At 48.4% G+C, this 69,897-nt stretch overlaps 3 protein-coding genes across 7 annotated transcripts; all 3 read left to right on the forward strand.

Moving 5' to 3' along the window:
* The first annotated feature begins 10,674 nt into the window (after positions 1 to 10,674).
* C5ar1 (complement C5a receptor 1) lies at positions 10,675 to 20,531 on the forward strand. Of its 2 annotated transcripts, XM_048431702.3 has the most exons (3): positions 10,675 to 10,909; positions 18,676 to 19,110; positions 19,201 to 20,531. In XM_048431702.3, exons 1-3 carry the CDS (start codon positions 10,907 to 10,909, stop codon positions 19,726 to 19,728), a joined length of 966 nt encoding a protein of 321 aa, XP_048287659.2. In that variant the 5' UTR covers positions 10,675 to 10,906; the 3' UTR covers positions 19,729 to 20,531. The 2 variants fall into 2 exon arrangements, with proteins under 2 accessions (XP_048287659.2, XP_048287658.2); XM_048431701.3 differs by having other exon boundaries at positions 10,677 to 10,909; positions 18,676 to 20,531.
* A 3,309-nt stretch (positions 20,532 to 23,840) lies between these two features.
* C5ar2 (complement C5a receptor 2) lies at positions 23,841 to 39,557 on the forward strand. Of its 3 annotated transcripts, none has more exons than XM_048431699.3 (2): positions 23,841 to 24,050; positions 35,632 to 39,557. In XM_048431699.3, exon 2 carries the CDS (start codon positions 35,647 to 35,649, stop codon positions 36,673 to 36,675), a length of 1,029 nt encoding a protein of 342 aa, XP_048287656.2. In that variant the 5' UTR covers positions 23,841 to 24,050; positions 35,632 to 35,646; the 3' UTR covers positions 36,676 to 39,557. The 3 variants fall into 3 exon arrangements, with proteins under 3 accessions (XP_048287656.2, XP_048287654.2, XP_048287653.2); XM_048431697.3 differs by lacking the exon at positions 23,841 to 24,050 and adding an exon at positions 26,791 to 26,979; XM_048431696.3 differs by lacking the exon at positions 23,841 to 24,050 and adding an exon at positions 30,958 to 31,238.
* Positions 39,558 to 46,372: 6,815 nt separating this feature from the next.
* On the forward strand, positions 46,373 to 68,708 carry Dhx34 (DExH-box helicase 34). 2 transcript variants are annotated; one of them, XM_048431703.3, is made up of 17 exons: positions 46,373 to 46,501; positions 49,499 to 50,483; positions 51,131 to 51,442; positions 52,051 to 52,305; positions 53,135 to 53,237; positions 54,429 to 54,646; positions 56,985 to 57,159; positions 58,745 to 58,938; positions 59,361 to 59,462; positions 61,360 to 61,596; positions 61,873 to 62,046; positions 62,379 to 62,496; positions 64,941 to 65,047; positions 66,787 to 67,071; positions 67,684 to 67,860; positions 68,040 to 68,175; positions 68,500 to 68,708. In XM_048431703.3, the coding sequence occupies exons 2-17, from the start codon at positions 49,767 to 49,769 to the stop codon at positions 68,631 to 68,633; spliced, it is 3,444 nt and encodes a 1,147-aa protein (XP_048287660.3). In that variant the 5' UTR covers positions 46,373 to 46,501; positions 49,499 to 49,766; the 3' UTR covers positions 68,634 to 68,708. The 2 variants fall into 2 exon arrangements, with proteins under 2 accessions (XP_048287660.3, XP_048287661.3); XM_048431704.3 differs by lacking the exon at positions 46,373 to 46,501 and adding an exon at positions 46,519 to 46,652.
* Positions 68,709 to 69,897: the final 1,189 nt, after the last annotated feature.

A 69,897-nucleotide genomic window follows, 5' to 3' on the forward strand; every position in this document is an offset into this window, starting at 1 on the left:
TTACCTTATCAAAACTTTGTGGTAACGTCTGAACGTCAAATTCAACAGCCTGTACCCTTTCAGGTAACTTCCTAGTACCCTTGGACATGGAGTCAATTTTGTCTATCATAGTATCCACTTGTTCAGATAACCCCTGATTTTCAATAATTTTAATCCTTTCAACTAGTTGTTCAATATTAGTCCGTAAAAATCGTATCTTTCTTAATGATAAAATATTGAAAAGAAAACTGAAACCTAGTAACAAGTAAATTAATATATTCCCATAGTCATATAAACCTTGCATGACATAATCCATTGTATTAATAAAGAAAACAGTAAAATTGGCGTTGGAAACAAAAACTGCCATATTACCTCTTGTCTAGTTGGCGGCGCTGTTGCCAAGTTGCGACTAGAACCACTGCAAAGGTGACTTAAACAGGTCCTGTTTCAGTGTCTGCCTTAGTATTTGTTAAAAACTAGGAAATATAAGTTGCTCAAGAAAGAAAGTTTAATTAAATCAATTCCATACACGGAACCAGAAACCCAGGATCCAGGGGTAGAAAAGAGCAACCCGGAAGCCGCGTATGCCTCCACGTGACCGAGTCGTTCTGATTCACGCCACTAAAGCACCGCACTTACAAGGGAAATTTAAAAACAACTCAGAAAAGAGCAAACCAGGCTTGCAGAGATTGTCCCGAGCCTGTGGAGCTTGGGAGGCGTGGGGTTTAATTGAACTGCTGGCTCCACATACAGGGCACAGGCTGCAGCTGAGGGAGGTCTCGTGACTAGCTGAGCTGGTAGCAAGCAGTTGAGTAGGGGGGAAGGGGGGGTTCTACAACCAAACGTGGGGCGCCAGATGAAGGCGTAAGTCACAGACAATCCCACACCAGTTTGGAATTATGATTAATAGAATGGTTATTTATTCAAAGGGGAAAAAACTTACAGATTACCGTCCCAGACAACAGCCCCTCCACGCGAACAGGAAAGGAGTCCAGGAGCCGGAAACGGAGCCGGAAGACAAAGACAGAGTGGAGGACAGCCGCTGCTTTTTTTAAAGGGAGAGAGACCACGCCCCAATGGGCTGGTAACTCAGCGGCAATTGGCTGAAGGAGCTGAAGGAACTCCCACAGCAGCTAAATAAATGTGGAAAATATTTTAATGACTACAAAGGCTGGGCATGATGGGTCCTGCATGTAATGGAGGCACCTAGGAGGCTGATATAGAATGATCATGAGTTTGAACCACACACTGGGTTCCAGGACAGCTTGGACAACATAGCAACTACATAACAATTATTAAATTTTTTTTTTGTTTAAGACAGGGTCTTATTATGTAACCCTGGAATTCAATATGTTGACCAGGCTGGCCTCAAACTCAGAAATCTGCCTGCCTTTGCCTTCTGAGTGATGGGTTTAAAGGTTTGTGCCACCAAACCTGACAAAAAAATGTAAATATGACATAAAAAATGTAAAGTTTATGTTGTATATATTTTATCATGACTTTAAGAATAAATCCCAGCACTCAGGGGGTGGAGGCAGGTGGATCTCTGTAAGGTCAATCTGGGCTACAGAGTGAGTCCAGAACAACCAGGGCTACACAGAGAAACCCTGTCTTGAAAACCAACTCCATCAGAGGCCTTACCCTTTCTGAGTGGAGATGGAGGAGGAGTGGATGGGGGACAGGATGGAAGGAAGGTGGGGGAGGGAGCAGGAGGAGAGGAAGGAGGGAAAACTGGGTGGTATGTAAAATAAATAAAAAAATCTAATAAAAAGGACTTTGTGTAGAGAGACCCTGTCTCAAAACAAACAAACAAACAAAAACAAAACACAAAAATCCATAAAGTATTCTGTGAGCTGAGGGAAAAAGCTCAGTTTGTAGCATTTAGGCCTAGCAAGTGCAAGAGCCTGAGTTTGAGTCACAGAATAAAGCCACATAAAAAAGCAAGGTGTGGTGGCACATGCTTGTAGTCCTAGGACTAGGGAGGCGGAGGCAGAGGGATGCCTGTGGTCTATGCCAGCCAGCCTAGGTGAATCAGTGAGCCCCTGCCTCAGTGAGAAGCCTACAAAACAACAACAACAACAACAACAACCAACAGGCAAACAATTTCTGAGGAATGCGGTTTAGGTTGTGTCTGGCCTTTATAAACACCAGCCTGATCTATAAGAGCGAGTTCCAGGACAGCCAGGGCTACACAGAGAAATCCTGTCTTGAAAAAAAAAAATCACATTAAAATCATGCATATATGTGAAGTACGCTCCTGCACACTTGCGCGCACACACACACAGAGAATTTCTTGGCGAGATAAAGGTAGTGCCCCCACTCTATATAGTGGGATGACAGAGATTCTACCTTAGACCCTGGTTCAAATGATCAGAGTGCCTCCACGCCTGAGGATGCACATGGTGGAAGAGAACCTAACCCCCTCAGATCATGCTCTGATGCCTGCTTGTGCCCTCACACACACATCCCCCTCCACAGCAGGTGTAGATCAGACATAACTGAGTTCGTGAGAATACCAGCTCTCCCATGTGTGCTATGGGAGCCTGCATGAATATTAATAACCCAACCAGCTTGTTCTGGAAGGAATGGATCTTGGAATTATCCCCAGAGCGAAAGGTCTTAGAAGCCTCGAGGGGATTGCGAAACCAGTGCCATGCCCCGTGACCGTGTCCTTCCAAGAGGAGTCCGTTACTCCATCTGTCCATCTCCCAGGGCCATGCGTTGCTTTGGTGTTCTCACTGAAGGCCCCACTGTGTATTCGCCATTCTCTGTTGCCTTAGCAATAAGATGCCCTCCCGAGGATGAGAAAACGGATGAATGCAGCGAATTAAACCCTGGTGGGCTAGCCAGCCAAAGTAGTCCACACTATTAATTCCAAAAGGCTCTGTGAATTCAAGGCCAGCATAGTACACGGGCCAGCAGAGGCTACATAGTGAGACCCTGCCTCAAAAAAAAAAATCAGCTGGGTGTGGTAACCCCCTGGTTTACAGAGTGAGTTCCAGGACAGCCAAGGATCCTGTTACACAGAGAAACCCTGTCTCAAAACAAACAAACAAACAAACAAAACAAAACAAACAAACAAACAAACAAAAACAAAAAAACAAAAAAAACCCAAATAAAATAAAAATAATTTGTATTTACTTTCCAGTTCTAAGGAAAAGAAAAAAAAGAAAAAAGGAGGGCATTCACAGAAAATAAATCTTTTTAAACATTTTAAATTATCAAACATCAAGTTTGGTGTTTAAAAAAGACAAAAGTGAACTTGAACTTCCCACAGGGCGGGAAACCCTGACTGCTCTTAGGGCTTGAGAGGGAGGAGGAGAGGGAGTGGGGGGAGTGGGAGGGTATTGGGAGGAGGGGCAGAAGTGGAAACTTTTACAAATTAATAAATAATAATAATAATAATAAAAAAAAGACAAAAGTGAGCTGGAGAGATGATTTATTGGTTAGGAGCTTCAGCTACCTTTCCAGAGCACTTGAGTTCAATTCCCATCACATCCACAGTGGTGCTCAACTGTCTGTAGTTCCAATTCCAGGGAATCTGGTGCCCTCTTCAGGCCTTCACTGGCACTGCATGAATGTGGTATACACACCTACATTCAGGCATAATGCTGATACACATAATAAATACAATTTTAAAAACAACAGTGACTCAATACATGCTATTTAAAATTTCTTCATCTTTTTTTGGTGGAGGGTTTGAGACAGGGTCTCATGTAGCTCTGACTGTCCTTGAACTCACTATGTAGTGCTGGCTGTTCTTTAAATTTTTTTAAAAAATTTATTATGTAGGTGCGATGGTGGTGGCGCACACCTTTAATCCCAGCACTCGGGAGGCAGAGGCAGGCAGATCTTTGTGAGTTCGAGGCCAACCTGGTCTACAAGAGCTAGTTCCAGGACAGGCTCCAAAGCTACAGAGAAACCTGTCTTGAAAAACCAACCAACCAACCAACCAAAACAAAACAAAACAAAAAACAAAAAACGACAACAAAAAACCATTATGTATACACATGCCTCAAGAGGGCACTCATTACAGCGGTTGTGAGCCACCATGTGGTTGCTGGGAATTAAACTCAGAACCTCTGAAAGAGCAGTCAGTGCTCTTAACCTCTGAGCCATCTCGCAGCACCCCCCCTCCATTTTTTTTTTTTTTGAGAAGGGGTTTCTCTGCATAGCAGCCCTAGCTGTCCTGAAACTCTCTCTGTAGACCAGGCTGGCCTCCAACTCACAGAGATCCGCCTGCCTCTGCCTCTCGAGTGCTGGAATTAAAGACGTGCGCTACCACCACCTGGCCATATATATTGGTTTTTATCATTTGGTTCCTCCCAACCCCAGACCTCCTTATCTTCTTGGGGGCATGTTTAATAGCTAGCTAGGGCGAGAGACTAGGGGCTTGTGGTGTGGAGCAGTTTTGCTTAGCGTACAGGAAGACCGGGGCTCCATGTCTGTCTGGCACCACAGAAACCTGATACTGTAGCAGTCTTCTGTAACCCAGGGAGGGGCAGAAGGATGGAAGTTCAAGGCTCTCCTCAGCTATATAGGGATTTTGAGGCCGGAAGTACAAATTTGAGAATATAAATTCCCTCTTTCCGAGGACAACCTCTCGGCTTCTGTTGCAGATTTTCAGCAGACTACAAACCCAGCCTCACTGAGGTGCGGCTGTAGGCAAACGGTAGAGTGCTTGTCTAGCGTGCCTAAGGTAGGAGCTGAAGAGCTGAAGTTTGCTTCTCAGCGCCTCTACACACACACACACACACACACACACACACACAAAGCACAAAGGGTGCTGGAGACATGGCTAGACAGGTTAAGAGCCCTGAAGATTGGGTTTAAATCCCAATTGGTTTTTATCATTTGGTTCCTCCCAACCCCAGACCTCCTTATCTTCTTGGGGGCATGTTGGGGGCGAACCATATGGAGGTTCGCAACTGTCTGTAACTCTAGTTCTATGAGGTTCGACAATGTCTTCTCATCTCCTTTGGTACTAGGCACACACGTGGTACATAGAGATAAGTGCAGGCAAAGGACTCTCACACATACACACATTAAAATACATATAAATATAAAATATATATATATATTGGTTTTTTGAGACAGGGTTTCTCTATAGCTTTGGAACCTGTCCTGGAACTAGCTCTTGTAGCCCAGGATGGCCTCGAACTTACAGAGATCCGCCTGCCTGTGCCTCCCGAGGGCGAGGATTGGAAGTGTGCGCCACCTCTTCCAATCCTAGCCCTCGGGAGGAAGAAGCAGGGGCAGAGGCAGGTGGATCTCTGTGAGTGCGAGGCCAGCCTGGTCTAAAGAGTGAGTTCCAGGACAACCAGAGTGGTTACACAAAGAAACTCTTTATCGGAAAAACAAAAACAAAAACCAAAAATTAAATATTTAAATGTATATATATTTAAAGCAAAACCCCAGATCATTAACTTGGGTGAGCGCTGAAGGCGTGTGAGTAGTATGCAGCCACAAGAGGGCGCGAGCTGCACATTGAGAATCAGACGAACGTTTTAACCAGGTCTCCAAGCTGGAGTCTTATGTTCCCCAGGCTGAAATCAGTGCGCTGCCCTGCAGGCGCTTTGAGTTTTTGCCTTTCTGTTTCTTCTTACTGTCTCTGAGATACACTATCAAGCGAAAGCTGGATAACCTAAGATGACCTAGGATCCATTTACCCCGCTCATGTTAGGTGCTTCAGAGTCCAGAATTTTCTGGTGACAATAGCAAGAACATGCCTTGAAACGGCCCCTCCACTTTGGAGAACAGTTTGGTCCATGGAATGGTTTGAATTGGTAACTCCCTGCCCACCAAAAAAATAACTCATCCCCAAACTACCTAGAAGGTGTGGATGTATCGTTATTTGAAAAAGGGAGCTTTGTGGGTAAAAGGACAAGTGTCCATACTCACTTGGAAGGAGAGGGCTTTGTGAGGTTGGAGGTAGAAGTTGGAGTGATGTAGCCAGTGGCCATCAGAAACTGGAAGAGAGCTAAAAAGACCCTTCTAGGGAGAGTAGAAGGGGAGGAGAAGAGGAAAAGGGGAGGGGTGAGGAGAACTTGAGGAAATGGAATAGTCGAGAAGGAGGAAGGGCAGAGATGAGAGCAAGGAAAGAGTTATCTTTATTGAGGGAGCCATTATAGAGTTAGCAGAAACCTGGCACTAGAGAAATCCCCAGGAATCTACAAGGATGACCCCAGCTACGACCCTAAGCAATAAAGGAGAGGGTGCCTGAACTGGCCTTGCCCTGGAGTCAGACTGATGAATATCTCAAATTTCACCATGGAACCTTCATCCAGCAACTGATGGAAACAGAGGCAGAGACCCACATCAGAGCACTGGACTGAGCTCCCAAAGTCCAGTTGAGGAGTGGGAGGAGTGAGAATATGAGCAAAGATGAAGGGGCGAGGTCGATCGGTAATTAATGATCCGCCAGACTAGCTTAATACAAAAGATACAGCTTTAATAAGCAGAAGGAAGACTTACATCAGAATCCCAACGGTCCGTCCGGAACATAGGAGCCGAGAAAGAGAGAGAGAGAGAGAGAGAGAGAGAGAGAGAGAGAGAGAGAGAGAGAGAGAGAGAGAGCTCACCCGCCAGGTTTATAGGTAAATTTTTGCCTTAGGGCAACACACCCCACGGACAGAATGTGATTGGCTGAACTCCCCTATCACAAAGAAGTCAAGACCATAAAGGGTTCACCCACTGACAGTTTACCTGAGCTAATGGGAGCTCACCAACTCCTGCTGGACTGGGAAGGAACAAGCATAGGACCAAACTAGTCCCTCTGAATGTGGGTGAGAGTTGTATGGCTGGGGCAGACAGAGGGGTCACTGGCAGTGGCACCAGGATTTATCTCTACTGCATGTACTGGCTTTTTTTGGAACCTATTCTCTTTGAATGGATACCTTGCTCAGCCTAGATATAGTAGGGAGGAGGACCTTGGACCTTCCCCAAACAATGTGCCTTACCCTCTCTGAGGAGTGGATGGGGGGTGGGAGGGATAGGTGGAGGGAATGGGAGGAGGGGAGGGAGTGGGAACTTGGATTAGTATGTATAATGAAAAAAGACAGTTTGTTTTCTTTTTAAAAAATAGAAAAGAAAGAAAGAAAGACCCTTCTAGAACTAGAATATTCTACAGAGCTGTTCTAGGTCACCATGACTTTCAAACATACGGATTCTGGAAGAATGACACTGTAACTTTTTTTCTTTTTTTTTAAAGATTTATTTATGAATATGAATGCTCTGGTTGCAAGTGTGCCTGCGTGATGGATAAGAGAATCAGACACAAGTGTCACCAGACCCATTATAGAGAGAATCAGACACAAGTGTCACCAGATCCTTTATAGAGAGAATCAGACACAAGTGTCACCAGATCCTTTATAGAGAGAATCAGACACAAGTGTCACCAGATCCTTTATAGAGAGAATCAGACACAAGTGTCACCAGACCCATTATAGAGAGAATCAGACACAAGTGTCGCTGGATCCCATGTGGTTGCTGGGAATTGAGTTGGCTGGAAGAGCTACCAGTGCTCTTTTATTTTTGTTTTTTGAGACAGGGCATCTCTGAAGCTTTGGAGCCTGTCCTGGAACTAGCTCTTGTAGACCAGGCTGGCCTTGAACTCACAGAGACCCACTTGCCTCTGCCTCCCGAGTTCTGGGATTAAAGGTGTGTGTCACCACCGCCCAGCCCAGTGCTATTAACTGCTGAGCCATCTCTCCAGCCCCGAGACTGTAACTTTTCAAGTCTCATAAACCATAAGCCTCTGATTGGTGGCTATAGCCAATACAGGAAGATAACACAGTCTACTTTTATTTAATTGGCTACTTTTTATTGGTTAAAATTTTAAAGTTACATTTTGTTTTTGAGACAGCACTTCTCTGTGTAGAACTGGCTCTTCTGGAACTTGCTCTCTATATAGACCAGGCTGGCCTCAAACTCACTCCACCTGCCTCTGCTGGGCGTAAAGGCATGTGCCACCATCACCCAGCGAGCCTCCTGTTTCTTTAGATATCACATATACAGTGTTTCTGCCTCTGTTGGAATTAAAGGCATGTGACACCATCAACCATTCTCTCTCTCTCTCTCTCTCTCTCTCTCTCTCTCTCTCTCTCTCTCTCTCTCATCACATATACAGTACATGTCAGAAGAGGGCACCAGATCTCATTATAGATGGTTGTGAGTCACCATGTAGTTGCTAGGAATTGAAGTCAGGACCTCCGGAAGGGCAGGCAGCACTCCTAACCCCTGAGCCATCTCTCCAGCCTCCTCATTTGTGTCTCAGCACTGCCCCAGCAGCCACCATGGCCTCAGCCTGGAACCTCACTCAGCGCGACAGCATACTGGGTGAAGAATGATTACTGCCACCCTACGATGGGCTTTCAGCTTCCAGCAGCTGCTGACAGGCTGGTGGTTGGGTTCAGCTGCTTCTCTTGGAGAAATGGGGGCCACAGCTATCTGCTCGGCTCACGCACTTCTGCAGGGGACAGGCTTTCCAGGGAGGGCACTTGGAGCTATAGATGAGAGACAGCTCACCCTTCTCACGCCATTGGGTCACAAGTCTCTTCAGCTTCTCTGGTTTCCATCGTGTAAACTGAAAGTCCTCAGTCTTACCCAAGAAAAAGGGGTCAATGAGATGATTCTGTGGGTGAAGTGTTGCCCTTCAACCTGCTCCCCTGAGCTCAGTTCCTGTGACCAACATGGTAGAAGGAAAGGATTGCACTTTATCCTCTGACCTACACACACACACACACACACACACACACACACACACACTTACAAAACAAATCAATAAATTTACCACATGTGTGCTTCTTTTTTTGTTTGTTTGTTTGTTTATTTATTTATTTATTGAGACAGGGTTTTTCTGAGTATCCTGGGCTATTCTGGAACTTGCTCTGCAGACCAGGCTGGCCTCGAAATCACGGAGATCCACCTGCCTCTGCCTCCCAAGTGCTGAGATCATAAACGTAGATCATAGACATAGCCCCATTTCGAACCCCTTCCCCTGCCGTCTCTGAAATCCAGTGGTCTCATATGGCTGATGTCTCAGGTCCACAGGGTGGGGTGTGGGAGGAGAAGGGAGAAGATTTCAGATTTCAAGCAAATAGAAAACAAGACAACACAGGATTAGTTAAGGCAGTAAAATGTGCTGGGCAGTGGTGCTCAAGCCTTTAATCCCAGCACTCGAGAGGCAGGGGCAGGCGGATCTCTGTGAGTTCGAGGGCCAGCCTGGTCTACAAGAGCTAGTTTCAGGACAGCTAGGACTGTTACACAGAGAAAGCTTATCTCAAACAAACAATAACATCAACAAAACAAAAAAGAAGAAAAAAGGAAAAAGGACAGTAAGATATTTCTTCTCTTTTGCTTTATTTTTAATTTTATTTATTTATTTTTTTATTTCCAGCCATGCTCTCATTATGTGGCCCTTACTGACCTTGAACTCATAGGATTGATAGGATTAACGATGTGTACCACACCCGTGATATTAGTTTGTGAGTGTGTGTTTTAGTTTGTGTGTGTGTGTCCTTGCTATGCAGTTCAGGTGCCCTGGAATCTTTGATCCTCCTGCTTCAGGCTAAATTTAGTCTAAATGGCAGGATTACAGGAGTGTAAAACAGCGGTTCTCAACCTGTGGGTCACAGCCCCTTTAGGGGTCACATAACAGATATTTACATTATGATTCATAACAGTAGAAAAATTGCAGTTATGAAGTAGCAATGAAAATATTTTATGGTTGGGGGTCACCACAACATGGGGACTGAATTACAGGTCTCAGCATTGAGAAGGTTGAGAACCCCTGCTCTAATGGGGCTCATGAAGTCCAGTCGGACTGGAACTTACTACCCAGTGAAGATGACCTTGACCTTCTCACTCTCTTGTCTCAGCCGCTGAGCGCTGGGGTAGAATGCCCCACTGCATCAGATCTGACGTGCTGGGACTGGAACCCAGGGTCTCGTGTATGCTAGGCAAGCGTTTCACCAACCGAGCTATGATCCTGGAGTGTTGTGCTTTGGGTTTTTATTATTTGAGACAAGGTGTCATTCTGCAGCCCAGGGTGATCTTCCTGTTGCAGCCTCCTCCTGAGTGCTAGGGTTACGTTGTGTGTTATACCCACCCACCTCCCGTGGGAGATAATCCCAAGACCTGGGTCATCTCTACAGCCCGGTGTGTGCTTTAGTTATGAAGGCCAACCTAGTTAGGAGCTGAGGACCTGAGTTTATTTGTTCATTTTAAAAAATAATTTTGTTAATTTTTATTTTATGTGCATAGGTGTTTTGCCTGCACGTGTGTCCGATCTTGGAATTACAGACAGTTGTGAAGAGCAGTCAGTGCCCTTAATCACTAAGAGATCTCTCCAGCCCCAAGGACGTGAGTTCAATTCCCAGCATACACGGTGTCTCACAACCATCTATAGTGGGATCTGATGTCCTCTTCTGGCATAAGGGTGTATATGCAGATAGAGCATTCATAAATAAATTTTAAAAAATCTTTAAAAGAGGCTAGGGCTCTGGTTCCCATCCCTATTTTCTGGAAACTCCAGGAATCCCAAGACTTCCTTCAGTTGAAGTAGAGTTCTCCTCAGACGGGGAGCCAAGACCAGTAAAGGCAACAGCGTCCACAAAGGAGAAGAGGCCCTGGAAATTGCCTTATTCCCTTCCGGGGCCAGAGACTTCCTCCTTTTTCCAAGCCTGACTTTTCTCCTCTGCTTAGGTGGCCCTGGGTGGTGCTGAGAGTCTTCTGGGTGAGCACCGGTGGAGGGAGCCCCAACTAGAATGGCCAGTGTGTGACCAATGAGCACCTCAGAGGGACAAGACGGTCATTTCCTCCCAGCTGCCTGCATCTCTTCTTGAGGCTTTAAAAAGCACAGCCCAGGCGACAGGAGGGCCCTTCAGGCAGCCGACGTTGGTCACCACAGAACGGGAGGAGCCAGGACATGGTGAGTGGGTTCCTCCCCCCTCGCTCTCCTTGTCTAACTCTGTCTGCCCTTTGCTTCTTCAAGCTCTCTTCATCTGCCCTCTCTCAACTGCATCCCAAGCTCTTATGCTGAGGATGGGATATGGCCAGGGACTAGGGAGTTAAGAGCATCACAGCAGCCTTACAGGGCTGTAGACCCGAGAAGGTTCTCCAGGACAGAAAACCCTGGCGTTGGCTCACCTAAATGAAGGGTTCTAGGAGTTGGGCGTGGTTGCTTACACCTGTAATCTGAGCCCTCAAGAGGCTGAGGCAGGGTGCTGCAGTTCAAGCCCAGCCTGGGCTACATAGCGAGTTTCAGGCTACACTAACTACACTGTGAGAAATTGTGTTAAAAGACAAACAGGTTGGAGATACAGTTCAGGGGTACGAGTGCTTGGTGGGGTGCTGCCAGGCCTGGGTCTAATTACCGGCACCCTGTAAAGCTGGGTGTGGTGGCACCTCCTGCTCTCGGGAGGTGGATGTACAGGAATTGGAAGTTCAATCTTACATAGTCATTTTGAGGTTAGTCTGGGCTGCGTGAGACTCCCGTCTCAGAAAAGCAACAACAAACATACAGTTTTACATCGTGGTGGCGCACACCTGCTATCCCAGCTCTCAGGAGACAGGGGCAGGTGAAGCTCTCTGAGTTCGAGGCCAGCCTGGTCTACAGAGTGAGTTCCAGGAGTCCCGGGGCTACAGAATGAGAAAAACAAAAAGCCAAGTCTTAACAGAAGTTTGGAAGACCGGTCACGAATGGAGAAGCCCGTCACGAATGGAGTAGCTAGAAGGAACTGACGTCTAGAGTCCCTCCAAGCGGGTCCCTTTAGTATGCCTGGGTCCTGAGGTTGGGGCATGGAGCTAGAGGAGTTGCGATTTGGCACCTCTGTAACAGAGGATATGCCCTTGCTTCATCCACACAAAAGAGGAAGTGGAAAACTCGATGACCAGGGAAGTTGCGAGCTTTCTTCATCTCTGAGTCCCCAGGTCATCCTCTGGTTCTGCCCTGAGCAACTGGGGTTTCCAGAACAGGGAGGGCTGTGACTTACTTACTGGTTTTTTCCTTTCTACATGATGTTCCGGAGCACAAAATCCCTCAATTGATTCTTGACCAGTAGAATCCCTGATTTGGGCTGGAGTGTTGCTCTGGATTCTTAGGCCAGTGCTCTATGGCTAAGTCACACTCCCAGGTCCTCACTGGGGTTTTCTAGGCAGGGGTTCTACCACTGAGCTACACCCCAGCCTCTCACTGGGGGATTCTAGGCAGGGGCTCTACCACTGAGCCACACCCCAGTCTCTCACTGGGGGATTTTAGGCAGGGGTTCTACCCTGGAGTTGCATTCATTCCTTGATCTTTTAAGACAAGGTGTCACTAGCCCAATCACATCATTTTCCTTCCTCAGCCTTCCCAGTGCTGGGATTATAGGCACGTACCACCATGCTAGCTCCTTCCTATGCATAATTTTTCTTGCTTCTTTTGAATGAATAATTTTTTAATTAGGCATTTATTGAGTGTTTTCTGCATGCCAGTCATTTTGCTAAGCACCGTTTATTTATTACATAAGTAAACAATCAATATGGGGGGGAGATAGATAATATCCGTGTATTTTGAGAGTACCACAGTCTTTTTTAACAGGCATGCACTATCCCAATGGGAAGTTTCATTTCCTCTCAACAGAGATTTAGGCTCTTTTTTGTTTTTTTGTTTGTTTGTTTGTTTTTCTTTCTCTCTGCTTTTTTTTTTTCAGAAAGAATCTCACTACATAACCTTGACTGTCCTGGAACTCTCTGTGTAGATGAGGCTAGACTCAAATTCCCAGATGCTTGGGTTAAAAGTGTGCACCACCAAACTGGCACCCCATTCTTTAGGTAGTACAGCCTTTCAAAGGAAGGCTTTTGGGATTCCTCCTCTATCTCTGCTCTTGCTAATAGAGATGATTTGGGAGGCTTCTTAGCTTATCTAGAGCCTCATGTTTCTTTGTCTGTGGAGTAAGAATGGCCACAGTAGCAGCGCTATGGGGGCTGTCCTCTGTGCTAAATGAGATACTTGATAAGAGTAGTGGAAGCCGGTCACAGTGGCGCGTAGACTGTAATCCTGGCACTTGGGAGATGGAGGCAGGTGAATGAGGAAGTCAAGGACAGCCTGGGCTATACGAGGCCTTGTCTCAAAAGTAAATAGCTAAATAACTAAATAAATTTTAAAAAAAAGAAAAGGAAAAAGGAAAAAAAAAGCACTTAAACTTAGGACCGAGAAGAATAAATACTGTGCCCCCACGTTGCTTCCAGTAACTAATCTCATATACCCAAACAGCTCCCAGTGCTGACAGTCAGGCCCCCTAGATGCTCAGTGCTGATCCACGCAGCAACCATCAGCCACATGCTTTCTCTCTAAGTTCAATTAAAATCACATTTAAGAGATCAGTTCCTCAGATAGTCCCGCTCCATCTCCTACGCTCAGTGCCCACACATAGCCGGTGGCTGCCATCTTGAATCTCACAGACAAGAGCATCTCCATCTCGTGGAAACACTTATCAGAGAGCAAGCCCATCGTCTTTCTCCTGGATGTTTTCTGGACCACTCCTCTTAAATGTCCCCTTTCCATCCCGCCACCAGTTCTCATCACAGTTAGTTGTTTTCTTTCTGCGTGGAGAGGGAGTGTTTTCTGAGGCAAGAGCCAGGTATAACTGGCTGATTAATATCTGCTCTTGAAAAAGAACTAGTCATGGTAGCTTCGCAAGAATTGCAGATTGGTTAGCACACATCTCTTGTTAGGCTGCCAGTAAACCCCAAAATACTCCACTTCAGGGAAACTTGAGTCTCTTAAGCAAAATAGATAGAGTATTTGCGTAGGACTTACACAGTCCTCTACCCCCATCTTCTCCAGACCCTTATTAATATCTTTGTGACTTAGATTTGTGAAAATCGTCCCTGAAGAAATAGAGCAAGAAAAAAGTCTGCACATGCATATTACACACGCCTCTCTTTCCTCACAGGATGTTTTTTGTTTGTATATATATATATACACACACACACACACATATATGTATGAATATGTATATATAATGTATGTATGTGTGTATATATCTATTTACACACACACACACACACACGCACACATATATTTTGGTGGGTGACACTAGAGTTTGAACCTAGGGTCTTGTACATGTTAGACAAGTATACTACCACTAAGCTACATCCCTAACCCTATACTATTATTAGTAATTATTGTTATTTTGAAGCAGACTCTCCTATAGCCCAGGCTGAACCTAGAACTCACTATGTAACCAGGGATGGCTTTGCCTTCCTGTCCTCTGCTCGACCTCCCACATCTGTAATATCTATGTGTATACTTTGTCTTGTCATATTCCTTAAGCAACTATTTTTATATCATTTATTTTTTCATTTTTTATAAGATATGTTTTTATTTATGTGTACACTGATATGTGTTTGCTGCACATGTGAGGGTGCTCTCAGAGGGCAAAAGATGGCCTTTTGTCCCCTGGAGCGGGAGTTGTAGGCAGTTGTGAGATTTTCAGTGAGATTCCCAGTGGGTGCTGGGAAATGAAGTCAGGATCTCTGCAAAAACGTTTCTCATTGTTGAGTCATCTTTCCATACCCTTCTTTTTCTTTTTTCCCCCAATTATTTTTCTCCATTTTTAAAAATATTTTTTAAAACATTATTTAACTTTATTTCATGCACATTGGTATAAGGATGTCAGATTCTCTTGAACTGAATTTACAGACAGCTGTGAGCTGCCATGTGGGTGCTGGGAATTGAACCCAGGTCCTCTGGAAGAGCAGTCAGTGCTCTTAACCACTGAGTCATCTCACCAGCCCTTTTAAAAATATTTTTGACTTTATGATTAGCTGTGTCCACAGACATGGGACACTGTGTGTATGGAGAGGAAATGGTAGCTTGTATAGCACTGTTCTGGAGGAGGCTGTGTGTGCCGCGTCCAAGAACCACGTAAGTCATAGGAACAGTTCTCGTAATCCTGAGTGCCAGTCCCTTCCTCAGAGGTAACCATTAAAGTGTGTGAAGCTAGTCTGTGTGTCCAGACGCGAGGGAACACACACACACACACACACACACACACACACACACACACACACGGAGTTCATTGTTCCTTTTATAGGTAATATACTTTGTGCATGACCCACTCTTATTTCCTATTTTTAAAAATTTCCTTAGATATCAGAGATCTTTCTGTATCAGCGTATTAACAACTTCCTCATTCTTTTTAACAGTGACATAGGACTTTGTTGCCTAGATGCCATCACTAACTGGCACAACCCTTTGTTTGGTTAAGTACTTTGGATAGTTCCAAACTCTCTCTCTCTCTCTCTTTCTCTCTCTCTCTCTCTCTCTCTCATTCTCTCTCTCTCCCCCCCCCTCCCTCCCTCCCTCCTTTTCTTTCTTTTCTCTTTTTGATTGTTTTATGTTTTGAGACAGAATTTGGGTAGCCCAGGCTGGCCTCAAACTCAAGACCCTCTTGCCTGAGCTTCTCAGGTGCTGGGAACGTAGGTGTCTGCCACACTCAGCCAGTCTCTCCCTTTGCAGGGACCCTGTCAAGGCCAAAGCTGTCCAGAGATGTTTGTATCTGGAAGCTCCAGGAAACCACAGATCTTAGAATCAGCATCTTTTCCTCTGAGGACAGGGTGAGATTATGCCGGGAAGGGAGGAAGCTAGCCAACATGTGAGAGATGGGGTTTAGAGAGATCTGCATCAGAGGTCTGAGTCATTGCGGCAAGTATAGTGAGAGCTGGAGAAACTAGGAGAAGCCTTCAATCCCTGTCTGGGGGACTTGAGAGGACCCTGAGGGGCGAAGCGTGAGGTTATTTCTCAAGCATGTTTACTCTCTCCTTTGATTTTTTTTTTCTGAGATAGGGTTTCTCTGTGTAGCCCTGGCTGCCCTGGAACTTGCTCTGTAGACCAGGTTGGCTTCGAACTCACAGAGATCCTCCTGCCTCTTCCTTCTGAGTTTTGGGATTAAAGGTGTGTGCCACCATTGCCTGGTCTTATTTCTGTTTTTGGAAAGAGTATCACTTTCATGTATGTGTGCATATGTGTGCATCATGTGGCCGTAGGAGCCTGCGAAGGTCAGAAGAGGTCAGATTCTGGCACGAGAGTTGGGCACAGTTGTGAGTTTCCACCTCAGTGCTGAGAACAGAGCAACTCTGGTTCTTTGACAAGGAGCAAGTGCTCTCATTAACAACTGAACCATCTCTCCAGCCCCTAGTTCTTATTCTGCCTTCTGTTGCCCCCAAATACTCTGCCTCTGCTTCAAACTCTTCTCTAAAGTCTTAGGGTTTGGGAATTGGGTGGATTGTTGGGCTGTAGGGAGATAATGAGGGAAGAAAGGGGGCTCAGAGCAGGAAATTTGCAGAGGGACTTGTGTGCTTCCTGTGGGGCAGGTGGGGTTGGGATGCCAGGGGATGGCTCCAAAGCCAGTATCCAGAGGATGGCTCATCCTCATCCTCAGCTGGTAAAAGCACTAGTGCCTGCTCCTCTCTTATACTAACTAAAACGTTGGGCCATCTCTCCCTCTCTCCCTCCCTCCCTCCCTCCCTCCCTCCCTCTCTCCCTCCCTTCCTTTCTTTCTAAGATAGAATCTCATTGTCTGGCTCTGGCAGTACCGAAACTCACTATGTCAAACATGCTGGCCTCAAACTTACAGAAATCCACCTGGCTCTGTCTCCTGAGTGCTGAAATTAAAAACAAGTATCATTCCAGGTAGTGGCAGTGGCACACTTCTTTAATCCCAGCACTCGGGAGGTAGAAGCAGGTGGATCACTGCGAGTTTGAGGTCAACCTGGTCTACAGAGTGAGCTCCAGGACAGCCAGTCTCAAAGAACAGATCAAGAGCACGTGTCGTCGTATCTGGCATCTGTCATTTTAACTAAAGAGAAAATTTAATAAACCTTTTTCTTGAGGCAGTCTCATGTAGCCCAGACTGGCATGGGGCTCACTCTGAGCTGAGGATGACTTTGAACTTCTGAACCTCTTGCCTCCATCTCTCAAACTCTGGGGTGTGAGCCACCACTTCTAGTTTTTTATTGTTCTAGGTTTGGAGCCCAGGACTTCATGAATACTAGACAAGTGCTTTACCCACATTCCCAGGCTCACTCCTCCCCGGCGAGATTGGGTTTCATGTAATACAGGCTAGCATTGAATGCTTCCCCGTCTTGTGTCCAGGTCCTGAATGCCATGAGCCACCAAGCTTGGTTTGAGAGAAGATCTTTTAAAGCAGTGGTTCTCAGCCTTCCTAACGCTGTAATGCTTCTCATTTAGTTCCTCATGTTGTGGTGACTCCAACCATTGTTACTCCATAACTGTAATTTTGCTACTGTTATAAATCATAATGTAAATATCTGTGTTTTCCAATGACCTTAGGAGACCCCTGTGAAAGGGTCGTTCAACCCCAGAAGCGATCCGTATGTTGAGAACTCACTGTTTTAAAGGAAAACCACAAACCCACAAGACATCCATCACTGTTCTCAAAGGCCACGTTGCCCAATATACTTACACATCATGATCACACTGTCACTCTATGTTAACATTGACACCCTGTAGGAACCCACCCACTGGGCATGCCAACCACAGAGTGAAGCTTCACTTCCAATAATGACGTGTTTTGAAATAGATGACATTGTCCTATCTTTATTTCAACTTTGGATATTGGTCCAAATTCAGGGCACACACCTGTAATCCCAGCACATGGGAGGTGGAGGCAGGAGGATCCGTAGTTTAAGGTTATCTTCAGCTACATAGTGAGTTTAAGTTTGGAAACCAGCCTGGGGTATAGCAGACTCTGTCAAAAAAAAAAAAAAAAAAACAAACCAAACAACAAAGGAACAACAACAACAACAAAATCATTTGTGTGTGTGTGTGTTCGTATGAGAGAGAGATAATGTCTGGCCACATAGCTCATACTGAGCTTGAATGCATGACAATCCTCATACACATTTTGATTCTTCAAAATACTTCACTGGGAGCTGGATAGACGGCTCGACAGTCAAGAGTAGTCGCCAGAGGACTGGAGTTCAGTCCCCAGCATCTATGTAGAGCAGCTCACAACTACCTGTAGTTCCAGGGGGTCCAATACCCTCCTCTGACCTCCCAGAGCACCTGCAGCAACACACACACACACACACACACACACACACACACACACACACACACTAACGCAGGTAAGCCCGGAGAGCTGACTTCTATCCTGGAACCCACATAAAGGTTGAGGGAGAGAGCAGGCCCCACAGAGCTGTTGTCTGGCTTCCATGTGTATGCTACCACGTGCACATAGACACATATATACACAATAATAAGTTAAAAGCATCTCATTGGTCATGCACAGTGACATATGCCTTTAATCCCATCTCTTGGGAGGCAGAGGCAGGTGGATCTCTGCGAGTGTGAGGCCGGCCTGGTCCACAGAGTGAGACCCTGTCTCAACTCTATCACCACTCCCTCAGTATCATATTGAAGTTTAGGTTTGGCGGGCCTTTCCTGTACACTCATCACGTGGGCAGCTGGCATGATTTCAGTTTGGCCTAAGCTACAGAGTGCATTGAAGACCAGCTTGGGTAACTTACAGAGACCCTGTCTCAAAATAAAAGCTACAAATGGCTGGTTATAAAGACCTTCAGTGTCCCCACGGTAGGGCTGAGACTCAGAAAGATGGGGCAGTGCCCCAGTTTCCCGGGGGTGTGTCTGCTAACTCACGCACTGTCTACCTCTTTGATTCTGCTTAGGACCCCATGAACGAGAACACCACTGACCACATCTATGAATACTCTTGGACCCCAGACCCCGATGATCCTGTGGACGGCCCTGTAAAACAGCACTTGCATTCTGCGGATATTATAGGCCTGATCATCTACTCGGCTGTGTTCCTCGTGGGAGTTCCCGGGAATACCCTGGTGGTGTGGGTGACAGCATTCGAAGCCAGACGTACCATCAATGCCATCTGGTTTCTGAATCTGGCGGTGGCCGACCTCCTGTCATGCTTGGCCCTGCCTGTCCTGTTCATTGCCATTGTAAAGCATGGGGACTGGCCCTTCAGCCCCCAGGCCTGCTCAATCCTGCCCTCACTCATTCTGCTCAACATGTACGCCAGTATCCTGCTGTTGGCCACCATTAGTGCCGATCGTTTCCTGTTGGTGTTCAACCCCATCTGGTGTCAGAAGGTCCGAGGGCCCGGCCTGGCGTGGATGGCCTGTGGAGTGGCCTGGGTCTTAGCTCTGCTCCTCACCATCCCATCCTTCATATTCCGTCAGGTGCACAAAGACCCCTACTCAACCAAGACGGTGTGTGGTGTTAACTACGGTAAGGGCGGCTTCCGCACGGAGAGGGCTGTTGCCCTGCTGCGGCTGCTCATGGGTTTCGTGTTGCCTCTGCTCACACTCAGTGTCTGCTACACGTTCCTTCTTCTACGGACCTGGAGTCGCAGGGCCACACGCTCCACCAAGACGCTCAAGGTTGTGGTGGCTGTGGTTACCTGTTTCTTTGTCTTCTGGCTGCCCTACCAAGTAACAGGGGTCATGTTGGCTTGGCTGTACCCATACTCATCCACTTTCGAGAAGGTGCAGAGGGTGAACGCCCTGTGCGTGTCCCTGGCCTACATCAACTGCTGCGTCAACCCTATCATCTATGTTGTGGCTGGCCAAGGCTTCCAGGGGCGGCTTCGCAGGTCTCTTCCCAGCATCATCCGCAACGCGCTCTCGGAGGACTCCATCGCCAGGGACAGCAAGTCTTTCACTCGGTCCACGGTGGATACCTCAACCCAGAAGAGTCAGGCAGTGTAGAGTAGATGCTGCCACTACCTCTTCTGCTCCTTCTCCAGTCCTCCTCTCTCTCGTTTCCTCCTTTTTATCTTCTGCTTCCTTCTCCTTTTCCTTTTCCTCCTCCCCCTTGCTCTCCCCCTTCTCCCCTTCTCTTTGCATGTTTAATTTTATGAGATGCTCTCTAAGTTGCCCTGGCTAGCCTTGTACTCAGGAGGCTGGATGCTGGGATTATAGGCACAAATTCTTTTAAAGAAAAGTATCACACTCACTAAGATATTACTTGGCTTTCATTTTTTTTTTCCCCTCCAACATAGGGTTTCTCTGTAGTTTAGGAGCCTGTCCTGGAATTCACTCTGTCAATCAGGCTGGCCTCTAACTCACAGAGATCCACCTGTCTCTTCCTCCCAAGTGCTTCAGAGTGTGCACCTCCACCGCCTGGTCGTGTTATTTATTATTATTCTTTTTTTTAAAATGATACTGGGGATTAAAGTCAGGGCCCACAAATGCCACTCAAATAAATTACCACTGAGCTATATAGCCCGAGACTCCAGGGAACCAGTAACCACCTACCTTCTCTCTCTCTCTCTCTCTCTCTCTCTCTCTCTCTCTCTCTCTCTCTCTCTCTCTGACACAAGGTCTCATGGAGCCAAGTGTTGTGATTCTAGGCCTGTGTTACTGTGTCCAAGCCATCCTTTATCTCTACAGTGTTGTCTCTTCATGAATGGTGTTGGGTGGAATCCAAGCTTTGTAAAGACAGCTGTACGTGGCTTGTATGATAAAGACTTTTAAAAAAGGTATAAAAATGTGTTATTTAATCTTTTAAAGCATTTATTTATTTATTTTATACGGGGTGGTTCTGGGCACATGCCACGTGTTATAACTTATTTCAAAATTGGTGTGAAGAAGGAACGCCATTCAACAGGGTTCACATGGGAGGTTTATTGGAAGAGGAGAGAGAAGGGGCAGAGAAGGGAGCAAAGACCTGTCCCTGGGGACAAGAATGGTAGAGAGAAAGAGAGGAGGGGGGAAGAAGAGAGAGAGAGAGAGGGAGAGGGAGAGGGAGAGAGAGAGAGAGAGAGATGGGAGGTGGGCAAGGTCCACCTTTAAAAAGGGAACTTAGCGTATGTGCACAGGGGGCGCTCTCAGTGGCTGCTGAGGAACCCTGTCAGGACCCCAAGGGCAGGCCAGTACGATGCCTGAATACGAACACTGTGACGTATGTGTGGAGGTCAGAGGACAAGGTGTTGGAATTTGTTCTCTCATTTCAACTATGTGGGTCCCGGGAATTGAATCCAGGTCATTAGGCTTGTGAGCAAGCGCCTTTTGCTGCAGAGTTATATGGTCGGCCGAAAATGTACTCTTTTATAACGTGTAATTTCAGCTTAGAGAACAAGTGCGCGTGAGTGTGTGTTGGTTAGAACGAGGCAATCGGGTGAATGGTTTTGAATTTTCTGGCCAGCACACTAAAAAAGGGAAAAAGAAAAATTCCATAAGAAAAAACCTGGGTGTCGGGGTGCAAGTCTCAGGAACCAGAACTGGGCATGAGAAACCAGCCTGAATTACCCAGGGAGACTTGTCTCACAAGTCCACACAAGCAATAAATAAAGAAAAATTCTGGAGTTTGGCTCTGCTAGGTCATCCTTCTTCTAGGTGGATATGACGGTTGGTTTCTACCCATGTGCTAGTATATATCCTGTTTCTATATGGTGGCGGTGACAGAGATCAGAGATGTCACCAGGACTTTTTGGTTTTTCGAAGCAGGGTTTTCTGTGTAGCTGGCCTGGAACTCAAGAATCTGCCTGTCTCTGTCTCCCGAGTGCTGGGATTAAAGGCATGAGCCACCACATCCGACTTTATTCTATTTTTTGGATGGCCACTATGGGTTGAAACTTGCTTTTGAGACAGGCTCTCATTCAGGCTGGTCTCAGGCTGGATATATAGCTGAGTCTGGTCTTGAACTTGTGATCCTCCTGCCTCCACTGCCACAGGGTGGAATTAAAGGTGTGTCCCTGACCCACTAGACTTGTCTCAGTCTTTTGTGATTTTCTCGCTCCTGACCTCTCCACCTGCTCACCCCTGTTCTACAAACCTCTTCCTCTCCAGCTTCTCCATTCCAGGAAAAACCACACTGACCACCTGCTCACCCACGCCCTTTTGACCTACCCAGTGGAGACTCAAACCTTCCTCCTACCACACACCCGGCTGCTCCAGGTCCTCTGTCTTCTCCCCCTTGGGTCCATGTCTCACCTCTCCCCTGGTCTCCTGGTTGCCCATTCCTGCTCCCATTCTGTTGCCTTGCCAAGTGTCTCCTCCTTTCAGAGAGTCCCCTGTGACCACTCCCACCCTGCTTCCCGCCCCCAGTCTTCATTCCTGGACACTTTTGAGCTTCCTGGTTTAGAGCATAAGTAGTAGTGGCTCAGCTCCTTCCCAGCGCTGTCCAGAAGATGCTGTTTTAAGGGCTGTGCCTGCGCAGGGGTGCGGGCCTGGGAAGATGGATCAGCGATTAAGAGCACACATTCCTTTAGAGCAGTGGTTCTCAACCTATGGGTCATGACCCGTCTTACAAATCTCTATCTCCAAAAATATATTTTTAGTTTATTTATTTTTATTTTATGTGCATTGGTGTTTTGCCATAGGTGTCAGGTCCCTTGGAATTGGAGTTGCAGACAGTTGTGAGCTGCCATGTGGGTGCTGGGAATTGAACCCAGGTCTTCCGGAGGACCAGTCAGTGTTCTTTTTTTTTAAATATTTATTTATTTATTATGTATACAATAGTCTGTCTGTGTGTATGCCTGCAGGCCAGAAGAGGGCACCAGATCTCATTACAGATGACTGTGAGCCACCATGTGGTTGCTGGGAATTGAACTCAAGACCTTTGGAAGAGCAGGCAATGCTCTTAACCTCTGAGCCATCTCTCCAGCCCCCAGTCAGTGTTCTTAACCATTGAGCCATTTTCCTAGTCCTCTCCAAAAATATTTACATCATAGTTCATAACACTAGAAAAATTAGTTATGAGCAGGGTGGTGGTGGCATATGCATTTAATCCTAGCACTTGGGAGGCAGAGGCAGAGGCAGGTGGATCTCTGTGAGTTTGAGGCCAGCCTGATCTACCAGAGCTAGTTCCAGGACAGACTCCAAAGCTATAGAGAAACCCTGTCTTGAAAAACCAAAAAAAAATTTACAGTTATGAAGTAACAATGAAAATAATGTTATGGTTGGGAGTCACCACAACAAGGGACTGTATTAAAAGGTCACAGTGTTCATTAGGAAGGTTGTGGACCATCATTTTAGAGGACTTGGTTCAGTTCCTAGTATCACATAGTGTCTCCTAATGGTCTGTAATGGCCTCCATACACACCAAGCACATGCATGGTGTACAATCATACATGGAGGCAAAACGTCCATACATATAAAATAAAAATAAATACTTAAAAAGAGAGTTGGATCCAGGGCAGGATTACTTCACCAGGTAGAAGGCTTGCCTAGCAAGCATGAAGCCTGGGATTCAGTTGCTAACACTGAATACCCACCCCCCATGGTGGCAGGGCGTGGTGGTACACGCCTTTAATTCCAGCACTCCACACAGAGGCAGGCAGATTTCTGGGAGTCTGTGGTCAACCTGGTCTACATAGTGAGTTGCAGGTCAACTAGGGATACATAGTGAAATTTGGTCTCAAAACAAAACAAAACAACAACACACATACACGCACCTGCACGATAGCGCACACCAGTAATCTGAATACTTAGGAGGTATTTGTATTTGATGCCCTTTTCTGGCCTCCACAGGCATGCATGTAGTATACAGATATATACATAGACAAAACACTCATGCACCATAGGGTAAAAATAAATTAATTTAAAAAATCTCTCCCAAAAGATCTGGACATACAACAGATCATGGTCATAGAGGGGATCCAGGTGGTAACCCCAGGCAACTGGGGGTTAACCATCCCTGACCCAAACAGAAGTTGGCAGAGTGTCCAGGGGATTGCCAAACATGTGGCCTGTGGAATCTGCTCTGTCAACAGGGCTTGGAAGGGGAAGTGACCAGGAAAGGAAGTGGGCTAAGAGCTTGGTGGCCTCTGTTGTGTATTCTCTCCTCCCCCAGTCCCATCCTTCTGCACACTTCGGTTCTGCACACCCATCTGCTCTTCAGATGCAGTGCTGCAAAGTCTGGGGCCTTCCCTTGTTCTGGTGATCTCTGGGAGCCTCAGAGGAAGCTATTGCACGGTGTTAGAGTCTTCTGGCATGAAACATGAGGCGCTGGGAGAGGGTACAGTGAGGAAAGTGCTTGCTATTCAAGCAAAAGGACATGAGTTCCAGTCCCAGAGTCTGAGTACAAGGTAGGCACAGTGGCGTGCACTTGTAGCCTTGGCACAGGGGAGGTGGATCGCTAGGGCTTGCAGCTGGTCTAGGCTGATCCCATGGAGAGTCCCTGTCTCAAAAACCAAGGTGGGAGGAAAGGAGGGCCTAGAAAGGTGGTTCAAAGGTGTGTGCCACCGTGCCCAGTAGCAAGTGTTCTTAATAGCTGTAGCTCCACCTTCTGTGTATATATTTTATTAATCTATCTAAGATAATATTTTGATATGTGATCAGCACAAAAATATCCTTGAGTCTGAGCGTGTGACTCTGTGTAGAGCCCCTTCCTAGAATCCCCCAGTGAGGGGGTGGAGTGTGGCTCAGTGGTAGAGCCCCTGCCTAGAATCCCCCAGTGTATTGATTACTTTCCTAGCCCCAATCCTAGTGAGGGATTGGGGGTATGGCTCAGTGGTAGAGCCCCTGCCTAGAATCCCCCAGTGTATTGATTACTTTCCTAGGCTGTAATAATATCATGACCAAGAGCAATTTATGGGAGAAAGGGTTAATTTGCCTGGTGGTTCTAGAGGGTTAATCAATAAAACGAGAAGCCATGGTAGCCGGCAGCTGGAGCAGTAAGCTGGTTGATCACATTTTCACCCACAGACTATAGAGAAAGGATTCAGGAAGTGAGGTAAGAATATAAAAACCCCCAGAGCCCACCCTCAGTGACCCACTTCCTCTGCGAGGCTCCACTTTCTAAAGTTCCATAATCTCCTCAAGCAGCACCAACAACTGGTCAAATAGAAGGGCTTACGTGTAACATTCCTTCTTCAGTTACTAACAGGCAGTGAGGAGCTTGGTGGCCAGGGGTAGAGACAAAAAATTTGAGGACCTAGTGGAGGAAATATATATATATATATATATATATATGAAACCACCAAGTGTTTTCAGTTATACCCTTAAAATCCAGGACCTCAGTGTAGTATGGAGGAGCTCTACCACTGAGCCACACCCCAGCCCTCACTGGGGGATTCTAGGCAGGGGCTCTACCACTGAGCCACACCCCCAGCCCCTCACTGGGGGATTCTAGGCAGGGGCTCTACCACTGAGCCACACCCCCAGCCCCTCACTGAGGGATTCTAAGCAAATACCCTAAAGTTGAGCCAGACTTCAAGACTTCTATCATCTTGGCACATTTATTGACCAGATAAGTTCCCCTGAAATTCTCCTGGAGGTGTAGGGAACACACAGGGGCCTCTCAGGATGAGAGAGGCCTCAATCAGATCACAGAGTTTGCAGCTCTTGACTCAGAAGCAGCTTCCTCTAACAACATGACTTAACATTCCAAATACCGACAGAAGAATTCATGACCACATCCCCTTAAGGTCTTAAGCATGGCTAGGAGAGAGAAATATGACCATCAAAAACTGCTGAGTGAAGAGATTCCAACGTTAGGGTTGAGGCCATTTCTTCATCATCATCATCTTCTTCTTCTTCTTCTTCTTCTTCTTCTTCTTCTTCTTCTTCTTCTTCTTCTTCTTTTTTCAAGATAGAATTTCGCTGTGAAGCATTGGAACTTGCTCTGTAGACCAGGTTGACCTTGAACTCACAGATCCAACTATCTCTGCCTCCCGAATGGTGGAACTAAAGACCTGAGCCACCACCACCTGGTGAGGCTTAGCATCTTAAGCCTCAACCATGTGTGTGGGTGTGTATTTAAAGATAGGGGAAGTTGAGGCAGGCAAATCTGTAAGTTTGAGGTCATCACGGGCTACAATATAAGATCCTGTCTCAAAAGAAGACAAAACCAAAAACAGCCACCACGGTCAACTTCTTTTTTTGTTGTTACTACCTTTTTCTTTTAAGTCTGCATGCACACAGGCCTGAGAGTTACAGCTAGCGTATGAAGGTCAGAGAACAACCTTAATCCTAGACCTTCAACTTCTACTTTGTTTGGGACAGTCTCTTGTTGCTTGCAGTGGCAGAGGTCAGGCTAGCTGGGCCCACATGTTTCCAGGGATTCTCCTGTCTCCCCTGACTATCTCCCTCTATGAATGCTGGAATTACATGCATGTAATCCTGCACTTGACTTTTATGTGGGTTAGAAATTCAACTTAGGTCCCCATGCGTGTGTGACAAGCATGTTCCCACCTACCCATCTCTGGCTCTGTCTGTATTCTGCAACAGTGCCTTGCTGTATAGACCAGACAGGTCTCCAGCTTGAGATTTTCCTTGCCTCTACCTCCAGAGTGCTGGGATGACAAGTGTGTTCTCTCACGCCTGCTATGTCTGCATACCTGCAGGTGAAAAACCCGAGGCCCAGAAAGGGGACAGGACTTGCAATTTTAGGTTCCATGGAAGCCTCGGGCCTGGGCTTGACTTCTTGATCTTTCTGAGTTGGGTTAACACTGGACTATCTTCCTCAGAACGTTTGAGGAAAGAAAAATCTTTTAAGAGTCTGTAGCTCAGGCAGCAGAGGCAAAGATGAGAGCAGGAGGGTCAGCTGGCAGCTAGTGTTTACTGTGGGATCTTAGGGGCCCTTCAGGGCAGAGGGTGGGTGGGAGGTAGTTTCAAAGATAGCCCTCTAGACCTTGTGGTTTACAGTCCACACAGATCTGGCTTCCAGGAAGCTGATGACGGTGAGACTAAGGGTGGAGACACTGTCCAGCTCTCCTTTTCCAACCTTTCTGTCTGTGGTTTAATCTGTGACTCACAGGGGAGGGGGGGGGGACAAATATTCCCCTGAGGCTGGGAGGAGGCCACGCCCCTTTTTCCTGGTTTAGGTTTAATAGGGCCCTCCGAGAATCCCATAGGATCCAGGGAAACAGAGTGCTGAGACTCACCACAGCTACGGCTGAGACCGGCCAGCTCCTGCCCCTGGTGGAGAGACCCTGGGCCTCCCAGCAGCTGCTGTGGCCTGATCTTGCGCTTGTAAGCAGCATTTGGCTAATTTGAGACCAGTTGGAAGAGAAGGTAAGGAAGAGGCATGAGAGAGGGTGAGAGGAGTGGAGAGTTTCACAATTTTGGCTTCCTAGAAGCATTCACTTTAAAACCTTGAGTCAGAATTAGAATTCCAGATGGATATTTGATTTTTTTTTTTCTGAGACACGCTCTCATGTTGCCCAGGCTGACCTCAAACTCACTCCTGTGACCAAGGATGATCTTAAAGGCGCGATTGTCCTGCCTTACCTGAGTGCGGGATTGCAGGCATGCGCTGTGGTACTCAGTTGACGGGGGCTTGGGATAGCACAGCAGCTCTCTACCACACCCACAGCCCTCCAGATAGAAATTATCCTCGCGGCTCGGGAAAACACGTCAGGGCGCCAGATACGTGCTACTAGCTAAGTCAGCCCAGTAAAAGATAAGATAGGTAACTGTTCCGTCACGTTCTGCAGTGCAGGATACCCTGGTCTTCAGGGATCCCCAGGTTGGGGCCAGTCCTCCTAAAGTCAGTGTGTCTGGCGAGCAAGCCCTCGCCATACTCCATGTTCCTGTTTCCTTGGACAGCAAGGGTCACTTTTAGCCAAAGGTGAATTTACACAGGTACGTGTAGGTGTGCGTGGGTGGTAACTAGACAGCTCGGAGCTTCTGGTAAACGGAGCACATTCCGTAAGAGTGTTACCTGAGTCCGTTTCCAGCGTCAGAATATTGCCAGTCTGATTCTTATTTCTAACACAGAAGCACTCTCCTCACATTTTTGTTTTATTTTTTTTCTTTATAAGTATTTAATTATTGGGCGGTGGTGGTGCATGCCTTTAATCCCAGCACTCAGGAGGCAGAAGCAGGCAGATCTCTGTGAGTTCGAGGTCTACAAGAGCTAGTTCCAGGATAGGCTCCAAAGCTACAGAGAAACCCTGTCTTGAAAAACAAAACAAAACAAAACAAAGTTATTTTATGGTTTTTATTGTATTACTTTTTTCCTTTAAAAGTATTGTACGATTCTCAGATATTTTCTTTTAATTTTTTAAATAATGATTTGGTCGTGTGTAGCCGGGTGGTGGTGGTGCAAACCCTTAATCCCAACACTTGGGAGGCGGAGGCAGGTGGATCTCTGTAAGTCTGAGACCAGCCTGGTCTACGGAGTGAGTTCCAGGGCAGCCAGGGGGTACACAAAGAAACCCTGTCTTGGAAAAAAAAAGTTTGTGTGTATAGCGGCTCGAGTGTGCACCTTCCCTTCTTTCCGAATTGCCCTTATTTATTTATTGCATTGCACATGGTCATGTGTACCACAACCTGCATAAAGAACCAGAGGACAGCCCACTGTCAGCTGTGTCCTTCTGCCACGTGTGTCCCAGGAATCGAACTCAGGCCAGCAGGCTTGCAGGATGAGCACTTTATCCACCCAGCCATCTCTCTCAGACCCTAAGCTGCTCCTTTACCTCCTTAATTTGTTCTTTCTCTCACCAAATACCATATGAACTCTAGGAGTTTTCTAGATGCCAGAAACACACTGGAGCAAGCCTATACTGGGTGGAGCCCACACTGGGTGGAGCCCAAGTTCTGGGAAAGGGATAATTATAATGCCCATGTCTAAGACAGTCAGGACAGTCATTTCTGAAACATAATGCATGCACAGTGAACATCAGCACTCTCTTTCTCTTTTCTGGATACAGGATCTCCTGTGACCCAGTTGGCCTCAAATTCAAATGCTGTGGTTACGGGAATGTGCCATCCGGTCCAGTTTATGTGGTGCCGGGAAACACTCTTCCAGCTGACTCGTGCCCTTAGCCTTACTTTCTGGTTTTCAGAAACAGGGTTTCATGGTATAACCTAAGCTGGCGTGGAACTTTGTATGTAGACCAAACTGGCCTCACACTCACGGTAATCCTCCTGCCTCAGTCTTCTAAGTGCTGAGATTTCAGAAAGCATCCCATGCCCAGGTTTTCCTATTTTATTGCATTTTTGCATACAAAATAGCATGTTTCATTATATATATATATACATACATACATATATATATGTATATTTGCTCTGATTAGATATCTATATATATTTAGATTTGCTCTGATTCACCCCCACTGACCTCTCTTATCAGCTCCAGGAAATCTGACTCCCTCTTCTGGTGCCCTCAGGTGTCATATACTTAAACAGACACACACGCGGGTATTCATGAATAAAAATTAAAAACATAAGTCATGTGTGGTAGACCAAGCTTTTAACCCCAGCACTCAGGAAGCAGAGGTAGGCAGATCTCTGTCAGTTTGAGGTCAGTCAGTTTACATAGTAAAATTCCAGGCCAGTCAGTGGTACACGGTGGGACCTTGTCTCAAAAACAAAAAACAAAACAAAAAACAAAAAACAACAAAGTAGCAATTTGTGGGCCAAGATGACTCAGTAGGTAAATGTACTTGTTGGGAAGCCTGCCAACCCCTGCCAACTGGTGTTTGATTCCAGGACTCCACTTGGTGAGTGGAGAATCCTGACTCGTTCCAAGTGTCTTCTGACCTTCACTGTGAGCTGTACCATGCAAGCATGCTTGTGCAAGCTGTGTACACACAAGAGCATACACACAAATAAGTAAATACATATGTTACTTATGTAAAAGCAATGGAAATACTATTTTATGTATAGTGTATGGAATCAAACAACTACAGCTGATTTATTGTAAAAAACAACAATATAGTTGGACAGTGGTGCGCACCTTTAATACCAGCACTTGGGAGGCAGAGGTAGGTGGACCTCTCTGAGTTCGAGGCCACCCTGGTCTACAGAGCTAAGTAGGCTATAATGAGAAACCCTGTCTCAAAACAAAACAAAACAAGACAGCAAAGCCACTGGGTACATAGTGTCCATTTGTAATCTGAGCACCAGAGGGTGTATACCAAGGTCTCTTGTGCTTCCTGGCCCATTTGTTGATCCAGTTGGCAAACTTGAGGCTCAGTGAGACACTCTGTTTCAGGAAAATGGAAAGTCTGAGAAGACAGCTCTGTCTTGTCAGTGGTAGAGCACTGAGTTAAGTGGTGCTCTATGAGAGAGAGAGAGAGAGAGAGAGAGAGAGAGAGAGAGAGAGAGAGAGACTATGCTGGGAATCATCCCTGTTTCTGTTTACAGATGAAATACCACAGTTTCTAAGTACAGAAACTGTCCTGGAATGTTATCAGCAATAGCTGTGCAAGGTGGAGCCAGAGAAGGGAAGAGAGGCTGTGTATATACGTGATAACAGCAGCTAATATACACAGACACACAGACACACACACACAAACACGGATACACACGCACAGACACACACACACAGACACACACAGACACACACAGACAGACACAGAGACAGACACAGAGACACATACACAAACACAGACACACACACACACGCAGACACAGATACACACACAGACACACAAACACAGATACACACACAGAGACACACACAAACACAGACACACACATGCAGACACAGATACACACACAGAGACACAAACACACAACACAGACACATACACAGACAGGCACACAGATATACACACAGACACAGACAGGCACACAGACAGACACAGACACACATAGACAGACACACACACAGACAGACACAGACACACATAGACACACACACAGACAGACACAGACACACAGACAAAGCACAGATACACACAGACAGACACAGACACACATAGACACACACACAGGCAGACACAGACACACACACAGACAAAGACAGGCACACACACAAACACAAACAGGCACATAGACACACACACAGACAGACACACACACAGACAGACACACACAGACAAAGACAGACACAGACACACATAGACAGACACACACACACAAACACAGACACACACAGACAGACACAGACACACAGACAAAACACAGATACACACAGACAGACACAGACAAACACACACACACAAACACAGACACACACACAAACACAGACACATACAGACAGACACAGACACACAGACAAAACACAGACACACACACACAAACACAGACACATACAGACAGACACAGACACACAGACAAAACACAGACACACACACACAAACACAGACACATACAGACAGACACAGACACACAGACAAAACACAGATACACACAGACAGACACAGACAAACACACACACAGACAGACACACACACACAAACACAGACAGACAGACAGACAGACAGACAGACACAGACACAGACACAGACACACACCTGATGCTTGCTGCAGACCAGCACTGTGGCAGTCATTTTCTCCAGGGCAGATCTATTGCATACATTGAATATTCCCAGCTCTCTAAGGTGGGTTATTTGATTATTCCCTTTTACAGACTGAAGCACAGAGAGGTTAGGCTACCCGCTGAAGGTCACAGAGCTGTTGAACCTTTGAGTGTTTTGTTCTTTTGTTACGTTTTTGTATTGCTTATTTTGTTTTGTTTTTTGGAGACAGGGTCTGACCTTATAGCACACACAGGTTGGCCTTAAACATGGCATTCCTCCTGCCTCATCCTCTAGTGCTGGATGGCAGGTGAGTTTTTAAAAGTCAGATACAGTTTGCTTTGAAGAATGGAAAAATATTCAGAAAAATGGCTTGACCTCATAAGCTGGCTGGGTACCTGGCCGAGCTGGAAGTGTCCCAACTTCCGCTGTGTCCTTCCTGTTTTGACAGTGTTGGTTGAGGTCTGGGCAGTGCCAGACAACCCATAAAAGTGAGCTGAGAGCGTCAGGTTCTAGCCACTCTGAATTGGGGCTGAGTGGCCCCTCCCTCCTAGGTCTTCCCCAGTGCACTTTGTATCATTTCTGTGTTTCTTTTTCTTTTTGACTTTGGATGGCAGCCATGGCTGGCTCTGTCCATATCCTCCTCTGGGACCCACGTCACCAGTTTGGTAGGATCTCAGCATTAATGCATAAGAAACACAGATATAGCCAGGTGGTCGTGGTGCATACCTTTAATCCCAGCACTTGAGAGGCAAAGGCAAGTTCAAGTCCAGTGTGGTGTACAGAGTGGGTTCCAGGACAGCCAGGGCTACACAGAGAAACCCTGTCCTCATCATTCAACTATTATCACTTGGAAAATACTGCAAATTTCTTGTTTGTGCCTTGGCTCCTTGGTTTTCCCCCAAAGTCATAATAGTTGGTCCAGGGCCACAGAGTGTATGAGGCTGCGTAGTTTCCTATCTGGAGACAGTAATATTTTGGGACTTGGGCCTAGGAACATTTAGTCTGTGCCTCAGTCAACTGTAGACCAGTTTAAGAAGACCATATCAAACGGAGATACGATGTTGGAAGATGTTTGGGGTCATGCTTGGAACATACACAAAATGCTCAGTGTATGGCGCCTTCTGGTGTGCTAAACTATTGTTGCTGGATCAGGTCATTTTGTTGCTGTTTTTAAATTTTAAAATGATTTTTAAATTTTTTTGTGTGTCTGTGCACCTGAGTACATGTACCCACAGAGTCCTGGAGAGGGTGTCTGCCCCTGGAACTAGAGCTACAGAGCTTCCCAGCGCCCCCTGCAGGAGCCGTAGTTAAGAGCACTTGCTGCTCTTGCAGGAGACCCTAGGTTTAGTTCCCAGCAAACCTTAAGGTGGCTCACAACTGTCTGGAACTGTCTAGGGGATCCAATGTCTTCTTTTGACCTCCATGGACACCGGGCATGCATGTGGCACACACACATGTAGAAAAACACTGATGCAAATTAAATAAATAAATCTAAAAAAATACCCCAAACAAACGACAATAACAACAACAACAAAAACCAATTAAAATGGGGGGTTAGGATAGGAGCTGGAGAGATGGTTCGGTTGTGAGCTGCCACAGAACCTGGCTCCTCTACAATAGCAACAAGTGCTCTTAACCGTGGAGCCGTCTCTCCAGCTCCTCCCTCTTTAACACAGCGTCTCATTAGAGTGTGGGCTAGGGTGACTTTGAACCGCCTACACCTCCCACAAGCTGCATTTACAGGAAGGCAAGACTAACAGTGCTCCACCGAGATAGCATTTTGTTACGTGAGCCCTAATTGGCCTAATAATCATTGTGTAGCCAAGTTGGCTTGGAACACACGGCAATCCTCCTGCCTCGCATACTGAGCGCTGAGATTACAGGTGCATGACCTCACGCCTGACTTGTTCTCACTTCTCCCTTTTCTTTCTCGCCAGCTCCGCTTCAGCCTCACCGCCTTGCTATTCCTTGAACACAGCGGTCAGGCTTTATTTCATGCTAGGTCCTCATCATCTCCCTCAATCCTTTTAGCTTCTGCGCAAACGCTCCCTTCCTTTACCATCTGTGTGCAGTTCCCCCGGAGCCCCCTTCTCTGGGATTGTTTTCTCCCTACGTGAGGCCGGGTCTCGTGAAGCCCAGGCTAGTCTGTAACCATACAGCCCAGGCTGGCCTTTATACGTCCTCATCATTCAACTATTATCCCTTGGAAAATACTGCAGATTTCTTGTTTGCGCCTTGGCTCCTTGGGTTTCCCCATTGGAATATCAGTTGCAAGCAGACAGATTTTGGCCTGTGCCTCAGTCCTTGGACAGACACCCAGAACAACAACAAAATTGCTCGAGAGCTGGGCGTGGTAGTGCACCCTTAAAATCTAAGCACTCGGGAATTAGAAGCAGAAGGACCAGAAGTTCATAGTCATCCTTGGCTACCCAGCATATGTGGAACTACCCTGGGCTACATGAAAACCTTCAAAAACAAAACAAAACAGAAAGTACCCATGGGCTGTGTTTGTGAATAGATAAACCATAGGGAATGCAACATTCCGTTCTTCCTAAGTGTTTCCAATGTTAATATTATTGAAGTAATTGCTCCAGATGGATTTTGTTGTTATTTTTAAGAATTTATTACTGGCTTTATCCACTGAGCCCATAAGCATGCTATCATGCCTTGCTCGCCTTTTCTTTCTTTTTTCCTTCCTTCCCTTCCCTTCCCTTCCCTTCCCTTCCCTTCCCTTCCCTTCCCTTCCCTTCCCTTCCCTTCCCTTCCCTTCCTTCCTTCCTTCCTTCCTTCCTTCCTTCCTTCCTTCCTTCCTTCCTTCCTTTCTTTTTTGAGGCAGGGTTTCTCTGTGTAGCCCTGGCTGGCACTCATTTTGTAGACCAGATTGGCCTTGCACTCACTGAGATTCACCTGCCTCTGCCTCCCAAGTGCTGGGATTAAAGGCGCATGCTGCCACTGCTCAGTTGCTGCTGCTGTTGCTTCTTCTTCTTCTTCTTCTTCTTCTTCTTCTTCTTCTTCTTCTTCTTCTTCTTCTTCTTCTTCTTCTCTCTCCTTCTCCTTCTCCTTCTCCTTCTCCTTCTCCTTCTCCTTCTCCTTCTCCTTCTTCTTCACCTTCTTCTTTTTTGTTTTTCTTGATGAGTTTTAATTTTTGAATTCTAAGAGCTTGGTGTTCTAAGGCATTAGCATTCAGGATCTATATGTTCTAATCTGTCAATGCGTTCTAAAACTGCACCTTAGCCATCCAAGACAGGCATGAGCTAGGATTCTAGTGTTTCAAGGAATCGTTTAGGTTTCCATCAATCAGATACCCAGTGAGGGGTTGGAGGTGTATCTCAGTGGTAGGGCTCCTGCCTGGAACCTGTCTGGGACCTGGCTTCAGTCCCAGCACTTTGTGGTGTATAAAAGGTTATGTACTAGAATTTCAAGGTGTATATGAGTCTCAGCATTTCTGGAATTCTAGTTCTCTTACTTGCTGGAATCTCAGTTTGCTGTTCTCATATTCTGGAATTTCACATGCTAATGAGATAATTCTTTCTCTCTTAATAGTTTCTTTTCCTGTGATGAAGTAATTCACAGCTGGATGTGGTGGCACACTTTTTTTTCTTTTTATCCCAGTCCTGTGAGTTCTGTGAGTTTGGGGCTTTCCTGGTCTACATAAAATACTGTGCAAAGGCTACTTAAAGGAGAAGGTATTTATTCTGGCTCACAGTGTCAATGTCTGGTCCACTGTGGAGGGAAAGTCAAGGCAACAGGAGCTTGAAGTAGCTGACCACATCAAAACCAGTCAAGAAGCACTAGTGAGCTAGGCTGTGTCGGAGGTGTACGCCTTTAATTCCAGCACTTGGGAGGCAGAGGCAGGCAGATCTCTGTGAGTTCGAGGCCAGCCTGGTCTACAGAGCAAGTTCCAGAACAGCCAGAGCTATACAGAGAAACTCTGTCTCAAACAAAACAAAAAAGAAACACTTGGGAAGAATGTATGCCACTTCCCAGAACATTTTTCCATTCATTTAAAAAAATCCCTATTTTTAGTGTGTGTGTGTGTGTGTGTGTGTGTGTGTGTGTGTGTGTGTACATGTATGTGGAGGTTAGAGGATAACCTGGAGAGTTAGTTCTCTTTCACCATGTGGGTCTCATGGACGTTGAACTCAGATCATCAGGCTTTGGTTGCAGCACCTTCCCTCGCTGAGTCGTCGTTCTGGCCCCCTTAGGATCCCAGCTGGGTCCTTTCCACAATTAACATGGGTCTTCCCATATCAGTTAGCACAACAAAGACTGACCCCATCTCCTAGATGCTTCCAGAATCTGTTAAGTTGCCAGTTGACAATAAGTATCACAGAATGCAGGCACCCTGGAGTTCAGGCACCCTAACATCACAGCCCTGGACTCTCCAGTATGGTGTCGCTGGGCCAGCCCGGCCCCAGAAGAGCAGGGCTCTTGAAGTTTTCCCACTAACTTGTTGCCTGTCTGTCTCCTGCAGGTATCTGGGGCCAGGATGATGAACCATACCACCAGCTACCAAGATGATTATGAATATGATTATGACCTTTACCATGACCTTCCGGACGTTCCCGTAGACTGCCCGACTGGCGATTGCTTATCTAGTGATGGCTACCTCATAGCCTTGGTTCTTCTGTATGCAGCCATCTTCCTGGTGGGTGTGCCAGGCAACATCTTGGTGGCTTGGGTGACCTGGAAAGAGTCCCGCCACAGGCTTGGGGCCTCTTGGTTCCTGCACCTGGCCGTAGCTGACTTGCTTTGCTGTGTGTCTCTGCCCTTCCTGGCTGTGCCCATCGCCCAGAAGGGTCACTGGCCGTATGGGGCAGCAGGCTGCTGGCTGTTGCCCTCGGTCACCGTCCTGTCTATGTACGCCAGTGTGCTGCTCTTGACTGCCCTCAGCGCTGACCTCTTCCTACTGGCTTTCAGGCCCTCCTGGAAGATTGCTCATCACCGGACACTCGGGGTGCGAGTGGCCCAGGTCTCTTCCTGGATGCTGGCCCTGGTGCTAACAGTGCCCTCTGCAGTCTACCGTAGGCTGCATCAGGAGCATTTCCCTCCACGGCTTATGTGTGGCATAGACTATGGGCGATCTGTCGCAGCAGAGGCCACCATCACTGCGGTTCGATTTCTCTTTGGCTTCCTGGGGCCATTGGTGTTCATGGCCAGTTGCCACGGCATCCTCCAATGGCAACTGACCCGACGTCACTGGCCACTGGGCACAGCTGTCGTGGTTGGCTTTTTCATCTGCTGGACCCCTTACCACATCCTGAAGGTCATAATTGCAGTGGCTGCGCCGTTCTCCTTGCTCCTTGCCCGGGTCTTGGAGGCTGAGCCTCTGATTTCAGGCCTGGCCCTTGCTCACAGTGCTCTCAATCCCATAATGTTTTTGTATTTTGGAAGGAAACAACTCCGCCAGTCACTCCAGGCTGCATGCCACTGGGCCCTGAGGGATCCACAGGATGAGGAAAGTGTGGTGAGCAAGGTATCCACCAGCCATGAGGTGATGTCTGAGATGGCCGTGTAGTCAAGAGGGATTTGAATTTCCTAGGCCATTTCGTAATCGGGCAGCTTCAGGCACAGCTGGATCCAGGAGCTCCGCGACAGTTTCTGTTCTTCATTCAATAAACATTCATTGTGCACTGGTTTGTGCAAGGCCCTGGTCTACAGGTGCTGGGTGTGGCAGTGGCCTGAACCAATTCTTGCCCCCAGGAACCAGCACTTTGTAGAGGAAGACAGATAGGAAGCTTTTGAAGGACTGTGGAATATGTCAAGGGTGAGGTGTTTCATAGACCCTAAAGAGGGCCCCACACCTACACAAAAGTTGGGTATGGCAGCACGCCTATAAACCCAGCACTGAGGGAATACATGGTTCCTGGCCGGGGGGAGGGTGGGGTCTAGCCTGTCTAGCTCAACAAGAAGCTCCAGTGAGAGACCCGTCTCAAGAACAGAGTGAAGCAGGCATGGTGGCTACACCTTTAATGATAACGTTTGGGGGCAGAGGCAGGTGATCTCTGTGAGTTTTAGGCTATCCTGATCTACATAGTGAGTTCCAGGTGAGGAGCACCAGATGAAGATATCCAAACTTGACTGTAGGTTAACCCCCCATACACACACGTGTGTGCACACAGGCACACGCAAGGTGGGGCAGCCTAGGTCAGCCAGGCCAGCACCTTGAGAAAAAGGTTATGACTGAGCCAAAATCTGAATAATGGAGAGAGGATCCACATTTAAATCTGGGTAGCTGTTCCAAGCAGGCAGAGCAAGTGCAAAAGTCTTGCCCCTGGTGCCTCCTCCAAGAAGCCCTCCCTGACTTGCATCCCACCCAGGGACAAGGGCTCCTCCTATCTTACAGTCTCTTTAACACAAATGCCCAGATACATTATAAATTCCCCAAAGGTGAGAACTGGACTTACTCCGTCTTTTAAACTGTCGTCTTATGTTTAGTTGTTTACTGTGTCAGGAAGGGGTGGGGTAATGTGGTTGGAGGACGACTCCTTCCATCATGTTGGTACTGAGGATCGAACTCAGGTCGTCAGGCTTGGCTGCAAGCACCTTTACCTGCTGAGCCACCCCACCAACCCCAACCTCCTCAGTCTTATCTCATCCTATGACTGAGAAATTACTGGATTTTCTCTGTCTCAATTCTAACTTTTTCAACTACTCTGTGGGCTCCTTGATGTTGGCAGTGCCTTTTTGTGTTAGTTTGTTTTGAAGATCTTTAAGCAATTTTATTTAAAAAAAATGTCATATAGGTATATATTGTACATTGAGCAGATCCCCACCCCTACCCAAGGTTTACAGGATTTAACACCTATGATGTACTGTGTCCACCAACTCTCCTCCACAAATCCTTGGTTTTGTCTTTGGTTATCTTTTCTTTTTTTTTTGAGACAGGGTCTCATATAGCCCAGGTTGACTTTGAACTTGATATGTAGCTAAGGATGACCTTCAACATTTCCTGAGTGCTGGGATTACAGTCCTGCACCATCACATCTGATTTATGTGGTGCTGAGGATCAAACCCAGGGATTCATTCATGCTAGGCAAGCACTCTACCAACTCAACCACTTCCTTGGTTCTGCACCAGGGATTCCAGGCAGATTCCCCAGCATTCAGCCATGCTTCCAACATGCTTCCCCTTCACTGGGGGATTCTAGGCAGATGTCCTTGTACTGAGCTCCACCCCTTGACCTCTTTGAATGATGTAGACAGCTGTCTGCAAAGTTCAAAGAATTTCTGGTAATTTACTGGGATCAGGGAGCCTTTTCAGAAGGTCTTTTCCATTTTTTATAAGACACATTTAAATTCTTTGATCTTAAGTAATGAAGAACTTTCATGACAGCTTCCAAATGTATTTCTGTGCATTTATACATAAAATCTCTTGATGTTAAGGATACTGGCTGTTGCTTAATGTAAACGTTCTCTCGCCCAGACTATATGTAATCATCTCTCCAAATTGAAACAAGAAATAATCCTTAAGAGTCAGGGAGTAAACAACCCACAAGTCTCAGGGTGTTCCTGAAACTGAGTACACACACCAGGTCCCATCTTTTCCAAGTATTCTAGTCTTCTTTCTGCTACTGTGATAAAGCACTCTGGCCAAAAGCAATTCAGAGAGGGACAATGTTTATATGGCTTACACTTCCAGACCATAATCCATGATTGACAGAAGTCAGGGCAGGAATTCGAATACAGGAACCATGGAGAAAGATTATCTGTTTGCTAGCTCTTTGCTCATGCTCAGGAGACTTTCTGATACAGCCCAGGGTCAACTGCCCAAGGATGGTGCCCCCTACAGTGAACTCAGCCCTCTCACATTGATTAAGATCATCTCTTCCAGACACAGCCACGGGCCAGTCTGAAGGAGGCAATTCTTCAGCTGTGGTTCCCTCTAGACAGATGAACTAGGACAACAAGCTTATATAAACAGTGAGGGCTGCTGAGATCTCTCTGGCCTGGGTCTCTGTCTGTGAGCTGTGCAGGGAGCCTCAGGGTTCTCGCCTTCACAAACCGTCACTCATGCTGGGGCCATCCTCCTGTGATGCAGGTTCACCGAGTTGGACTTCAGTGGTGTCCTTACTTTGGGCTGTCATCAGTTCCCCATCTGGAGTGAGAAGACGTTTGCTCACGTCTCCTCAGCTATAGTGACACACCATATGATTTCTGTTTATGTGTATGGACGTGTTGGTGTGTAAAGTCTTTGTGCAGGCACAGGTGTGTGCGGAGGTTCACAGTGGGTGTCTTCCTCTAGCATTCTTTAACTTACAAAAAAAAAATAAATTTTGGGGTTGGAGATTTAGTTCGGTGGTACAGTGCTTGCCTAGTAAGCACAAGGTCCTGGGTTTGGTCCTCAACTCCAGAAAAAAAAAGACAAAATAACAAATAAAAAAATCTTTTAAAATTTTTATTTTATGTACATTGGTGTTCTGACTATATATATCTGTGTGAGGGTGTTGGATCTCTTGAAACTGGAGTTACAGACAGTTGTGAGCTGCCATGAGGGTGCTGGAAATTGAACCTGGGTGTTTTGGAAGGGCAATTGCTGCTCTTAACTACTGAGCCATCTCTCCATCGCCCCCAAGATAATTTTTTATATTTATTTATCAGTGTGTGTGTGTGTGTGTGTGGTGATATGCCACCAACACTGTAGTACGAAAAGGACAACTTTGAGGAGCTGGTTCTCTTCTGCCATTCTGTGGGTCTCAGGAATTGAGTTCAGGTCATCAGGTTTACCTGCAAGTTCTTGAGAGCCATCTTGCCAGCCCTCTGCCTTATGTTTTGACCATCTCTCCAAGAACTTGGAGCTCACTGATTCAGCTAGACTGCTTGAAAGGCAAGCTCTGGGGATCCTCCTGTCAGCCTTCTCAGTGCTGGAGCTGCAGGTGTGTGACATGGTGCCTGGTTTCTCACATGCTTGTTGGGGACACATCCTGTTTGTGTGGCAGATATCTTAGCCACAGAACCGTCTTATAGCCCCTATTTGTGTGTTTTGTAAATCTGTTTTCTGAGACACTGTTGCTGTCTCTCTAGCCAAGGCTGGCCTGAGGCTCCTAGCAGGCCTCCTTCCCCAATCTCTCAAGTAAGTATAGGTGTCAATACTCACACCTGTCACATCTGGCTTCTTCTAATTTCTTTCTTTCTTTTTTTCTTTCTTTTTTTTTTTTAAAGATTTCAAAGGTACTTTATTTTTTCTTCAATATACCATATTTTAGTGAATACATGATTCTTTGACTTGGGTTTTGCAACAGTTCCCTGACTGTTGCACCAGCTGACATGACTACTGATCTCTCCAACCCTTAGGGGTGACTTTGCCGACAGGTGACAGGTTACATTCTATTCCAATTTGTGTTGCTGTCTATGTCCATGCAGAAATACAGAAGAGGCCTCCGGCTGCTAATATAGCATTTCCATATTTGTCATGGAAATTAGGTGTCCACTTCTGGTGGCTGTAAGAACAATGATTTCCTTTCCAGTGAAATCACAACTCGGTGACTTTCCAAGAACTGCTTGTCTGAGCAGGTGCTGGCAGTGGGTGTGGGCTTCCTACTTAGCTACTCAATTTGTCATTGAGTTCCTTCAATTAAAAAGGAATTTTCTTTTTCTTAAAAAAAATGTAGCTTTCTGGGTGGTGGTGGTACACGCCTTTAAACCCAGCACCAGGAAGACAGAGACAGGTGAAATCTCTGCGAGTTCAAGGTCAGACTGGTTGACAGAGTGAGTTCCAGGACAGCCAGGGCTACACAGAGAAAGGATTTCTCAAAACAAAACAAAACAAAATAAAACAAAACAAAACAAAACAAAAGTTCTTTGCAAGACTAAAAAAATGCTTAGTTTTTGCTGTCTTCTTTTGATGATCATGCTGATTTGGCTCCTATATGAGTTTTTTTTTTTTCTTTTTATGCGCGCACGTGCCCTTGGAGGCCAGAAGAGGGTGTCAATCTCCTGGAGCTGGAATTACAGGTGGTTGTAAACTGCCTGATGTGGTCCCGGCCCCCTGTTTTCCAAATGTTTAATACTAATGTCTAAATTCTCTAAATTCTCACTCAACATTCGCCCCTATCTGGTCTGGTAGTTTGAAAGATATGTGCCCCACAGGCACACATACTTGAACACCCGATCCCCAGTTGATGATGCTGTTTGGGGAGTCTTGCTGGAGGAAGTCCATCACTGGCAGCAGCTTGGAGAATCCATAGCCTTGTTCTACTTCCAGTTAGCTCTATTTGCCGCTGAAAGTGTGACCTCCCTGCTCTGGCTGCCTGCTGCCATGCCTCTCCCACCATCATGGACACTTTGCTAGAAACTGAAGCTAAAGTGAACTCTTCCATAGTTGCTGTGGGTCGCGGTGTTTTTCTCACAGCAACAGAAAATCACAAATACTTTACACGGAAATACAAAACCCAAGATGCTCCAAAATCCAAAACTGTTTTGTTTTTTGAAACAAGGCCTCATGTAGACCAGGATGTACTAAAACTTGATATGGAACTGAAGGCAACCTTGAATTTCTAACGCTTTGTTTCTACCTCCCATGTGTTGAGATTACAGGAGTAAGCTGTCATGTCCAGTGCCTTTTTTTTTTTTTTTTTTTGTGGGTTTCTCTGTGTAGCCTCTGCTGTCCTGGAACTCTCACTGTAGAGTAGGCTGGCCTCGAACTCACAGAAATCCACCTGCCCCTGCCTCCCAAGTGCTGGGACTAAAGTGGTGGTGTGTACCACCACCGCCCCATTTGTCCATTGTCTTAGTTATTTCTCTTGCTGGGAAGAGACACCATGACAAGGCAACTCTTATAAAATAAAGATTTAGTTGTGGGCTTACTTACAGTTTTAAAGGGTTAGCTTGTAACTGAGGCAAAAAGTAGGCAGGTATGGTGCTTGAGCAGTGGATGAGAGCTTTACATCCTGATCGACAGGCAGCAGGCAGAGAGAGAGAGACAGAGACAGAGACAGAGACAGAGACAGAGACTGACTAGGAGGCTTGGTGTGGGTTTTTGAAAGGTCAAGTCCTACCCCCAGTGACTTACCTCCCTCAACAAAATCAGACTTTCTAATCCTTCCCAAACAGTTTTTCTATGGAATAATCCCTTTGTACACTATGAAGATAAGTTGCTCTCATTGTTAATAAAAAACTGATTGGTCAATAGCTAGGCAGGATTTTTGGGACAGAGAGAATACCGGGAAGGAGGAGGGTGGAATTGGAAGAGTCGAGAGTCAGACACAGAAGAAGCAATATTGGACGTTCATAGATGAGGTAACATAGATTAATAGAAATGGGTTAATTTAAATTGTAAGATCTGGCTGGAGGCAAGCCTAAGCTATCAGCTGAACATTAATAATTAATACTAAGATTCTGTGCAGTTATTTGGGGAGCAGCTGGCGGGAAAGAGTTGATCGGTAATCTAGATAGAATACTCCAACTATTGAGTTTCATGCCGATATCTGACATTATAGGGATCCCAGTGGATTGATTCCCAGTCAATCCACCATATCTAATTTATGCAGTTCTGGGGATGGAAGCCAGAGCCTTGCGCAGCAGCTACCAACCTCAGGCCCCGAAACTGTTTGAATGCATACTAGAAGAACAAATGAAAAATCCCACAACAGACCTCTTATGACAGGTCTCAAATAGAGACTTGAGGGGGTGTGGTGACTCGTGCCTACAATTAGAACACTCAAGAGGTAGGTGCAGGAGGATCAGAAATCCAAGGTCATCTTCAGCTACTTAGTGAGCTTGAGCCAGCCTATGCTACAGGAGACTCTGTCTCCAAAACCAAAACCTGAAACTAGCAAGATGGCTCTCCAGTTTGCACTGGCTATGCTTCCCGAGGACCTGGGTTTAATTCCCAGCACCCACAGAGTAACTTCAGTATCAGGAGATACAATGCCCTCCTCTGGCCCCCTTGGGCACTGTATGCATATGGTACGCATGGGCAAACACTCATACTTGTAAAATAAGCCTTTCAAACAAACCCCAAATCTAAACTAAAAACAAACCAACGAAACAACAACAAAACCCACAGCCCCCTCAAACTATGATGTAAAAGTTACCTTAAAGCTTGTGGTGGTTTGAATGAAAATAGCCTGCATAGGCTCATATATTTGAATGCTTGGTCCATGGGTGTTTGGGAAGAATTAGGTGTGGTTTTATTGGAGAAGGTGTGCTGCTGGGGATGGATTTGAGATTTCAACAGCCCACACTATCCCCAGTTAGTGTGCTTGATCTCTCTCTCTCTCTCTCTCTCTCTCTCTCTCTCTCTCTCTCTCTGCCTCCTGCTTTCAAATCAGATGGAAGGTCTCAGCTACTGCTCCAGTGCCATGCCCTCCTGCCATGATGTCTATGGACTCACCCTCTGAAACTGTAAGCGAGTCCCTAATTAAAAGCTTTCTTTTATAAGTTGCCTCGGTCATCTCATCATGGCAAAAGAAAAATAACTAGGGATCTATGAGTAGGGATATATGAAATGGTGAATCCTGTGTTTAGGCCTGCATCATATCTCTAAGGTATCTCGGTATCTTATTGTGTGTGTGTGTGTGTGTGTGTGTGTGTGTGTGTGTGTGTGTGTGTATGTATGTATGTATGTAAGACCTGCATCATATCTCTAAGGTATCTCGGTATCTTATTTTGTGTGTGTGTGTGTGTGTGTGTGTGTGTGTGTGTGTGTGTATGTATGTATGTATGTAAGGTTTCAGAATCTGAAAGAAATCTGAAATACTTCTGATCCCAAGCATTTTGGAGCAAGGATACGCAACAGCTATGCAACCATGATTTTCCCATCTTTTTCATCTCAGTGGACATGCTTCCGGTTGCTCAGGCTCAAATCTCCACCATCTCCTCTCCCATCTCACTGGCTCAGCTGACATCACACCTCACTGCTCTGAGGTCACTACCCTGGTCTTCTTTTTTCCATCTTGGTTTCTGGGATAGCTGTTCTGATTGTCAACTTAACTATATCTGGAGTGAACTATAACCTAGAAATGGAAGGCATACCTGTGAGATAATATTTTAATTGGTTTGAAGTGGGTGGATCCACTCCTGGTGTACCTTCAAGGTAGGAAGACATGCCTTTACTCTAGATCTATCTCTCTATCTCTCTATCTATCTATTTATTGTTTTTATAGACAATGTTTCTTTATGCAGCCCTGGAACTTGCTCTGTAGACCAGGCTGGCCCCAGACTCTGAGATCTGCCTGTCTCTGCCTCCTGAGTCCTGGGATTAAAGGTGTGCACACCACAGCCCAGCCTTGATCTGGATCTTGAAGAGGGTAGACTCATACCTTTAATCTGGATCCTGAGGCAGGAAGACACACCATTAATCCGGACCATACTTTCTGTTGGAAGCCTACATAAGGACATGAAAGAAGGAAGCTTTTGATCTTTGCCTCTTTATTCTAATCTTGCTTGCAAGTCCATTCTTTCACTGGCATTAGAGCCCACTTCTTCAGGATTCCAGCATCTACTGAAGACCAGTGGAGACTTCCAGCCTTGTGACCTGAGCAGCTTCCGGATTCTTGGACTTTCCAATCATAGGCAGCCATTGTTGGATCAGCTGAACCCTAGCCTGTATGTCATTGTAATAAATCCCCTTCTATATACTATAGAGAGATTCAAAAAACAAACAAAAAACAAGAAAAAAGAAAGAGATTCATCCTATAAGTTCTCCTACTCTAGAGAACTCCAGTACAGTTCCCTACTGTCTGTTTCTCATATGGGCGCCAGATCCTATCCAAAGTCCTTCCTCTGCTCAGACTCCTTCCATGGCTCCCCTCCCCCTCAGTTCACAAGTCCTTGCCATGGTTTCTAAAGCCCTTCCTCCCCCTTTCCCTGTCTCAGTGCCAGGTTCTTTCCTCTCCTCCATCCGGTCAAGGCAGCCTCCCTCTTCAGTGCCCCTTGTTTGTTTGCCTGGTTTACAAGAGTCCTTGGAATCTGTCCTCAGCACCAAATACAGCTGCAAGTACAAGTCTGTACAACCAGAATTTAGGAGGTGGAAGCAGGAGGTCATCTTCAGCTACATAGGGAAGGCTAGCCTAGGCTACATGAGACCCTGTCTTAAAAAAAAGTACATAAAAACTTTTTTTTCCACTGCTTGCTCAGTAAATGGTAGACCTTTACTTATATTCTTTCAGATTTTCCTCCTTTATCTTTAGGCTAGCACTACCCTTGGGAGCACAAAAGTCTTAGGGTCTGGGGTTGCTTCTATGCATGGTGGAGAAAATACTAAGCAATATTGTCTGCTATTTGGAGAAACACAGACAGGTATGGAGGGTGTGAAGGGATGCTGTTTATAGAAGCAAGGTCAGAGTCAACCGCTTCAGTAAAATAATATTTGAACGGAAAACAAAGAAAAAGTGAGCTGCATGGAGAAGCCTGAAGGGGAAGTGCTAGCAGAAAAGGAAGCAGAAAATGCAAAAATTGAGCTACACCCCAGCTGGGTTTATATTTATATGGTTTTTCCAAACAGGGTTTCTCTGTGTAGCCCTGACTGTCTGGGAATTCACTCTATAGACCAGGCTGCCCTTGAACTTAGAGATTCACTTGCCTCTGCCTCCTGGGTGCTAGGCTTAAAGCCATGGGCCACCACAGCCTTTCTAGGTTTATATATATATACTTTCCAGTGGGATTTTTTTGGGGGGCAATAAGTTTGAAAACAGATATTCTTAAATTATGAATGGGGAAACTGAGGTTCAGTTCCCCAGTAATTGGTACTGAGTAGTTCTTCTGGAGCCTTTCCTCACCCATTTAGTCATTAATTCAACGTTTGTGGCTCTGTAGCAGGCTTTGATGAACACAGAGTTGGTCCCTGACTTTAGAGAACTGGGGTCAGATCTGACTCCTTATTAGTGAGTTATATTAATAGAGTGATCACATGAATGTCTTACTAACTTAATTTTTGAGACAGACTCAGTATGTAGTCCTGGATGACCTGGAACCTGCTATGTAGTCCAGGCTTGCCTTCAGCTCCCAGTGATCCTCCTGCCTTTGCCTCCCAAGTGCTGGCACTAAAGGCGTGCACTACCACGCCCCGCCACAGGACAAGACTGTTTTAATAGTGCATGAGCTCCCTTGCTGGTCCCAAACTGGCTTTCCCGAAATCCTGGGGTGCAGGTAGCTGTGGAGAGGGCGGGACCAGGACCAGGCACTTTACCTATAGCCCCTTCTTCTGCCTCTAGAGGGCGCCGAATCGACCAAGACGCGGCCCGAAGGGGGCATGAGCGCGTTGTACGCAGGCTCAGCCTGCATTGGCCCGCCCCTACTCCCTATTGGCTCCTTTGTTCAGCGGGGCAAGCTCGCGCTGTGTCGGTCTACGCAGGCGCAGACCACTTGGGACCGGAAGTTGAGGCATCCGCCGCTGTTTCTTAGGTAAGGGGCGGGGCATGCGCGCGGGGCAACTGCGTGGCGGCGGTGTCTTGTGCGGGGCTTGTTCAGGGGTGGTTCCGAGCGAGTCGATCTAAGAGACCCCCAGTATAGTGAAGGAATATGCCAGGAAGCCAGGACCCCGGGAGCTCTGACGGTGCGCGATTCTGAGTGAGAAGCTGGAGAACCGAGAGGCCCGGAACTGAGAGGAGATGGGGCACAGATAGGCCAAGAATCCGGGAACTGAGTGGAAAAGGGGCCCAGAGTGATGGGGTGCCTCTGAGAGCGATTCTGAAGGGCGCCGGGGACAGATTGGGAAGAACGACTGGGCGGTGATGAGAACCACACTTAGGGAACAATCCTCCCAAGTTAGAGAGTCGTTCTGAAAAATGACGAAAAGGAAGAAATGCACCCCAAATTCACATTTCTCCTGCTGCTTATTTATTTTAGTAAAATAGAGTGGGGCCGGGTGGTGGTGGTGCACGCCTTTAGTCGCAGCACTCGGAAGGCAGAGTCAGACGGATCTCTGTGAGTTCGAGGCCAGCCTGGTCTACAGAGCCAGTTCCAGGACAGGCTCCAAAACTACACAGAGAAACCTTGTTTCGAAAAACCAAAAAGAAAAAAAAAAGTAAAATAGAGTGGGAATGGTGTTTTCTTAATGTTGTGAGAAAGTGAAATATATGTCTACATACATGATTGAGCCTACACACACAATAGACCATTGGAAGATAAAAGTATCGAGTGGAGCATTGAACACATAAATTGAGGGTCAGCAATCAAGAGTGGAATCTGAGCATGGGAGGCTGAAGCAGGAGAATTGTGAGTTAAAGGCAAACCCATTCTACATAGGAAGATTCTTGCCTACAAAAATAAAGCTTAAGAAAAAAGAAAACTGAAACAAAATGAAGAAGGTGGAGAAAGTTAAATGGAGGTCTGAGTAAGAGAGTTGGGTTATAGGCAAAAGAGAGAGGAAAAAATAGGTTGGGAAGATGGTTCAGTAAACTATGTAACCACTTGCTGGGCAAGAGTGAAGCCTTGAGTTGGAGGGCGTGGGCTGCTCATGCCTGTAACCTTAATACTGGTAGGAAAAAGAAGTAAGACAGATTGGGAAAGAGACTGACGTCTGAAGATGGAGAGCGAGAGAAACCCAAAAAGGGCATGAGCTTCGAAGGAGTCCAAAGAATCAAAAGATGGTTAGAGCCCAATTTATGAAGAAAATGGAAGACCTAAACCCTAAAGGGCCAGGTGTGCCAGTGCACACCTGTAATCCGTCACTTTGGACCAGGCTGAGTTTTATTCCAATCTGGCCTACAATGGCAAGTTTGTATCTAGAAACCATACCCTTTTTGAAGTTAATGAATGAGAGTTAGGCATGATGGTGCTTATCTGCAGTCCCAGTACTTGGATGATGGAGACAGGATGAATTCAAAGTCATCCTTACCTGTATAGAGAGTTCAAGGTCAGCCTGGGCTACATGGACCCCTATGTCAAACAAAACCCAAATCGAATGAATAAGTACTTGAGGAATAGACTCCGTGGTAGGCATTGCATGCTAATGTTGGGCCTAGCATGTGTAGGTAGTTCGTTGCCTAAAAGGAATCCTTTTCTTTTCACTGTCTTTTTTTTTTTAATTATTTGTGTTTGTGTGGGAGAGAGATAGAGCTTTTTTATTCCATATGATTCCAAGACTCAAACTCAGGTTCCAGACTTGTTGGCAAATGCCTTTACCCATTGAGTCATCTCACTGGTCTGAGAAATCCTTTTTTCTCAGAAGGAAGAATGAGCCGGGCATAGTGGCCCATGCCTTTAACCCCAGCACTCGCAAGGCAGAGGCAGGCGGATCTCCGTGCGTTAGAGACCAATGTGGTCTACGAAGCTAGTTCCAGGACAGCCAGGGCTACTTACATCTCTAGGGCGAGTTCCAGGGCAATTGCACGGACAGCCATATAGCTTTACTAGGATATTTTTTTTCAACTGAGAGAAAACAAGATTCCCGACTTGAAGCAAAATGGCGTTTTGTGGTATGGGAGTGTAGCTCAGTAGTAGAGCATTTGCCTAGTATGTGTGACACTTTGGATTCCGTCTCAGCACTGCAGGGAAAGAAAAGGCATTTTCTTACGTAGGCAAGAAGTGGAGGGCTGACAGGAGCTAATCCTTGAACACTAATGTCCCTCTTACAGTGGCCATCCCTGTGTGTGCCCATTGTGTCTGTCTGTAGGCTGTTGTCTAGGGTACATGTCGGGGAAGGACTGATGCCCTGACCTACTCTGAAGGGATTCAGGTGTAACCCAGCTTGTCTAGGTAGAACAGATTAAAAAGGAGAGGTTCTTTTTCTTAGCAACCAAGTGTAAATTCCAGGGCAGGACCTGAAAGGGTCACGTGCCCATTCTGACCAATCACTGATTAAAGGGGGAGAAAGAGTACCATGGCTGGCCAGGCCTTTGTGATTTGCCCAACCCACCAGAGTCATGTGGATGTGATGGGGCTGTTCTGTGAAGGAAGGTGAAAACTTAACAGACAAAGGATGTCATTGTGCCAGGCAGGCAAAACCAATCCGTAGCACCATAGACATGTACTTTCAATTTCAAATTCAGTTTCAATTCAAGAAATTCAATTTCAAAGGGCTTCATTCAGTGTTGTGAAGCCCAATGGACACCAGATGAAAAGCCTGTTCCCCGTTTTCATTATTTCTGTTTTTCCTTCTTACAAGATTCTCATATTGATTGACCATGTGACCTACATGTAGTAGGATTCATAACCTCCCCTTCTTAGTCCAGTGCTTTAAGAATAGCAGGTTTTTAATTGATTTTTTTTCTTTTTCTTGATTTTTCAAGACAGGACTTCTATATAACAGTCCTGGCTATCCTGGAACTAGCTCTGTAGACAAGGCTGGCGTCAGACTCACAAGATTCACCTGCCTCTGCTAAAGGCACGCACTACCATTGCCTGGCATTTAATTGATGTTCTAAAAGTGAATGGATGTCTTCTCTTTTCTTCCCTAAGCATCTAGGACCTGGAAGTCCAAGATGAACCCTTCCCCCCTTCAGAGGTCATTGCAGAAATCATGAGGTGCATTGTGTGTCCCCAGCTCCTCCAGGGCCTTGGCTACCCACCCTGCCATCCACAGTGCTCCCGTACAAGGAAAAGGGAGTTTACTTTTTGAGGAGAAGCAATTCCTGCTTGCTAGAAATGGAACATGGGGTGTAGGTGAGACTACTTGGTCTAAGTGAGCAGAACAGAGACTACTTGTGACAGCACTGTGACAGGGACCATGCCTCCTCCCAGGAAAAGGGACGAGAGGGATCGCCGGGACCGCCACCTCCACCACCACCGAGCTCCCAGGGAAGAAGCAGCCCTGGAGAAATGGGACTGGAATTGTCCCGAGACTCGCCGCCTCTTGGAAGACATATTCTTCTGTGATGAGGATTACATTCATCGTGGTTCTGAGGAATGCCAGAAGTTCTGGGCTTTCTTTGAACGGCTGCAGAGATTCCAGCACCTCAAGGCCTCCAGGAAGGAGGAGAAGGACCCTGGCCGTCCCACACATGGCATCCCTGCTCTAGCTGACCTACCTCGCACTTATGACCCACGCTACCGCATCAACCTTTCCATCCTTGGCCCAGACACTCGGCGTTGTCAGGGGCCAGGCAGGTTGCTGCCCCCAGAGAGAGTGTCTGAGTTCCGTCGGGCACTGCTTCACTACCTGGACTTCATGCAGAAGCAGGCTTTTGGGCGGCTTGCCAAACTGCAACGTGAGCGGGCAGCACTTCCCATCTCTCAGTATGGGAACCGCATCCTGCAGACACTCAAGGAAAACCAGGTGGTGGTGGTGGCCGGTGACACGGGCTGTGGCAAGTCTACTCAGGTCCCCCAGTACTTACTAGCTGCTGGCTTCAGCCATGTGGCATGCACTCAGCCTCGGAGAATTGCCTGTATCTCATTGGCCAAGCGGGTTGGCTTCGAGAGCCTCAGTCAGTATGGCTCCCAGGTTAGTGACACAGCAGGGTCCCAGGTTTTCCCTTGAGACACCGGGGGATGATTTGATAGTCCTCATGGCAATGTACATTAAAGTTATTACTTAGGCACTGACCCAGAGATCTTTAACTTCAGCCCAGTTTGTACAGTGCCCAAATGACAGAGGCACTAGCATTCATTATCTGGTCTAGCACCCCAACAGCCAGACAGATGGAAGCATCTGTAATGCTTAGCTATCTTATTTCCTAGCAGCCATTAGAACATTCTGGTTAAAGACAGTTGGAGTTTTGTTTTGCCTTTTTTGTGGGAGTGCTGGGGGTTGAACTAGGGTCTCATTCATGCCAAACAGTTGCTCTGTCTCTGGGCTGCCTCCCTAGCCTGTAACTCTCCATTATCAGGAAGTGCACCACACACTGCATGAGTATAACCACACAGTCTCATGCATCCAGGGGAAGGAAATCTAGTCTCTAGGGTGGCCCTGTGTGCCTAGGTCAGTGGCCTCATAGCAGAACTGTCATTCCACCCCAAGCCCACAGGATTCGAGTCTGACCCACAGACATGGCTTTGCCTCGGACTCCCGTGTGGAGCAGGGAGGAGCTCTGGTGCCCTAACTCTGTTGTGTACTCTCCTGACCTCATACTCTCCTCCCTCCCACCCCAGGTTGGCTACCAGATCCGCTTTGAAAGCACACGCTCGGCGGCCACCAAGATCGTGTTCCTGACGGTGGGGCTGCTCCTCCGCCAGATCCAGCGGGAGCCCACCCTGCCCCAGTACCAGGTCCTGATCGTGGACGAGGTCCATGAGCGGCACCTGCACAATGACTTCTTGCTGGGCATCCTGCGAGGTCTGCTGCCCAGGCGGCCTGACCTCAAGGTCATTCTCATGTCGGCCACCATCAACATCTCTCTCTTCTCCAGCTACTTCAGCCGTGCCCCGGTGGTGCAGGTGCCTGGGAGACTCTTCCCCATCACGGTGAGCCCTGAGCGTTCCAACCTGCTGAGGTCTGCTATGGGAGAAGCATGTTTTTACTTGTAGGACATCCAGACCTTCCAGGTGGAAGAGAGCTCTGTTCCGCGTGGTCCTTCAGGCACTCGGGCTCCTCCCTCCTTTCTCACAGCTCTACCATCTTGCAGGGCAGGGACTGTCATCATAGAACCTTTAACTGCATCCCTCCGTGTATGTGTCAGACGTATTCCCTTCCCCCTGTTGGCACACTCCAGATGTTGCCATTGCGTAGTCAAGCCCTCGGGCAGGACTTTGCTGTTGCTGGGGGTTCGTGGATCTGCATGCCACTGAGGATGCTTGCTAACATGTGCTGGGTGGGATTCTCACGGGCTCAACTCTTTTTCTTGTTCAGGATATGGTTCTGTAAGAATATATGTGCTGTTCAGTTAATACACCTTTGTGGTCAGCACCCAGAAACTGTCTTATTACCTCGCTGTTCTTTGATCTCACCGTCTCCTACAAAAGTTACCCCCCTGGAGTACGCCACCTGCCAACCTGTGTCCCCCTGTGAGCCTGTAATCCCTTCCCTGTTGCTGCTCTAGAATGATTGTGTATTCCTGTCCTGACTCTCATAGGTAGTGTACCAGCCGCAGGAGGCAGAGCAGACAGCGTCCAAGTCAGAGAAGCTGGACCCACGGCCTTTCCTGAGAGTGCTGGAGGCCATCGACAATAAGTATCCGCCTGAGGAGAGGGGCGACCTCCTTGTCTTCCTCAGTGGCATGGCAGAGATCAGCACAGTGCTGGATGCTGCCCAGGCCTATGCCAGCCTCACCCAGCGCTGGGTAGTGCTGCCCCTGCACAGTGCTCTCTCTGTGGCCGACCAGGACAAGGTAGTACATGTAGCCTGCAAGGCAGGGCTGGTGGGAATCTCTAGGCCAGGAACCAAGTGTGGCTACGCATAGCACTGGCTATATCCCCAGCCCCAGGTCAGTGGGCTTGTATGGGGTTACAGCCATCAAATGGCCAAGCAACCTGTAAATCCAGGATATTTAGCTCTGGAGATCTTAACCAGGAGTTGGCGGATTTTCTATCGAAGGCCAGAGGGTTTTGCTTTCAGATTTGTAGGCCATAGGCTCTCTCATTGAGTTCCAGGGAAATTTTATTTACAAAGATATGTGGTAGGCTAGATGTGGCCACGGCTGTTGCTCTTAGCCATTATGCCTAGCATCAAGAGAAGGGCTTCTACAAAAGGGACTTGGGTGACAACCCGAAGAAGTCAGGAGAGATGGGACTGACAGGTGGGGGGACTGGACCACCAGGCCCTGAAGACTCAGTGTGGTGCCCAGACTTTGTCACAAGTACACTGGGCAGCCATAGGAAAGTTCTGAACAATGGGTGGGGGGGCTAGAGTATGTTTGACTGGAGGTCAGAGAGCAGCTCTGCGGGCTGAGGGTGGAGATGGAGGGGCCTGGACTAAAGGAAAGGACCAGGGCTTGGGGACGGAGGAAAAATGTTTAAGATGTTCAGGGTCTGGGGAGCTGAGGGAGGGAGGCCTCGGATGGTTCGGGTGAAGTGTAGAGGGTGAGGTGGGTACCAGGGAGGGTGCTGAGGCTGTTTTAGGCTGAGGTGAAATATTCCTGGAATACCCAGAAGGCTATTGAGCAAGCAGATCCATCAGGGCTGAGTTAGTTCCTTATGTGACCTCCTCCCTTGCCCCAGGTGTTTGATGTGGCTCCAGCTGGAGTACGGAAGTGCATCCTGTCCACAAACATTGCTGAGACCTCGGTCACCATCGACGGGATCCGCTTTGTAGTGGATTCTGGTAAGGACAGCGCTCAGTGCCCATGTACCACTACCATGAGGACCTGGGAGAAACGTAGGCATAGTGAGAGAGGCACAGACCACTGCAGGGCGGAGGTGGTGTTGAGCTGTGGGGCTCAGGCAATGCCTCAGTGTCCCTCGACGTTCCAAGCTCACATCTATCTGCCCCAGGGCCTTTGTACTTGCAGCTCTCCCTGCTGATATCTGTCTCTCTCCTCTTGTTTCATGGCTTGCACAAGCATTCACACCTAGTAATCTCCCTTTCTTCCACTGTTGGGGGGACCAGAACTCTATTTTAAACCTGTGATTCTGTTTATATATGTGTTCCCACTGGGACGTTACTGGAAAGTCAGCCTGGCATAGTTGCTAAGATACGACAGAGCTGGCCAGTGGGTTCTTAGCGTTGACCCTTCTGTAACGACTCCATCTTTAAGCTGCAAGGTGGAGTGAGTTGGTTCTCTTGGGTGTGTGGGCACCTGGTGCAGTATGAATGCCCAGGAGCCTTAGCAGTTGTTGGTGGCATGGTAGGTAAAACATCCCATTATACCATTGTTTAAATGTTGTCAGTTTAGACATGGTATGTTCTTGATTTTGAGGCAGTAGAATGTGGGAAAATCAGCGGATGCTGTGTGGCAGTGCACTTGGTCCTGGGAGACCAGGGCTTTTGTTTGCTTGTGACTTTTTCCCTAGAACCTGTGAGGGTGCTTGTGCCTGTGCATAGTAGGTGCTTAATCAGGGTGTGTGGGATGACTGACCATCCAGAGGAGCAAAGATCAGAGAGAAAAGGTGAAAGGGGACCTGTGTGTTAGCCACCCTTCTACCTAACAGACCCTGCCTCATTGCTTCTGCAGAGATGTGCCCTGGCTCATGGCTTCTATTGATGGTCTGGTGACCCTGGTACTTTGGGTCTGTGATGGAGACAGCAAGACAGCTCGCTCAGGGCCAGGAAGCAAATCCCTTTCACATCACAGGCACCTGAAGCACACTTCCTCAGTCCCACCTCTTGAAAGGCTAAGGTGTATGCCAGGCACACTCTGTCCACCCGCTGGCAGGGCATAAGTGAGCAGAATATCCTCTCAGGACTGTGGTGGGGTGGCATGTGTGGAGTTGAGCGGGTGTCTAGCACTTCTCTGTGCTGTTGTGCACACTCAAGTGTCCTCCTCAGCACCACTCTTACTTCCTCTTCACCCAGGGAAGGTGAAGGAGATGAGCTACGACCCTCAGGCCAAACTGCAGCGGCTTCAGGAATTCTGGATCAGCCAGGCCAGTGCCGAGCAGCGCAAGGGCCGAGCGGGCCGCACAGGCCCAGGTGTCTGCTACCGCCTCTATGCCGAGTCTGACTACGATGCCTTCGCTCCATACCCAGTCCCAGAAATTCGCAGGGTGGCCCTGGACACACTGGTGCTTCAGGTGAGGCCTCCTGACCTCTACTGCCAGGGAGGAGTTGGGAGGGTTTTGACCCTGTCAGGGCTGTTCATACTCTGGGAGACCACACTTGGGTTGGAGAATTGCTCCTCAGATCCAAGGGCACAGTTAGGGCTTTGACTGAAAGCAGAACTCAGTCCAGAGTGGCTTTTGACAGCACTTTTTAACTCACGACCTTTGTTTCGTAGGGTAGCTTTGGTTAAGTTTCTGGACAGAGACCCTTATGCGATAGCTAACAGACCTCTTTTATTTTTGCTCTCTTGGTGGATCTCTGTATTCCAGGCTGGTCTGGAATTTTCTATGTAGCCCAGGCTTTTCTTTCTTTTTTCTTCCTTTCTTTTTCTTTTTCTTTTTTTCCTTAGTGGGGGGTGTGGCTTGAGGCAAGGTTTCTCTATTCTGTAACCCTGGCTGTCCTAGAACTCACTACTTAGACCAGGCTGGCCTTTACTCACAGAGATCTGCCTGCCTCTGCCTCCCAAGTACTGGGATTAAAGACCTGTGCCACCACCACCCGGCCCAGTGCTAGGTTTTGTGTCAAGATCCCATGCCTGGCTGTTCTCACTTCAGGCTCCTCTCCTGTGAAAGACACCGTGAAGATCAGTGGTGGCCTGTCATCCCAGCATTTGGAAGGCAAAGGCAAGAGGACAGCTGCAATTTAAAGGCCAGCCTAGAAGAGCTGAGTGTGGCCACACACACGTTTAATCCTAGCAGATCTCTGTGAGTTTGAGGTCAGCCTGGTCTACAAAATGAGTTCCAGTATAGCCAGGGCCACATAGTGAAAATCTGTGCTGAAAAACCAAAACCAAAGCTAAAACAACAACAAAATCCAGCTCTGCTCACTCACCTGCCAGTCACTTTAGGAAGGCAGGGGAGCAGAGTCTCTGTGTGCTTGTCGCCCCAGCACAGAGGACGCTGAGTAGGAGGGTGCAGTGTTGCAGCAGGACCGAGGCTGCAGCTCAGCTGGACAGCACCTGCCTGGCACGAGTAGACCCAGCATGGGGAGTGCACCTGTCCCCCAGCACTCTGGAGGTGGAGCCAGAAGAAGGTCAGGTTCATCTTAGGCTACATAGTGAGTTCAAGCCAGGCTGATCTAAGATGTAAGTTCCTGTCATAAAATGAAACGTGGAGAGAGCTGGCAGTCGAGCCCAGACATAGAACACAGTCTAGCCCGTGTGAGGCCCTGGGTTCATTGTTGAAGAGTGAACGAAAAAGAGGAAAGAGAGCAAGTGACGCAGTCACACGTCTGCCTTGGTTCCTATGCTGCCCGGGTGTGTCAGGAAGTGGCACAAGCCAGTGCCCTTCTTACTGGCGTACACTCTGACATCCTCTGTTCTGACTCAGGTTTTAAAGGGATTTTGATTGTGACACAACTCAGATCCCTTGACCCACTGGTGACTTATCCACCTACCAGCTAAAGTGGCAGTGGCTTACCAGGGATGATGTGGTCCATGCCTGGAGTCCCAGCATCCAGGAGGCTGAATCGGGAGGCTATACAAGGAGACACTATCTCAAAGTCAAAACACAACCTCAAAAGCACTGGCCTGAGCAGTGTGGGAAATCTAAAGCAAAAAGCCACACTCCTCACTTTTGATTACTTCTTAAGTTTCAGTTTTTCAGTGTTTATGTGTTTTGAGGCAGAATCTCACTCTATAGCATAGGCTGGCCTTGAACTCAGAATCCTGCTGCCTCAGCCTCTTGAGTATTGATGACATTGTCATGCTTTACTCATTAGATGTTCTTTTCCACAGCACTGGGGAACAGGGTGGGAGGAAGGTGGGCTGGTAGGTGACCAGGTGGACGGCAGCATCTCTAAGGCCCAGATGGTCCAGGCAGGTGCTCCAAACTCTTGTCACATCGTCTTTTGTCCGCTTTCCAGACAGGTGCTCGGCTTGTATGCCAGGATGTGCCTGGTGATGGGGTGTTTGGTTACATTCGCCCACACTGCCACAGGTGGGCCACTGTCCCCTCAGAGGTGACCTGCCCAGCTGAGGAGCAGTCCAGTCCGGGCAGTCCAGTAACCTGGTAGCTCTAGACTTCTACCCAACTTCCCTCACCTGGAGGGTGTGGAGGGTGTGGAGGGTGCTCCAACTGCAGGGTGCCTTGTCCCAGGGACCTTTTCAGATTAGCTCAGTGCAGTCACATGCTCACTGGAAGTCAGTTGCTCGCTCTCAAGGGTTGAGGGGTTGCAGTTCTTTCCGTGTAGATTTGTAAGGGAGATAGGCCTCAGCATTAGACATTCTGGAGTTTGATGAGTTTGACATCCTGTAGTCCCTGTGCCACAGTGGCTCCTGGGTCCCCCAAGGACATTTGCTTCTCATTTCAGATGAAGAGTATGAGTGTGGGGGATCCACGGACCTTCCCCTTCATTGAGCCCCCTCCACCTGCCAGCCTGGAAACCGCTATCCTGTATCTCCGAGACCAGGGGGTGCTGGACAGCTCAGAGGCCCTCACCCCCATTGGGTCTCTGCTGGCCCAGCTGCCTGTAGATGTTGTGATTGGTAAGGATCCCTCCAGCAGAGCTCACGGATCTGCTCATTTCAGTGACCCTCATCCCAAGGCGGGTCCCTCTTGTTTGTCCAGCCTACCCTTGCTCTGTCCTGGCGGTCCTGTTTTAGCACAGGATGTGTCAAGCAGGCTGTCTCTTCCTCTTGCGCATTTTGAATCATTCCAGTACCTCAGCTCTCCTGACTCACCATGTTCTGTTTCCACCACAGCCCATATTTTGCCACCTCAGCAGGGCCACCCATTCACCACTGCCCCAATCTGTGGCCAAGGCGAACTTTCACATCCCCAGCAAAGCAGCCCTGAGAGGCTGGATGCTGTGGTCTCTGAGGCCTCCGGTGCCTAAGCAGGTGGCTAGTTTTGTCTGTCTAGAGGGAGTCAGACTAGAGTAAAAGAATCAGAGCTGAGGGATAAAGGATGCTCCTGGGGCTTTTGCCATGCCAGGGGAGCTCCCAGCTCTCCCCCCATTTCCTCTGATCTTCTTTAGGATAGGCGAGGAAGCAGGCTCAGTTGGGGAACCGACATGGTGCCCCAGGGTGTGGAACAGCTGCCACTAGGGAAGCCATGGAGCTTGGCTTCATGTTCCACATCGTCTCCTAAAGTGAAAGTTCATGACCCACTTGATACCTGGTGGAAAGCAAGCCTGTGCAGAGCTTAGGGCGTGAGGCCCAAGTGACCCACGACAAACTGGTTCTAAGTATCCACAGTGAAAGACAGATGGTCTTGGTCTTGAGAAACCCATTGTTCTGTTTCACAGACACAAAACAGGTGAATGATAGGGACCTCGTGCAGGCCTGGGCCCTGCCTAGCCTAGCTGCAGCCTTGCTTCAGTGCCTCTCATTCCGTGGGGCCAGTGACAGATATTGGAGGACAGTGAGGCTGAGTAGGCATTTGTTGGGGCAGGCGGTCAGGGCCTGAGCTCCTAGAAAGTCCTGTGTCTACACAGGTCTCCAGAACCAGGGGATTCCCTGTTCCTCCTGATGGGCCTGGATTATGGATGTGGGTTTCTACAGTGCTCCCATCACACTGAGTTCTGTGCCCATCACTTTTCTCCCCATGGCCTTCCCTGCTCTCCTTCACCTTCCTTTCAACCCCCCTTTCTTCCTCTACTTTTGACTTCTTTCTCCTCTTTGTCCTTGAGCAAGTGAAGATGGCAGTCAGTTTTATTCTGCTATAGGCACAGTTGGCACCAGAGCAGACCAGAGCAGACAGGGCAGGCCACGCGCAGTTCTCACTCAGGGAGGAGAGTTGTGGCCATAGAGAGCTAAGGACAAGCCAGGGAGGGCTGGTGAAAGTACACAGGTGGCTCAGAGTTGTGGCCAGCACTCAACAGGGCCCCGTGGGCCTAAGGAGGTAGAAACACTGGTCACCTCCAGTGGAGAGACGGGGCGATGGAGGCTCTTGCCCAAGGTTATGTGATCACAGATCTTAGCTTGTGGGTTTGAATCTGCCCATCTGGGTCCTGAGGCTCTTTGTGAGCAAGGGGAAAGGAGGTTCAATCAGGGCCCCAGAATCCCCCCAGAGTAGAAAGGTTGCTTTCCTAGGGTCTGGGAGGCTTAGCTCTGCCCCTGCCACCCACAGGGAAGATGCTGATCCTGGGTTCCATGTTAAGCCTGGCAGAGCCTGTGCTGACCATTGCTGCTGCCCTCAGCGTCCAGTCACCATTCACCCGCAGTGCCCAGAGCAACCTGGACTGTGCCACAGCCCGGCGGCCACTGGAGAGTGACCAGGGTGACCCCTTCACGCTCTTCAATGTCTTCAATGCCTGGGTGCAGGTGAGGCTGGCCTGGGTGGGCTGGGTGCCTCTGTCATTCTACACAGCTCATGTATCTGAGCCCTGGATCTACCTAAGGAATTCCTTGTCCCAGACATTCATGTCCTAGGGCCAAGGGACAGTCAGGGTCCAGCCCAGGATCAATGGGGAGTTTGGGATTGCCTGTCTGGGGAAAAACCAGCCTTGCTGGGGGAATGTCGTATACTCTGCCCACCATTCCTGAGCCCTCATCAGTGACAGTTCAGAGTCATGACTCGGGGCACCTAACTCAGCATGCTGTCTGGGTGCTTCTGTGGGGGTACATTGCTGAGGCTGCGTCCTGGGGGAGGCTCCCAGCCTGTCCTTACTTCAGGGCCTCCCGTACTGGGGCTCCCTCCTCAAGCTAACCAGGCCCTGACTCTGAGGTGTTTGCTCCTCGAACAGGTGAAGTCTGAGCGGAGTGGGAACTCTCGCAAGTGGTGCCGCCGCCGGGGTGTGGAGGAGCATCGGCTTTATGAGATGGCCAACCTGCGGCGCCAGTTCAAGGTGAGAACCAGGCTCTTCTTGGTGACCAGGGCCTCACAACGTCACTGTCCAAGCAGACAGGCAGGACGGGGGCATCCTGGGCAAGGTGGAAAAATGTAGACCTTGAAGAGGGTTCCTTGGGAAGGTGCATGGATCACTGCATGTGGCGTCCTGATGGGGAAGCCCACCCTTGGCCCCAGGGAGCACCTTCAGCTCAGGCTGAGTACTGAGGACTGTGTAGTGTGACAGGACGGCCAGTGTGTCTGGAGCCCAACATCATGGAGCGTATTCCAGCTCTGCCACATTCTGACAGTGTGGCTGCAGGCATGCTGTCCCTTGGGTGGGCCTTAGCTTCCCATGGAAACCGGGACATGAAAGTAGTGACAATCTTGCAACCTCCACGAATCCCACTGAACAAATATACATAGCTCACTAGATGGCTGCGTGACAGGCATGTAGGTGGCTATGTGGACACTGTGGTCCCTGGAGATGAGTAAGGACAGAGCAAGTGCTCTCCATCATGAACCTGGACCCCATGGTCATGTGGCTTCTGTCTCCATCGCTGGCAGGAAGCTTAGATGCACTGGGCTTTGTGGTGGTCTGGCGCATCTGTAGAGTAGACATAACAGGCGTTCCTGGGGTGGTCTATGACCCTGACTGCAGGGGCGCCAGTTGGCACTCAGAAACCTTTCCAGGATCCCCATGTTGGGTCCAGCCATTTCCTCCTCATGTCTGCAGCTTTTGGAGCTGTGATTCCACCCTTGTTACCCCCAGGCACTGTGAGAGGCTGATGTGATGTGTGTCAGGACATAGGCACACTCGCATGTGCACACATACAGCGTCCATGTTCTCAGGCACAGTGGGGAACAGGCCTGTGAGATGGCATCCTTTGAGGATTGTTGATGAAACTGTCGCCAGGGTGTGGGGGAAGGGAGACTCAGGTCTTTCCAGCTCCCACTGAATTCTGGAGTAATAAGGTCCAGGTTGATGGGATTTTTTTTTTCCCCTGAGGCAGAATTTCACCATGTGACAGCCCTGGTTGTCCTGGCCTCAAATTCAGAGATCCACCTGCCTCTGCTTCCCAAGTGCTGGTATTGAAGGTGTGTGCCACCACTGCCTGGCTCTTTTTTTTTTTTCTTTTCTTTTTGTATTTTTGTGGTGTTAAATCTTGAACCCGGGTCTTGCTCATGCTAGGTGAGTACTCTATTACTGAGCAGAACTCCAGTCCCACTTTTCTTCATAGGGCCTTGTTATGTAGCCTTGGCTGGCCTTAAAGTCATAATCCTTCTGCCTCAGTCTCTTGAGTGCTGGTATTACAGGTATGCATGGCCATGTCTGGCTTGAGATTTGGTGTTCCTGACAGTTTCTCAGGTACAGCTCGGCTCTGAGAGGAATCTTCTGGGGTCAGAGGATGTGTGGCCCACTCTAGACTTCAAGTGAGCCTGGAGGCAGCTCTGGAGCAGCTGCCATGACCCTACTGTGAACTACCTGTGCCCGACCAGGTGTCCCAGTGAGCCACCTGTGCTCGACCAGGTGTCCCAGTGAAACACCTGTGCCCGACTAGGTGTCCCAGTGAACCACCTGTGCTTGACCAGGTGTCCCAGTGAAACACCTGTGCCCGACTAGGTGTCCCAGTGAACCACTTGTACCTGACCAGGTGTCCCAGTGAAACATCAGTGCCTGACCAGGTGTCCCAATGAACCACCTGTGCTTGCCCAGTTTCTGGGCTGTGTTACTAACTAGTAACAGCTCTTCCCAGGGCAAAGAAATCAAGACTTGGGCAAAAGACTCCTATCCAGCTCTGCAGGGGGAACTGGGACACCCTCATTTTGCAGTGGGAGAACCCTGACTCTATGAGCCTATGTCAGCCCAGAGCCCACTAACAGTGCCCACTCACCTGTGCCCTTCCTGTCCATAGGAGCTGTTGGAGGATCATGGGTTGCTAAGTGGGGCCAAGGTAGTGGCCCCAGGGGACAGCTACAGTAGTCGGCTGCAGCAGCGCAGAGAGCGCCGGGCCCTGCACCAGCTGAAGCGGCAGCATGAGGAGGGTGGAGGACGGAGGCGCAAGGTCCTGCGGCTGCAGGAAGATGGCTGCTCCAGTGATGAGGACAATGAGGGTTCTGCTTCCCAGAGGGCTGACAGCGTTGACATTCAGGTGGGTCAGCCAGGTACTTGGTCAGGGGCATAAAGGGGTATATAACACAGGAGAAAGAGCCGCCCCCAAGGGATTAAAGAGTCTACCTTGCTCTCACCCCATATGATTTCCATAGCCCCTTCCAACCCGTGCATCCTAGCACAGCACCTTCCAGTGTGTGTGTGTGTGTGTGTGTGTGTGTGTGTGTGTGTGTGTGTGAGTGTGTGTGTGTGTGTGAGTGTGTGTGTCCATCCCCAGAGCTAGCACCAGGGCCACCACCAATCCTTGTCTCTACAGGATGTAAAATTCAAGCTTCGGCACAACCTGGAGCAGCTGCAGGCAGCAGCCAGCTCAGCCCAGGACCTGACCCGCGACCAGCTGACCTTACTCAAGCTGGTGCTGGGGCGGGGCCTCTACCCACAACTGGCTGTGCCCGATGCATTCAACAGTGGCCGCAAGGACTCAGACCAGGTGTGGTTTCTTTTCCCTTCTGTCCTGAGTCTGTCACTTAACATTTCCTGAGCACCTCTGTGTTCCAAGAGCTTTGTGTGACAGAAGGACCCTTGCCTTTTTCCTTGGGCTGCTAGCTGCTCTGCACGCTAGCCAGAGGGGGCAAGGCTGGAGGAGGACAAGACAATGGGTCAGACCCAGCTGATGCAGGGGAGGAGGACTTCATAGATGAGGAGTCGTCTGAGTATAGTTATGGAAAAGGGACCTTGTCCCAGGGGAGGAGAAAAGGGGCCTGGGTACTGGGTGGAGCAGGTCTGTGGCCTCTGTGTCAATGCTTGTCTTTGGCTCTTCAGATTTTCCATACCCAGGCCAAGCAGGGCACCGTGCTGCACCCCACCTGTGTCTTCGCCAACAGCCCTGAGGTATTGCACACACAGGGGCAGGAGACCTCAGGCCGTGAAGGGAGTCAAGGTACAGTGACCCTGGTGGCACATGAGGGATGGTGACACGGCAAGCTCAGGTTGCTCACTCAGGTGTTCTCCAGAGCTCCTCACACACCATCTGTGCTGTGCTGTGCTGTGGAAGGGGAGCTTTAGGAGAAGCCTTGCCAGGTAGCTGTGGGCAGCATGCAGTGCTGAACTTCTGTGCCGCTGCCTGAATCCTGCTGATGGCACCATGGTTGGCCCTGTGCTGGTCGGTCTGACAGCCTCAGCTTGGTCCTAGGGAGGGAAGTTCCCCAGCTTTTGTGCAGACATGCAGGCCAAGCCCCAGGGGCCCAGCCCCAGGTTGGCACTGTGTCCCCTGATATTGTGGGGAGGCTGCTTGTTCATTCCTGGCTGCCCAGACACGAAATAATCACACGGAACTGTATTATTTAAATCACAGCTTTGCCAATCACTCAAGTGTATTGCTAGCTAGCTCTTATATCTTTTAACCCATTTCTATTAATCTGTGTATTGCCATGTGTCTGTGGTTTACCAGCAAAGTTCTAGTGTGTCTGTCTCTGGTGGAGGATACATGACTTCTCTTTGACTCTGCCTTCTTTCTCTCAGCATTCAGTTTAGTTTTCCCCGCCTAGCTCTATTCTGCTTTGTGCAGGCCCAAAGCAGCTTCTTTATTAACCAGTGGTAATAAAAACATATTCACAGCATACAGAGGGGAATCCCACATCACCCTGAAGCCTGACTGTAAGCTCAGGAGCCAGCTCACCCTCCTTGGGTGTGAGGAAAGTGAGGTGGTCACTGACAAAGACAAGGTTTAGGAATGGCAGGATCTAGGGTAGAATCAACTTTGTTGACCACCATGACCAGGTTGCAGCCCCCTCTGCCAGTTCCACTTCCTTCCTGCCTTCCTTTTGTTGTTTTGTGGTACTAGATATTGTAGCAGGCTTTTTCTTTTGAGCTACCAGCCAGATCCCAAGTCACGATACAGAGACATCTCATTAGTTATGAGTGCTCAGCCTTAGCTTAGCTCTTATTTTATTTGTTTCTCTTTATCCACTTTTTGCCTTGGCTTTTATCTCTTCCTCCCTCCCTCCCTCCCTCCCTCCCTCCCTCCCTCCCTCCCTCCCTCCTTCCTTTCCTCCCTCCCTCCCTCCTTCCTTCCTTCCTTCCTTCCTTCCCTCCCTCCCTCCCTCCCTCCCTCCTTCCTTTCCTCCCTCCCTCCCTCCTTCCTTCCTTCCTTCCTTCCTTCCCTCCCTCCCTCCCTCCCTCCCTCCCTCCTTCCTTCCTTCCTTTCTGTATATCTTACTTTCCTGCTGTTTCTGGCTGACTGACTGACAGCTGCCAGGCTCTGGCCTTGGGCACATCCCTCTCTTTCTCCCTCGTTCTCGCCTCCTCTTTTTCTCTTTCCACTCTCCACTCAAGCCTTGATTTCTTCTCCTGTTTAATTTTCTCTGCCTGCCAGTCCCGTCTGTTCCTCTTCTGCCTAGCTATTGGCCATTCAGCTTCTTATTAGACCAGTCAGGTTCCTTAGGCAGGCAAGGTGAAACAGCAACACATTTTTTCATAATTAAATGCAGCATAAAAAAAATGTAATACATTCTTACATCAGTGCATCAGAAGCAAATGTAACACACCTTTTTACAGCGAAAGTCATATTCCACAGCATAAACAAATGTAACACACCTTTTTACAGCGAAAGTCATATTCCACAGCATAAACAATGTAACACACCTTTACACAGCTAGTCATATTCTGCAGCATAAACAATGCAACACACTTTTGCATAGTTAAATAGTCCACAACAAGATATTGAGCCCATAGCCTCAAATAAGTGAGCCAAGTGCCCTACCCAGCTACATCCTTAGCTTTCCTCTCTATCTTTTTCATTTTGAAAATTTTCAGTCATACAAGGTAGGGATGAGCCCTGGATGCTCTCAGGCAGCCTCAACAACTGTCACCTTCCGTCAGCCTTGTTTCTTCTGTGCACCCCTCCTTGTTACCTTCCTGCCGGAGCATCGTGTTTGTTTTTTCTTTTTAGTTGTTGTTGGAGCATTGTATTTTTACAAGTAATGTTTTTGCATTTCTTTACTTCATGTATACATGTTACTACATGCATGTAGAGTTTGTGGGGGCCAGTTCTCCTTCTACCATGTGTGTCCTGGGAATAGAACTCAGGTTGTCAGGCTTGGCATTTGAAAGCACATGCCAGACTTCATGTCGTTTAATAGCAAGGACTGTTTGTGTCAGGACAGTGCTGATGACCTCATCCAGGTGGACAGCAGTTCCTTAGTGTCAGGCAGCCCAGAGCTCACAGACTGTGGCAGAGTGTTTACAATAACCTGAAAGTCATTCTAGCCTGTGAATGTGCTGTCTGTGTGCTGTGTGATGTCAGGCTCTGAGTGAAGGATGGGTGGCCATGGGTATGCAGCTGGGGAGTCAAGTGGGCCTGAGCTGACTACTTTTACCTTTCAGATGGCAAGGACCAAATGAACTGTAAGCACCAGCTCCTAGCCTTCGTCTCCCTGCTGGAGACCAACAAACCATACCTGGTGAACTGCGTCCGCATCCCCGCCCTCCAGGTAGGCCTCCTGCCTGACTCAGGTTGAATGTTGCTTGGAGGAGCTGCCCTTTGCCCAGGCTGGCTGCTGGCATGGTCTGTGGCTGTGGGTCATTATTTGTGACTCTGTGCCTTAGTAACCTGTTGAGTGCCTGCTGGTGCCAAGCACTGTTCCCAGCACCCAGTGGCATACTGAGGGCTCAGGCCCTCTTCTGCCCTCTTAGGCTCCCAGGTCAGGGAAGTCTATGTCATGTCTTCAAGGGAACATGGGAATGCAGGCGAATGCCTGTAACCCAAGTGGGACACTCATGAGTTTGAAGCCAGCCTGGGCTGTTTGAAATTGTGTGTGTGTGTGTGTGTGTGTGTGTGTGTGTGTGTGTGTGTGTGTTTTCAATCACCAAGAAAAATAGAGATGGGGAGGAGTGGTAGGAGCTGATGAGGAGTTCTGACTGGCTGCAGTCCTGAAGAGACCGTGTCACACTCTGAGAGGAGTGTCTTTAGCAGAGGCCAAGGCCCCAAGGCAGGTGTGTGCTGCTGTGTTTTGATGTAGTGGCTGTGGGAAGCCAAGCCTAGTCCAGCTGTGCTCACAATCACCTCCATGGTCTAGGTGTTCACTTCACACATCACCACCTGCGACCACAAATCTAGGGTCACGAGCTACCCCAGCAGATACCCCTGTCAATTAGATGTCCCCACTATTCAGACCCCTCTCGTTTTATTCCTGGAGACAAGAAAGAAACTGTGCAGGGCCTTCAAGGAGGCTGCGGACTTTCCCTCAATCTATGGTCGCCAGCCAGATGGGCTCACGTGCAGTGGGAGACAGTGCAGCCAGGGCTCCTGTGTGCTATGGAGAAAAGGATGGCATGGTGGCCGGAGGGATGGAGGGAATGAGACATTTGCCATTTGGGGTGATGTCTGAACCCCAGTCCGCGCCCCTTTTACTGCTTGTTTAGGATGCGGAATCTCAAATGGGCATCACCCGCTGAGTGCTTTGGTACCATCACCAGCCTCCAGCCTATTCACCTATGGCCAGTCCTGCCTTTCCTGTGGGGTTGTCCCCAAAATATCACCACCGAACACTACACAGGTGGTTCTAGTTCTGCCTTGGTTCTGCCTTGGTGTCAGAGACCCACGTGCCTGTGTCTGGGGTCCTTCTAGCTTCCATTCTCCTGCCTCCCAAGCACTGGGATTAAAGCAGGTGTCACAGTGTATTGCTTCCTTTGATAACATCCACTCCCTTCCCCGCCAAGATTCCATGACTCTTAGACTCCCAGGACATCCTACTCTGATTTTGTCTTTGTCTCTCCAATTGAATGTTGGCTGGTGGTGGGGCCGGCTTTGTGCTGTTCATTGGGTCTGCAGCACCAGAGCATGCAGAGGAGCCTGCAGGATTGTTGGGTGCTTAATACTGAGTAGACAGGTGGAGGATGGGCAGGTGGGTGGGAGGATGCATGGATGGCAGAGCAGGTAGGGTGGGTAGGTAGGCAGACAGGTGATGCGGTAGACATTGTAAGGGTGGACAGTTGGGTACATGGATGGACAGGTAGGCAGGTAGATAGGCTAGATTAGTAGGAGAGGGATGTTGGGTACAGTGATTGACAAGTAGGGGATGGGCAGGTAAGGAATGAACAGGTGAATTCATGCCTTGAAAGAACAAATGGATGGGTTGTGAATGATGGGTAGGCAGGAAGATAACCAGGTGGACACTGAGGTGGCATCCCGAGCTGCTGTTTCCTGGCTCCTGACTCTTGTCTCTTTCAGTCCCTCCTGCTGTTCAGCCGGTCCATTGACACCAACGGTGACTGCTCCCGCCTGGTGGCTGATGGTTGGTTGGAGCTGCAGCTCACAGATAGTGAGAGTGCCGTCCGGCTCCTGGCAACCTCCCTGCGGCTCCGTGCCCACTGGGAAAGTGCCTTGGACCGGCAACTGGCCCACCAGGCCCAGCGACAGAGGCTGGAGCAGGAGGAAGAGGTGGAGTTGCCAGCGGTCAGCCCCAAGGAGGTAGCTGCTCTGAGCCGGGAGCTGCTGCAGTTCATGGCGACCAAGGTGCTGTGTGGCCAGAGGGCTGTCACTTAGTGGGGGTTCATTTAAGGGTTTTCAATTTAAAGAGGCTAAGTGGTAACCCGAGGTCACATGGCTTAAGGGAGGAACTAGTATTTGGCTGCAGAGGCCATGTTGTTAGACACCACTCAAATGGTAGGCGAGAGCTAAGGACATGTGGAGTGTGTGGCCTCAGGTGTCCCTGGTGAGGACAGAAAGGTAGACGTGTGTCGGGTGTACTGAAACCACACTCTTAGGTGGGAACGGACAACTACTTCTGATCCTGTCCCGTGGGAGTCCATGGGGGGGATTGACTCCAGGCTGACTTCCTGGGAGTGAGGACAGGCCTAGGCAGTTGGGAAAAGGGGAACAAGCCTGAGATACCTTACAGAAGGGGCAAGGTAACTCAGGTTTGGCTGTGGTTCCATCAGCAAGAAGGAGCAGAGGAGAGCCTGGGGAGGGTAGTTGGATAGGCCACTGGGGTCACAAAGGCCTGAAAACAAGTCATGAGTAGCCTAGGCTGGTGGTTCCATGCCTACAAAGTCCAAGGAAGGGCATTAGGCAGAGCTGTCTCAGGGGCACCCACCCCATGTCTCTGTCTCTGGTCTCCTTTTATAGGTCCCCTACAGCCTCCGACGGCTCACTGGCCTAGAAGCCCAGAACCTCTATGTGGGACCCCAGACCATCACAGCTGCCCCTAATCTGCCTGGTCTCTTTGGAAACTCTACCCTGTCCCCCCACCCCACCAAGGGGGGCTATGCTGTCTCCGATTTTCTCACCTATAACTGCCTCACGGTGAGTGTGATCACTTGCTTCCTGAAGCCTCCTGCTCCAGAGGTGGGTGGTTAGAAGCTCCAGGTGCCCTGACTGTCGCAGTCCCTCTTAGGCTAGATTTCAGAATGGGTTTTAGCCCTGAAGGGTCCGGGGCTCCCAGCTGGTGAGGCAGGGGTCCTGACGCCTTCGCTCTGCTGTAGAGTGACAACGACCTGTACAGTGACTGTCTGCGCTCCTTCTGGACCTGCCCGCACTGTGGCCTGCACATGCCGTTCACACCCCTGGAGCGCATCGCTCACGAGAACACCTGCTCCAAGGCCCCGAAGGATGATCCAGGTAAGTCTGGGGAGGAGGTGGGGATGTAGGGGGGTACGAGGATCCTGTGTTGAGATGATGTCCTTAACCATTGTCCATCACGTATTGCTGCCTGTGTCTGGCTTGCTGGATACTGGGGACCATGACCCTGGCCCTAGCCTGGACCTCCCTTTACCTGTCCTCTGTTTTTCTCTTCAGTGGCTGTCATGGTTTCTTTGTTGCACAGCCACATCTGCCTCAGCATGCTGCTGTCACATCTGCCACAGTACCAGTCCACAGGGACCCAAATGCCGGCACCAGGCACCAGGGTTGGGTGGGACCCATAGCCACCTCTTTCCTCCACAGGATCTGAGGAGGCTGCTCCTGCCCCACCGCAGAAGACCTCAGCCCTGCAGAGGCCCTACCACTGCCAGGTGTGCGGGGAGGACTTCCTCTTCACCCCCACCGAGGTGCTGAGACACCGCAGGCAGCACGTGTGATCCAGAGCTCCAGGGAGCACCCCAGGTGGGGGACAGTGGGGTGTCTGTATGAATAAAGCTAACTTTGCATCTGAACCTTTGCCTCTCAGTGGGGAGATCCATAGCTGTGGTCCAGGGAGAGCTTCTGTCCCCTGCATTCGCACCCCTGAGGGGCCCTGGGCAGGTCAGGCTGCTGCTGCCTCCAGAGTCTGTGGGAATTTCAGAGTCTAGCAGCTCTGGCAAGGCCCCCCAGTCTGCTGCCCTAGGTTTGCCCTTAGGTAGAGATGTGGTGCGGGGTGTTAATGTTCATGTGGGTGTTAATGTTCATGTGGGACCATGGACTGCGTCTGGACACCCCCCCCCTCCTGCGGCTGGGTATAGTTCCCAGGGCCTCTGCTGGACTTCTCACACGTCTCTTCATGGAAACCTGCACAGGTGGTGCACAGGGCTCTCTGTCCCCTAGGGAGCTCATCCAGGCCCTGCCTCAGGAACCTCCACCCCACCCCCAGCCACTTGTGACAAATGCAGCCTCAGGAGTCTGAGGTGGAACCCAGCTGTGCAGTTGCTTCTATGTTGCCTCAGTCCCAGACAGAAGCCGCTTAAGGGATGGGGGATTTTTATCTCATCGCTGCAGACTAGGAAGCAAGACAATGGAGAGAAGTGAGAGACTAACCTTTGAAGGCCCGCACCCAGAAACTTCTCTCAGCCAGGTCCCACCCTTAAAGGTCCATAGCTTCCCACAACAATGGCATGGAGGCTGGAAGGTGCCTCAGCTGGAAAAGTGCCTGCTGCTCAGGCGGGAAATCTGACTTTGGGTCCCCAGAACCCACATGAGAGCTGAGCACAGCCACAGGCATCCGTAACTCCGAAGCTGGGGCTAGGGCTGAAGGCAGGTCGACACCAGCCACTGAGCTCACACACACACACACACACACACACACACACGAGTGCAGAGTGCAGTCAACTGGGATAAAGCAGATAAAGGAAGTAGAATGTTGAATTTGAAGGAACAATAAAACCAGGAGGGAAACTGAGGCCTAGGAATGGAAGCAGCCAGTGCTGCAGGCCCTGCAGCATCAGGTTCCGAGACCTGCGTCCCAAAGCACGTAGTCAGCTCAGCTCAGCAGGGCACTTTCTTGAAAGACACCGTCTACCAAAACTCAGTGTTGGTTGCTTTTCTCATCTGTCTGAAAGAAACAAGGGAGGAAGGGTTTCCGGAAGCAGTCTTGAGTTGTGTACATTGTTGTAAGGAGCTTCCCTGCAGGCTGGAAAGAGATTGCAGGGC

The sequence above is a fragment of the Myodes glareolus genome, chromosome 1 (genome assembly GCF_982192425.1).
Source record: "Myodes glareolus chromosome 1, mMyoGla1.1, whole genome shotgun sequence".
NCBI classification, from domain to species: Eukaryota; Metazoa; Chordata; class Mammalia; order Rodentia; family Cricetidae; genus Myodes; species Myodes glareolus.

What these genes read in the sequence shown, in the direction of transcription:
- C5ar2 (XM_048431696.3), top strand. Translation starts at nt 31,155, where the DNA reads ATGCTTGCTGCAGACCAGCACTGTGGCAGTCATTTTCTCCAGGGCAGA. An exon ending in AATATTCCCAGCTCTCTAAG is followed by an intron (nt 31,239 to 35,631) that starts GTGGGTTATTTG and finishes TGTCTCCTGCAG; the next exon opens with GTATCTGGGGCCAGGATGAT.
- Dhx34 (XM_048431703.3), top strand. Translation starts at nt 49,767, where the DNA reads ATGCCTCCTCCCAGGAAAAGGGACGAGAGGGATCGCCGGGACCGCCAC. An exon ending in TCTTCAATGCCTGGGTGCAG is followed by an intron (nt 58,939 to 59,360) that starts GTGAGGCTGGCC and finishes CTCCTCGAACAG; the next exon opens with GTGAAGTCTGAGCGGAGTGG. An exon ending in TCCGCATCCCCGCCCTCCAG is followed by an intron (nt 65,048 to 66,786) that starts GTAGGCCTCCTG and finishes TGTCTCTTTCAG; the next exon opens with TCCCTCCTGCTGTTCAGCCG.